At 43.2% G+C, this 65,832-nt stretch overlaps 1 protein-coding gene across 1 annotated transcript; it reads right to left on the bottom strand.

Annotated features, from left to right (window-relative positions):
• Nucleotides 1–20,134: 20,134 nt before the first annotated feature.
• On the bottom strand, nucleotides 20,135–60,579 carry LOC308286260 (scavenger receptor cysteine-rich domain-containing protein DMBT1-like). Its single transcript, XM_080727243.1, has 27 exons — nucleotides 60,440–60,579; nucleotides 59,050–59,355; nucleotides 58,245–58,559; nucleotides 56,659–56,961; nucleotides 55,888–56,196; nucleotides 54,949–55,254; nucleotides 54,449–54,769; nucleotides 49,985–50,290; nucleotides 49,180–49,467; nucleotides 48,614–48,919; nucleotides 47,660–47,965; nucleotides 47,133–47,438; nucleotides 46,848–47,043; nucleotides 44,428–44,558; nucleotides 40,697–41,002; nucleotides 40,298–40,603; nucleotides 38,784–39,089; nucleotides 30,687–30,926; nucleotides 29,557–29,862; nucleotides 29,175–29,480; nucleotides 28,269–28,574; nucleotides 27,843–28,148; nucleotides 27,270–27,578; nucleotides 23,734–24,036; nucleotides 22,079–22,390; nucleotides 20,827–21,161; nucleotides 20,135–20,268 (listed from the first exon to the last, which is right to left on the bottom strand). The coding sequence occupies exons 1-26, from the start codon at nucleotides 60,516–60,518 to the stop codon at nucleotides 21,103–21,105; spliced, it is 7,143 nt and encodes a 2,380-aa protein (XP_080583369.1). The 5' UTR covers nucleotides 60,519–60,579; the 3' UTR covers nucleotides 20,135–20,268; nucleotides 20,827–21,102.
• Nucleotides 60,580–65,832: the final 5,253 nt, after the last annotated feature.

A 65,832-nucleotide genomic window follows, 5' to 3' on the forward strand; every position in this document is an offset into this window, starting at 1 on the left:
ACCCGTATCGATACGTTTTACGTAACTGCCATAAAGTGTTATGTTGCATACTGTCCAGCTGGCGGCTGCTTCAAATAGAGAAATTGTGATTGCTTCGCAATTCGTATTAAAAACAACATTTGAATACTGTATAGCTCAAACTCTCTTAGGAAAAGGTTAGTACAGAAAGCTACAAAGGTCTACTAAAAGGATTTAAACACAAGAAAGCACAATGGCTTGTTTACATTGTCATTGAGGTCCTTTCGTACAGCATTCAAAAAAGTGTCAAGCAACTGAAGCAAGTGTGGCTGGCTTTGGGATTATTTTATTAACAAAGAAAGTCGTCGGATGATGATCGGGATTCGGGACGGGGACCCTACTATTGGACATAACTGCGTTGCTTCCAAGGAACTTTCACCGAGGATGGAGGCAGGAGGTCTACTTCAGAGATGTTTCCTGGGGGAAATGGATCCATTATTATTAATCGTGGAACTTTTAACTGCCTCCGTAGCGTGACTGTAAGTACATACATTCATGTGTCTTTCCTAATTTAGCCTGCCATGGCTGCTGCTTTAGCTGTATCTGTGAGTACCGGGTGATCATGATGCGCCATGTAACTTTTTTAGCTGGAGGCTAGATCATTATAAAAAATAATTAAAAAAGATATATATGTATATAAAGACTCGTAACTCGACTCGGACTCGCCACTTAAAGACTTGAGACTCGACTCGACTCGTCCCCCAAACTGCCCAAAGACTCGTAACTCGACTCGGACTCGCCACTTAAAGACTCTTGACTCGACTCGACTCGTGATCACGAGACTCGTGGGCATCTCTGACACACACACACACACACACACACACACACACACACACACACACACACACACACACACACACACACACACACACACACACACAGGTTTGCAATTGCTACTTTGTGGGGACATTACACATAGTCTACTATCTTTGTGGGGACATTCCATTCATTTTGAACCCTAACCCTAACCCTAACCCTAACCCTTAAACTAACCCCTAAACAGCTTGTGGGGACCTATTCATTTGTCCCCACATGGTTTTTTCCTCCGATTGTACTATCTTTGTGGGGACATGAGGTCCCCAAAAAGATAGTATTGCAAGCACACACACACACACACACACACACACACACACACACACACACACACGCACACACACACACACACACACACTACGCAGTCAGAAAATAGCCGACAGTGCTAGTGTCCATCGCTACGGTTCAACGGTTGTCCCTGCAGATAGAACATGCTTGGCGTGCGGTCCACAGAGCACGGAGCACGGCTGGAAGCAGCTCAGACAGCTTGTTTGTAAAATACTTGCACATTTTTACTGCTAAAACTAAGATGGATGAGATGGAAGATGGATCATTTTTACGAGTGCATCTCTCAACTCCGACATGTCTCCTTTCCGACATGTCTCCATTCCGACACTAACCCTATCTCTAACCCTAACCCTAAACCTTAAGCCCATGGGAGTGTCGCCACTCCGACAATAGAAAGTCAATTTCGGAGTGGCGACATGTCGGAATGGAGAGAGCCTCCCCATTTTTACACCTCCAATGGCTGGTTTTAAAATTTGTTTTCGAAATGCAAGGTTCCAGTGGTCATCGTCTGCTAGTCTACCCTCTCCTTGGTGTTTCATTTCCAGTTTACTAGTACAGGTGGGCACATTGATTGATTGATTGATTGAAGACTTTATTAGAAGTTTGCATAGGAAAAGGTACAGTTTCATGACGGTACAGTTCACTGGTACAAGGTCTACTAAAAGGAGATCCATGAAAAGACTACGCTTATTTCCACTGGAAACCATTAAAGTATCTCATATAACATTGGTAAGGCTTTCCACATAAAGGAGTGTGGATCACTAGCATCCTTTAAAATGCACATGGGCGCGTGCACATGGGTGTGTGCACATGACAGCAGAAGCTTTGGCATGAGATCAACTTTGACCAGAAAAATGCACAGAAAAAATGGGGACAGATTCTCCCAAATATGGAGACGACATCATAGATGTTTAACGTCATACACCACGTGACACTGACACAATATGTCCATATACTGAAACAGGTCCATGTATGGGAATTCCCAGATATGGGCTTAATAATGATGGGATCAGGGATCTCCATATGGACATAACAGGGATTGTATTAGTGTGCATGGTTGCCCTAACAGGGCATCAACTGGGAACTACCATGAATTTAATATTGACGTTTTCGGCCGGATAGGCAGGGCGTAAAATGTTTTCTAATTAGTAAGGTTAGACGGGGCTTCGGGCCGGCCCAGTTAGGGCCTGGTATATTTTTGGGCCACTTGAGAACGCTGAGCTGGTCGAGTCATTATTGTGATGTCAGACCAGGTCAGTGCAAATTAAATCTGTCTTGGCCATTCATTTTCATCATCATTGTTGATGTTAGAAGAGCAGGGGTTGTGACAGACAGACAGACAGACAGACAGACAGACAGACAGGCAGACAGGCAGACAGTCAGACATAGCCTGATCTCAGACTCAGCACACGCAGTAGTCTGAAAGCGACCAGAAACATGTAATCAACATTAACAGCTTGGTGAAATCAGCGCGCGCGTGCGTGTGTGTGTGTGCCTTCCTCAGCCTGCCTGTGTGTGTGAACTTTGTTTCAACTGCTGCGCAGATTGGATATTCGTTAGACCCACCCCCACCCCCCGCGCTCATTGGGCGGGCCGAAAATAAATCCCGATTCATGTACTCAGCTCCAGACCAGAGAAAGAGTCCACTCTGAGAGTGGGTGGGGTCTATGGTCTGGAAGCAGGCTAAATCAGACAGGCATACAGACAGGCAGGCATGAGCTGCAAGTTGGCAGCATTGTATTACCTGAACAGATCACTTCCAGTGCGCCCTCGGTATATGAATAAGGCCTATGTTTGACACACTCTCTCAGTGAAGACTCAGAGCCGTCACAGAAAGAGTCAATCCTCCATACTTCTCTTGTAGGAGTGGTCATCCTTACTGTTGAAACAACAGAGCCACAGTCTAACTGTCGACACACGACAGCTGACGATTCCAGGTTCCAGGAGTAGTAAACTTTCACAGGTAGCCACCGGCCATGCTTTGATCCAGGAGAACTAAAGTGTTTTATCTCAAGCATTCCAGCACAGTGATGGGTTCCTCCAACCAACCTGATATCTGTACAAATATGTTATAGTTATTAATATTATTTCCTTGTAGAATAATAATCCAAAACCCATTTATAGTTTGTCTTTTACCTAGGCAGGTGAGTTCAACAGCCTTCTCAGATGAGCAGGTGTTTCTAGTTGAGTCTGAGGTTCTACAGTCCAGGAGAACAGACTCATTGCCTTCGCACTGGAACTCTTTGGTCCACATTGGAGCCTTCACTCCTCCAAAGAGCGCCCCCTGGATGACTGAAGGAGGCCCACAGCCAAGCTCCCTACAGAACACCTCTGCATCCTGCCAGTCAAAGTCACCTTTGCACACTGAGACCCACGACTGATTAGACTTCACCTCCACTCTGCCTGAACACAGACTGGTCCCATTCACCAACCTTACTGACTCTGGGGGGAGAGAGAGAGAGAGAGAGAGAGAGAGAGAGAGAGAGAAAGAGAGAGAGAGAGAGAGAGAGAGAGAGAGAAGTCATCATTTTCCACTTTCATCCTTCTATTCTATTCTTTAAGACCAGACACCACCAGTCCAACACAAATTAGTTCCTTTAATTTAGTGTATGTTAAATATAATAGATATATATGCTATATAAAATAGAATACATAATCCATTCCATTAAAATTTCTATCTTCACTTATCTTCACTCTACTGTAGCTGTGGTTTATCTGTTGAAATACAGAAAAGATAATTATGTCTGTTTTCTTTAGCTATTCTAAATCTGGCATTCACAGGGTGGGAATGCCACTATAGATATTGGCTATAACACATGTACAAATAAAAGGTTTAACACAAAGAACAGATAGAGCAGCAAGTCATTATCGCCTCAGCCAGGCCTAAGGCCATAACCAGGGACGTGTAGAGAATTGAGAGGCAGGGGCTGAAATTTCTAAAGGGGCCTTTTGGTGAAAATATTAAGAATAGCAGACTTCCAAACTCAAAACGCGTCGCTATTAGGTCGACTATTTTCAGTGCTTGATACCACACCGAACAAAGCGTGAATACTGGAGATGTGGCGTAACGGCATGGATTTCTACGCAGAGACAGCAATTCTTTCACCATAAGATGCTGCAATCAAGTTGAGTTTGGACAAGGCAATTCTCATGAATGCTGCCATCAGGTATGGCATGGAAAGAGGGCATTTGCATTTCTTTTTACCACGGTAAAAACTGCATTCATGGTCTGGAGAGGGCACTTTTTACAGACAGATAAAAGGGCAGGGGCTCAAGTCGCCTTTGATGTCTATGTGTGCACGTGCCTGCCATATACTATGTTTTCGCCTGCCGCAATCAGGATGCATTTGACAAGTATTTCTGATTACAGTCCGATTGGCTACGATTGGCTTTCAAAGTTTTCGCGAGAGGCCCATTTTGCACAAAATGCCACAAATCAGACACATTTATCCCACAAAGCTAACATTGCAACCCACTTTGACTTATTCCCCACAATGGCATAGGAATATGCTTCACCAAGAATTTGTGTTGAAACTTTAAGCCATGATAGTAATGATAGAATGGTCTTACCATCGACGCTGACTGGGTTCAGAGTGTTCACCCATATGAAAAGACAGATGAGGAGACGGCTTAGCAAAATTTCATCCATTTTCTTCCTCTTTCAGCAGCACATTAGACAGAACTTCTAAACGCTTCAATGAACGACTCAGATATGCTCTTGTCCCTCCAGCACTGGAGAGGGAGGGAATGAGTGAGTGACCCCGTGGACGTTACGTTATTTGACATGAGGTTGTGACACAAGATGAAGTCAGACGTTTGGGCTGAGGGAGGGAAGAGGGGAATCCTTAACAAATATTTATCATTTGCCTGTTGCTACCCCTAGATGGTCCTCAGAATTACTACAGGGGTCCCTCCAAATCTTTGAGTGATAGAAACATTTGTTCTTCTTTTTTATATGAAACTCTTGAACGCTAGAGTCCTTATTCTGAGAACTTTAGCCAAATTTAGCCAATCTACAAGCTCACAACGCCTCACACTGCGAGGCATTGTGAGCTTGTAGATCGTCTATTTTTGGCAAAGAGGTTTGGTGTAGAGGGGGAAAAGAGTAGACCATGTACAGAGTTGAAAGGTCAAGTTGATTTGTATTGACAAGTGGTTAAATATCTGAAAACACAAATTGACATGAATCCAAAATACACCGATGCTTGTGCTGTCAAACAATGGAACTGTGGAATCTCTGAAAAGGTTTTGGGTGTCCCTGCTTCATCTCTCCAAAACACTACTTCTTGAACACTAATTTATGGGATTTCTTACATTTTTCTTTGATTTCTTCATGAAATTACTGAACAATAAATCATTGCATTTTGTTTTTAATTCATGGGGGAAAAACTGCTTTTTTGGGAATATTTTCAATAATATTAATTAAAAACAAAATGTAGGAAACAGTGGCATAATCCAGCTGGTACAGTAAACATGAGCTTCGACATAAAGTAGGTCAGTAGGTCAGTAGCAGCAGATATACTGTATGTACATGAGGTTAGACATTAAGTTGTGAAAGAGTGTCAGCACAACATAGTGTCGTCAGGTTCACCTGCATTAGAGTTGTCCAAAATGCGGCCCGGCGGCCATTTGTGGCCCGAGGACGGATTGTTTATTGTTGCTCTGATTGAAAATGTCCAAAAGCAGTTTTCCTATGTTTATGTCTGCCTTAATATGCATAACATACCTTCCTCTCTCTCTCTCTCTCTCTCTCTCTCTCTCTCTCTCTCTCTCTCTCTCTCTCTCTCTCTCTCTCTCTCTCTCTCACTCTCTCTCTCTCTCTCTCTCTCACCCTCACTCACACATGCACGCACACACACACGCGCACGCACACACACACACACACGCACGCACGCACGCACGCACGCACGCACGCACGCACGCACGCACGCACGCACGCACGCACGCACACACACACACACGCACACACACACACACACACACACACAGGTCTGTCTATGACTTTCGTCATTATCAGAATTCAATTGAATAAACGCAATGGTTTATTAGTTATAAAGCTTTATTACCCGGCTTGTTTGAATGCTTGATTCTGATTGGTCAACCGTTGAAATCAGAGGTCTGATGTCTCTGGATAACAGACCGCTCCGCTCTATAACAGACCGCTGCTAATCAAAGACTCAGAGCACCTGCTGCAGTCAAGCTGCACTGCATTAATCTTGTGCTGTATCTAACATGTCAGCCATGTAAACAAAGTAAACACATAGCGACATTTAGAACTAAATGTTGTTCTCAAGAATGTTTTTAAAAATATTTTAGGCGAGAAATAGTATCAGAAAATGGATTCTATCTAATCAGCACTTCCTTGTTTTCCAAGGCGACCGTGTCGCGCTGGGGGACGGACGCCCAGCGCAACACTTGTGGAACACTTCTAGCCGTCTGTAAACAAGGAAATACTTTGTTTTGTTTTTAGTTTTGAGTGCTAAATGACAGCTGCCGGCCTGAGACAAATCCTGTTTGGTCCTGAGAAATTACACTGAGAAGGCATGGGTCAAGTCGGCTGGCCAAAACCGGAGCTGCCAAAACCTTTGCCAGTATAGCTTCACATCATTATTCAACAGACTGATAGGTCTGTAGCTACTACAGAGTTGTGGGTCCTTATCTTTCTTCAAGAATACAGAGATCAAAGCCTGGTTTAAAGTATGTGGTAATGTACCCAGTTATAATGCATGGTTAACAGTTTTACTGCCAGATGTTATTATTTATTTATTGGGTCTGGTGCCAGCAAAAAGCAGTTACCTTTGCGACGTTAGAGACAAAGATCTATTCATTTTTTTTTCTTTTTTTTTTCCATTACATAGATGTACTTTGGCCATACTCGCAGTAGAGGGCAGCCTCATGCAAGAATGAATGTGAAATGGCCGCGCTCGTCTGCCATCTGTTCAGACCACTGAATCGCTACAGAGCAATAGATCCAGAGAAAATAACAAGGAAGTGATTTATTACTCCATTGATGCTAACGTGCGGTGGATTTTTGAGAGCAGCGGTACCGGAGATGTATTTACAGTACACGGCGGCGCGACCCCTCATCAGCTTACGGACATCAATTTGGTAAAAGAACGAGCGCCGTATTGGTGCGGCGCCGCCGTGAAAAATGGGGCGAACGGGACTTTTTGTAAAAAGCAATGGGGAAGCCATCAGGGCCAGGGGCTTTGTTACTCTGCATCTGTAAAATGCAGGAAGTGATTTCAGACAAGGACAGAGGCATATCTAGCTGCTGGGATGTAGCCGGGGTTATAGTTGGTAGGTTCAAATTGTTGAGAAAAGAGTCCATAGCCTCAGAATCGGGAGGGGGTTGTGACTTATAAAGATCTGAGTAATAAGAAGAAAATTCGGAATTTATTTTAACAGGGTCAGTGGTTAAATTGTGGGATGAATAATAGATTTGTGAAATTAAGTGTGAGGCTTGTTGGTGTTTCAGTTGGGAAGATAGCAGACGGCTCGACCTGTCCCCATGCTCATAATAGGTAGCTCTGGACTGTTGTAACTGATATTCTGCTTTGCCTGTAGTTATAAGATCAAATTCAGTTTGTAACTGTAAACGTTTAGCTGTAAAGTCTGGGCTTGTGAAACAGCCTGCCTTCTGTCCACCTACAAATTCACACCCACACTTGGAACAGCAGCCCGCTAAGGGAAAGTCATTGCAATTCAACTGTGGTTAGCCTAATATTTAAATTGTCCTACACAAACTGAAGACTGTGATTTAAATACAAATATGTTTTCAAATGTATGGCCTGACCCTGACAACATTATCTTCTTGTTTGCTAAATACATGATGTGTGTCACATTTAATTTGCCACTTGAATGGGTTATCCATAATGTTAACAGAGAAGAGGGGAAACGGCAGACACAGAACCTGTCGCTTTTCAGTGACATCACTGTCTTTACTGCTGTGCTTTTATGAGCGCCCACTTTGAAGATCCCGACTTTTTCAACTACAGAGTGGATTCTCCAGGTTAGTATTAATCCAAAAATAACCTGCAAGACTACATTTGGAAGAAGCGAGATGCGATTATTTTCCAAAAATAAACAGCCTAATTATACATGAGAGACAAGCGTATCTGGGTATTGAAAACCTCAAGGGATGCGTCCATGACGCATGTACCATGCAACCACCTAAACTTAAGATTTCCATTGCTAGCACTTTTGACTCAGAGATGAAGTATAAAGTATAAATAAAGTATATTGTAGGTAGTGTATCAAGATGACAGATATGTCACTTTAAAAAGGCTAAATTAAAGTTGTACTATGTAACTTTTTTTATAAAACAAATCTTAAAATTGTCCTAACTGTTAAATCGCTAAAGTTTTAGAACCCCCAGTCCGTTATTTTCAGCTTCTAAAGCCTTCTCTTTATATGTTTTCTATGAGCCGTGAGGGGGGACGAATTTCGCGCCCAAATTGCGTCATTTGCATCATCTGTAGACGTTGGCCAATCACATCGCAGATCATACACACATGATACACTACCGGCCAATCACATACACTGCCGGGCTCTCTGGTGGGTTTAGGAAACATGCCTTCAGGAAGTACACTGCAGTGTTTACACTGGAGGAGTCTAGCATGCAGCAACTCCCCAACCGCTGCTCCTAGAGGGACACGGGAGACCTCATTGAAATCGTCTCGGCGAGGCTGACGCGGTGGTCTGACGGCCCGGTCCGCGGCGAAAAACCTGCGAAAAACGGCCGAAAAAAGCAGACGCGACCGCGGTTTGCTATACTGCTACAGACCACTAGTTGGGCAACTTACACAGTATAGCTTTAAACTCATGGGACACTTTATTAGAACACAAAAAAAATGTTTTGGCCTCAGTAGTCAACCACTGAAATTATGTTATTTCACGATGCCTCTCTTGGGATTGCATTGGCAGCTGCAGTGCACCATTCTTCCTTACCCAAAGTGGGGCCGCTGTCACAATAGGGGGCGTGAATTTGTAGGTGCCCGTGTGTCTCTATAGGGTGTGCCAAATGTAGTTCTAAGAGTGGCCATTTCTTGGGTCAACACAGCCTTACACAGGTGTTCTGATTGGAGTAGAGCATTAGTTCTATGCAATCAAACAACTGTACAACTGGTACAGCCTTGCTGGGGCACATTGGATATTGTAGCCACATTTTCATTCCGTGGTGCGGTAGATGGGGAACTTTTAAATCAGAAGGCCTAAATGGAAAATACATTTTCGTGTTTCCCAAGTGTGGCCAATGGCATTTCTGACAAAGATATCCAAACTCTAGTACAGTGTTTCTGAACCTTTTCAGCCGGTCCCACAAAATAATATTTTTTGAACTGGGGACCCCCCCAACCAGACAAGCAGTTGGAATGTAGGAGTTGAGACATTACATTTAGTAGTTGGACAAATTGCAGATACAGTACAAGGCTCACAACACCTGCAAGCTCATTGATTGCCAGTTTTGCCAATATCGTTGGACAATTTTGTCCAGTTTTCAAAGTACAGTTTGTTGAATACGTTTGTTGTTGTAATGGTAATTTTTTTTCTGAGACATTAAAAAGATCTTAAAAGTCCTTAAATCAAATCAAACCTTTATTTATATAGCACATTTATTACACATAAGCATTGCTCAAAGTGCTGTACAGGTAGCCTCGCAACAGCCAGACTCTAGCACATTGGTGATGACGTAGCTCGGGATGGCTTGCGAGGCTACTGTACAGGGTGCGCATCAATGAAAAATCAGGCATGTAAAACAATCACCATTAAAGCAAAAATAAAAACATTGTAAAATAGAGCATAAGATATGAGGAGAACATTAAAAGCCAGCGAAAATAAGTGTGTTTTAAGAAGAGATTTAAAAACACCACTGGACTGAGCGCTTCGAATTGCCAGAGGAAGGGCGTTCCAGAGAGCGGGGGCAGCAGCAGAGAACGCACAGTTAAACCTGTAGTCAGGGAAAATAGTAACTAATTACCGTTACTAGTTACTTCATTTCAAAAGTAACTCAGCAGAACAAAAACAGCAGATGTACAAGCTCACAACGCATCGCTTTGTTCTGCCTTGTGAGCTGGTAGATCAGCTATTTTCACTATTTCTTAAATATTTGTGTTCTAATTTATGGAATTTCTTCGATTTTATTGATAATCTATTCATCGATTTTATTTTTAATGTGCAAGTAATGTAGGCTACAAAAAAAAAACAATAACAATTTTCCATTTATGAAATAATGTGCAATGCCTTACAAGCAAAAAACTTGAGGGAAAATGAATTACCTTATGACCACAGGAAGTTTAAGCTTTCTTTCTCTAACAACAATATCATGGTTTGATGAGCCTTAACGAAATAGACCCGACAACAGATTTTCCCGCGAGTTGGGAACATGGAGTTATACAGTATATAGCCTAATAGTTCGACGGGACACATGCATGGATTTACAATACGTTGTCAATCATCTCATCAATAACGCACAGCTGTCCAACACTCGCAGCGGAAACGGGAGAAGTCAGCTACTGTAAGTGATCGCATTCTATCATATTGTACCTAGTGCGGGCAATCTGTAGTCATGTTTGCAGTCTGTATGTCTGCACTAGTTTGTTGGTAAAGCACAAACATGCCCAGTGCACCACAGCGCGTCTCAGCGCGGCTCTGTCTGGCATTCGTGTCATTGTCTCCCCTCCCCTCTGCCTGCTTGTGAGTGACAGAGGAAGATTCAGCTCAGCTTTATGTGCATCAAATAACGCAAAAGAACGGAGGAACGCACCGTGTAGTAACGGTAACTGAGTTACTGAATGTAAAATAGAACGCGTTAGAGTACTTGTTACTGAAAAAAAAGAATGGTGTTACAGTAATGGATTACTTTGTAACGCGTTAGTCCTAACACTGTTGAAATTCAGCATCCCTAGGAAAATCTTTGTCAGCTAGGGTAATTCTGGGTCTCATTCACTTACTATACACTATACTATAAGGGGAAAAAATTACTCCCAAAAAAATATGCTTTAAGTGGGATGTGAGGGATCTAACTAGGTGTTTAACCCTTAAGTTCTGTTCAGATTCACTACACCTTCGTTCTGTTCGGGTCATTTTGACCCGGTGGATATTTGGTTTAAAAAAAACAACACTAATATAAATTTTAACTTAACAAATCATCATGATACATTGACTTTGACTCAATACCAAACAATTCATTTCATATATTTGGTAAATGTTTGCATTTCTGCTTTGCTATATCACATTAAACACTGAAAGAGCTAGGCGTTTTTACTGATTTAGCTGAAATCCATGTAAAAAAAACGACTTCATTTAATACTAGGCAATATTGCTCATGCTTATAGGAAGGGGGGGAGGGTTCGGAATGGGGCTTCGGAAGGGGGGTGTTAGAAGTGGGGGTGACTGTGTGTCTGTGTTTTGACATAATACTGTGTATTTCTGTGCTTCCGGGTCAAAATGACCCGAACAGCACTTAAGGTTCAAAAAATATGAGGGGGGTGTAGCATGGGTGTAGTGCAAAAATATTTTTTTTCCATGTTCATCTCAGAAGAATCTTTAAGGCCAGTGAGTTTCAGGTGGAAACATTTTTAACTTCTACCTTTTTTTTCCAAATGAAAATGTAAAACGGGTCAAAATGACCCGAACAGCACTTAAGGGTTAATTATTCTGAATCCATTGCAAGCATTTGTTTTGCACGAAAAATATTCCTTGGGCTAAAAATGGACCCCCATACCACTGTGAAAAGTAATGACTCATCACTAAACCATAATTTTTAGGGGCTATTTTTAGCCCAATGAATGTTTTTTGTGCAAAACAAATGCTTGCAATGGATTCAGAATAATTAAAAACAGACAACTTAAAGCATATTTTTTGGGAGTAGAGACCCAGAATTACCCTAGCTGTCAAAGATTTTCCTAGGGATGTTGAATTTCAATCTTTGTTACTGTAGATATGTTCTAGTAACATATATCCACCTTTACGAACACATTGGTGAAGAAATTGTTTGGTAAGGAATTTATTCCCAGGTTTCTATTAATATTCCCTGACTACTGGACCTAAGGTTCGTTGTGAGAGCGACCGGGAGCAGGCATGTGCACACATAGACATCAAGGGGGGCTTGAGCCCCTGCCCTTTTATCCACCTGTAAAAAGTGCCCTCTCCAGACCATGAATGCAGTTTTCACTATGGTGAAAGAAATGCAAATCCATGCCATACCTGAAGGCAGCATAGAAGAGAACTGCCTTGTCCAAACTCTCCTGAACTTGAACGCAGCATCTTATGTTGAAATAATTGCCCTCTCTGTGTAGAAATCCATGCAGTTACAACACATTTCCAGTATTCGCTTGATTATGCTTAGTTCAGTGTGGTATCACACACCGAAAATAGCAGCGCGACGCGTTGTGAGCTTGGAGGTCTGCTATTTTCAATATTTCCACCAAAAGGCCCTTTTACAAAGTTCAGCCCCTGCCTCTCTAACATTCTCTGCACGTCCCTGACCGGGAGTGACTGGTCAGCGGACCTCAGAGCCCTGCTTGGGCAATAGGGTTTAACGAGCTCTGTGATATAGGGCGGGGCCAGCCCATGTAAGGATTTAAAAGCAAATAAAATAACTTTTAAATTAATTCTAAAATAGACTGGAAGCCCCCCTTTTATTTTATTTTTTTATTTTTATGAAATTAGCTTTTATTCACAAAATGTGATTCAATTCACAAAACCATTCAAATAACATTTGGAAACCCCCAAGCTCGATTCCCCCCAAAACTCTCGGGGCAACCTGATCAGGAGTTCATCTGGGACAAAGCTCCAGAGACCACCAAAGACCCAGCAGAGGAAGAGAAAAAGGTCCAGACCAGGTATTGCCAACAGTAGGCCAACAAGACATAGTTCCACATGTGCTCTTCAACACCGTAGTATAGGAACCGGTTTTATGCCCAAGATGAGTAGACCCGAAAGAAACGGGCCCACCACCCTTCATCTGGTGGGTACGTTTCCCCCTTGGTACGGCATTCTCAATGGCTGCATCATGTGGCGATATCTTTCCAACGCGCTGAAGAGTTCTCGGAATGTTGGGAAGAAGACAAAGTCACATTTCGCTCCAGGACTTGACAAGCGGATCAGCCCATCTGCCTCGGCTGCTGTGCTGTGACCTTTTCTCCACTGCTTTTTGGAGGAGCTGTGAGGATTCCCAAGTTGCTTTGGCCACCACTTTCATTGTTTGGATGACTTGGAGTCTGGAACGCTTGTCCGGTTTTATAACCAGGATCGGCAATTCCAGTGATTGTGGTCCATGTGGGGACCCCCTGGGTGTCCTGACCCTCAGGTTGGGAACCACTGCTCTACTGCTGTGATTGACAGCATAGGTTTGCCCACCACGATGCTATCAGTGTGATTGACAAGCCTCTTTATAATAAAGTCAACTTTCCACTCGTTGGATGAGAAGATGATGAGAAGTCTTTACTGAGCCCCAATATTATATGTTTACTTTCCCATGTTGGATTCATGATTCATCCACAAATGTTAACATCGGAACGAGGAGGAAAGCCCTTTATTCTGCATTTAAACTCCAGGTAAGCTTGAAAATTTCCAGAAAGACTGATGACTGTTTAACACAGTGGTTCTCAACCTGTGGGTTGGGACCCCCAGAGGGGTCCCCAAATTATTTTGACGGGTCCCCAGATGATTAACTTTGTGGTCAAAGATTTTTTTCCTTCACTCAACATTAAACAAACCAATATAAAGTTTAAGTGTATAGAGGATATTTTCACATTTCTAAAGTTAAAGGACTTTTAAGACCCTTTTAATACCTGTAAAATAAAGAATTCAACATTGGCCAAATTGTCAAATATTAGAGGCAGAAATTGTGAAAATAGCCGATCTACATGCCCACAACGGGCATCACAACGGGTGTCACACTAGAACTGTGTTAAACTAAATGTAATTCCTCAACTCTGAGTGCTTGTAGGGGGGGGGGGGGGTCCCCAGTTCAAATATGATTATTTTGGGGGTTGCGGCCTGAAAAGGTTGAGAACCACTGGTTTAACACTGCTCAGGAGCAAAAGTGTTTTATAAAAAAAGGTGTTAAAAAAAAGGTGCAGGCAGAAGGGGAACAAAAGGCAAGCTCAAGATCAAAGATCTTCTCAAATGACTTGTGCAGATCAGTGAGCTTATGATGAGCAGGGATGTTTTAGGAGAACAGGTGAGGAGTCTGCTCACTGGCGACACCTGGTGGCAGAAAAGAGAAAACAGGTCAACCCAACACACAAGCAGACTTTGCGAAGGTGTATGCTGAAACCTTTTGCGTGTTGTTTGGTATGGTCATCCGAAAACAGTTGGTTTCACCAGAACACTGTCTTTACGTCATCAACCAGCCTAGTTCAGAACATTTTAACACTTACACTAGAAAATAATAATCCAAACAAAACTATAGTTTGTCTATAACCTGAGCAGGTGAGTCCAACAGCCTTGTCAGGAGAGCAGGTGTTTCTAGTTGAGCCTGAGGTTCTACAGTCCAGGAGAACAGACTCACTGCCTTCACACTGAAACTCTTTGGTCCACATTGGAACCTTCACTCGTCCATAGAGCGCCCCCTGGAGGACAGAAGGAGGCCCACAGCCAAGCTCCCTACAAACCACCTCTGCATCCTGCTGGTCAAAGTCACCTTCACACACTGAGACCCACGACTGATCAGACTTCACCTCCACTCTGCCTGAACACAAACTCGTCCCATTCACCAACCTCACAGACTCTGGAGAGAGAGAGAGAGAGAGAGAGAGAGAGAGAGAGAGAGAGAGAGAGAGAGAGAGAGAGAGAGAGAGAGAGAGAGAGCGCATACAGAATACAAGTTAAAACATCTTCAATTTGTAAAGATAAATCCTGTTTACAGAACAGAAACACAGATAGAATCATACAGACAACAGTGCAGAAAGACAGACAGACAGACAGACAGACAGACAGACAGACAGACAGACAGACAGACAGACTTGAAAGGTAAAACGATAATTAGATGAAATAAGATACTCAGTATGGCTGTCATTGTTGAAGTCACTGTGTGTGTTACCTGAACAGGTCACCTCCAGTCTCTTAGGGGAACTATCCGAAAGTGCTGTTCCACACTCCATCACTGAAGACTCAGACCCACCACAATGAGAACTAATGCTCCACACAGGTACTTGTTTAGAGCCAGAATGCCTTTCTATTGAAACAGCAGAGCCACAGTCCAGCTGTCTACACACTACAGCTGCAGTTACGGCTGCTGAGTTGTGGGTTGAGTAATACATGGGTCTCCACTCTCCCTGGTGTTTCATCTCCAATCTACCAGTACAGTTGTTGATTCCTCCCACTAACCTGACATGATCAGAGTCTGTACAAACAGAGAGTAAGTGGTAAAAGTAGTATTAAAAAATCATTAATAAATAATATTCACATTCACAATTGCAGTTTGTCTTTTACCAGAACAGGTGAGTCCAACAGCCTTGTCAGGTGAGCAGGTGTTTCTAGTTGAGTCTGAGGTTTGACAGTCCATGAGAACAGACTCACTGCCTTCACACTGGAACTCTTTGGTCCACATCTGAGCCTTAACTCCTCCATAGAGCGCCCCCTGGAGCACCAAAGGAGCTCCACAGTCAAGCTCCCTACAGACCACCTCTGCATCCTGCTGGTCAAAGTCACCTTCACACACTGAGACCCACGACTGATTAGACTTCACCTCCACTCTGCCTGAACACAAACCGGTCCCATTCACCAACCTCACTGACTCTAAAGAAAGAGAGAAAGAGAGAGAGAGAGAGAGAGAGAGAGAGAGAGAGAGAGAGAGAGAGAGAGAGAGAGAGAGAGGGGGGGGGGGGGGGGGGTAGAGGGTCATAGAAAAGGTTCCTTTAACAACAGACAGACAGACCGATCTAGATAGATAGATAGATAGATAGATAGATAGATAGATAGATAGATAGATAGATAGATAGATAGATAGATAGATAGATAGATAGATAGATAGATAGATAGATAGATAGATAGATAGATAGATAGATAGATAGATAGATGATTACTATCATTGATGAAGTCAATAGTTTATTACCTGAACAGATCACCTCCAGTCTTTCATTGACATAATAATAGTCGTCGTCCTTCTCTGATACACACTCCCTCAGTGAATAATCAGACCCCTCACAGGGAACTGTAATCTGCCATCCATCTTTGTTCGAGGCATCAATTCGTCCTGTTGAAACAACGGAGCCACAGTCCAGCTGTCTACACACTGCAGCAGATGTCTTCAGGTTCCACTCAGAACTGACCTGCGCTAGTCTCCACTCTCGCCGTTGTTTTATCTCCAGTGTACCTCTACAGTGACTGGTTCCTCCCACTAACCTGACAGTTTCAGGCTCTGTGCAGAGACAATAGTGTAAGCATTAGGGATGCGAAGATATACCGGTACGGATCGTAATCGCGATACAAACGTCCGTGATACGAGTGAATCGGTTCATTCAGTGTGTACCGGTACAATAGACGGCTGAAATCGTGATGGATCGTAACGTGAGTGACTGGATCGGTAAATTCCGCGATTGTATCGGTTCTTCCATATAGTATTTCATTCTATCCTGTGTTTCCGAGGCGCCTTGAATGCACCATCATCAGCCCAGCGTTCAGCCCCCTCCCCAAGCCAGTCTTTAACGCGAGCTGCGACTCGGACAACATCTGCGCTCTGCATGCAGGCAACCAGGGAGACAGACAGTGCAGCGAAATGAGAGTGAATCAACACAGACGAACTAGCAGCCCCACGGGTTAAAAAGACGCAAGATTAGTAGTACAGTAGCCTACTTAGCTTTATAACATCCAAGTCCGCTGCGCTGATTGTTGTCACAGAGTGGCACAGGCTGAGTGATATGTAATCAACAGCCGTTTCTTAGCGAATCTCCGACGGACAATTGATTGATATTAACTGCACGCACACACACAACAACAATGTTGCTGGGTGTTGTAGGACTACTGCTTGCGTTTAACAAAGTATTTGTCACTGTTCTGCAACTTTCCTGTTTGATGCAAGCAACTCTCACTTTCTCTGCTGCTAGTTCTGCTCTGGGAAAGAAGCCTAATTTATACATCGCAGTACAAGGGTGTCGCACCTAAAATAGCAGACCCTCAAGCTCACAATGCGTTGTGGATGCGACACGCAGTGAGCTTTTAAAACATTTTGGCTATAAAAAAATGCATAATCCTGGATAAAATATAATATAATATATATATATTATATTATATATATTATTATATTTTTCAGGTCAAGGACCCCTTAGCTCAGACAGAGATCAAGCAGGGACCCTCGCTGTAGGCTAGGCATTATAGCCTACTGTATCACACAAATATTTGGCAGGCCCCCTGTAATAACCCTGGATTGGGGTCCCTGACCCCCAGTTGAAGACATATACTAATAATGACATAGGCCTTCTATATGATTAGTTATCAAACAATTCTACAATAGCCAGCAGCTTTGTGTTCTCCCAGAATACTATATGTTTGGTTGTTAGACAGAGCCTAGTACTACAGTGAAACAATAAATTGCCTTGAATTTAAATTTCATACATTTTTAGTCGCTATGTTTTGTAAATTTTGGGATTTGGTCTTGAATCGTGGTGAATCGTGAATCGTATCGCATCGTGTCGGGAACAGGGGTAAATCGTGATGTATCGTATCGGCAGGATTTTAATGTATCGCAATTATATCGTATCGCTGGCAGTGTATCGAGGTGCGTATCGTATCGCGTCAGTGGTCGAGATTCACATCCCTAGTAAGCATACATAGAGGACTTGAGGCAAAAGCGGTGCTAGCAGCATCTACAAGTGACTTCTTATTTAAACACACACACACACACACACACACACACACACACACACACACACACACACACACACACACACACACACACACACACACACACACACACACACACACACACACACACACACACACACACACACACACACACACACACACACACACACACACACACACACACACACACACACACACACACACACACACACCCCACTGTATAAACAGGATCACACAATGATCACACACTCAATAGAGTATACTGTACGGTACCAGCACTGGCGCCTGATTAATAGAGCAAAGGGGAGACATCTGCCGGTCGGGGGAGCCCCCCACCCCCTTTTTTTTTGCTTTACCGTTCGGGTAAGAACACACTCGCTCCAATGGTTCCCGCCTTCCCCCCCCCCATGGCCTGGGCTTGAGGTAAGCCAGGAACCCACTGCAGCGTGTGTGTGTTCTAGCCCCGGACGTTGGAAGAAGACGGAACACTGCTGTGTGATATCTGCTAGTGGTGTGTGGTTACTGGAGTAAAACTCGGAAGAAGTTTTGCAGCGAATATGGTTAACAGAGCGGCAACTTTTGGAATTTGGATGGCTGAGATGGAGGAGGAATTGAGAAGCAGGAATGGAGAAATGGGTGAGTTAATATGAACAGAACTGACTGCCTGGAGTTAGCATAACATAGCCAATGTGAAGCCCCAAAGACACCTGAAAATGACTTAAAGTGATATTTCACTTTCAAAAAAACTTTGGTAAATTTTATCATCTAATCAGGCTTTTATGAATACCCTGAACAGTTTTTAATTTGCTTGATTGAATATTTAGATATTTGATGAAAATGTTACCAGGCCCTCCAGGCCCAGGGCCTCTCCCCACACACACACCCATTGTAACTTCAAACTTCATTTTAACCATGACATATTCATTAAAAACCCTCCTAATACGTGAGCAGGCCGTGTTTTTTCGATAACTTTTTTTCATTATTCTTTTTCCATTTTCCCAAATAATTATTAAAAAATAAATAAAAAAAAGTTATCGAAAACTATGAAAGCAAAGCAAAATAAAGTTTATCTAGGAAAATGGATGAATGAAGATAAAGTCGGACCTGTACTGTAGTCTAGGGGATAATTAGTCTAGGGGATAATTAGTGTGGTTGCCCTCCAGCCCATAGACCCGCCCACTCTCTGAGCGGACTGGTTCTCTTGGTCTGGTGTTGTCATATGACGCTGAAGTTTCTTTGGTTTATTCAGAACCAAACCAATGAAATCAATGCAATTCGGAGGAGAGGGTGGGTCTAACGAGAGAGCAAATCAGCAGAAACAGAAAATCAACAGAAACAGTGGAGTTCTTAATTGTTGCTCCTGGTCTCTCTCTCGTCTCTCCAAGCAGCATTCCTCCCTCCCTGCATCCCACCCCCCATCTCAAGACAAGTTAGTAGGAAGGAATAGCCTACCTGTAACCTCCACTGCGGTAATTGATTGAGTCATACAAGTGTCAATAGCTCGTTAGTGATCTCTCTAATCAATGAAACATCAAAGACAACGACCTGTTTGATGCCTGTCATAGAGGGGAGAGGGGAATGTTTTTGTGTACACACAAGTCAAACACAACCCCTCCCACCAGATCTCTTGTGATTAGGAATTACAAATGCCCTCCCCTTTGAAATCTCTTACAATGGGGACAATGTCAGAGTCAAGCTTTAGCTCTGCGTCTGAAATCAGGCTAGGGGTAACCACACTAATGTCCCCTGTTGTGGCGGATATGCATGGTGATGTCTGTTGTTTTACTTGAAATTACATGATCCATTATCCTCAAAAGAGAAACCGTGGCTGGTGAGCATAGGGATTCAGGGAAGGTCCTCCCTCGCTGCACATTATACATTATTGGAAGCGCCCCAAACCACCCGCCAATAAAGTGCTGGCAGCCTGGCATTATTTATTTGTTTACTCTGGCAAAGATTGAGTTAATCATGGAAAATAAAACATATTAACACAACCATCATCCGTTCATAATAAAATAATGAAATCATATTTACCTGAGCAGGTGAGTCCGACAGCCTTGTCAGGTGAGCAGGTGTTTCTAGTTGAGTCTGAGGTTCTACAGTCCATGAGAACAGACTCATTGCCTTCACACTGGAACTCTTTGGTAAACATTGGAAACTTCCCTTCTCCATAGAGCGCCCCCTGGAGGACTGAAGGAGGCCCACAGCCAAGCTCCCTACAGACCACCTCTGCATCCTGCTGGTCAACATCACCTTCACACACTGAGACCCACGACTGATCAGCCTTCACCTCCACTCTGCCTGAACACAAACTAGCCCCATTCACCAACCTCACTGACTCTGGAGAGAGAGAGAGAGAGAGAGAGAGAGAGAGAGAGAGAGAGAGAGAGAGAGAGAGAGAGAGAGAGAGAGAGAGAGATCAATAACAAACACAACAATTCACATTGCTTCCTTTTACTTCCTTTTTAAGTGTAGGCCTACATCTTTTGTTTCAGTTCTGAGAGCATCCTGTTTCCAGCATTAAAGGAGGTGTTAAGCCCAAAACATTTTGGGAGATGACAAAGAGACCGTTTTTGCTGCAGGGAGGGTCAGATCTCAGAACAGGGGCAGCAATGAGTGAAATCCACCAAAACAGATAGGGGGGTGTATGAGAAAATACACATGGGGGGGGGGGGGGGGGGGGGGGGGTTGTCATGTTTTGGTCTGAACGCCTCCTTTAAGTCAGAGAGTGAGAAAAGCACAAATCAGAAATGATTGATAGACAGACAGACAGAGACAGACAGACAGACAGACAGACAGACAGACAGACAGACAGACAGACAGACAGACAGAGACAGACAGACAGACAGACAGACAGACAGACAGACAGACAGACAGACAGCATTTGTGTTACAGTACCTGAGCAGATCACTTCCTGTCTAATAGGGGTAGAGCCGTAAGCGGAGACAGACGCCACTTTTGCACACTCCATCAGTGAAGACTCAGATCCAACACAGGAAAGTGCCAGACTAAGAGTCAATTCAGACGGAGTATAGTTTAGGTCTGCGTATGGATGAATTCTCTCTCTTGAAACAACGGAGCCACAGTCCAGCTGTCTACACACTACAGCTGACGCCGCCAGGGTCCATTCAGCCTCACCGTTCAGTGCTCCGTAATCTCCTTCGTGATTTATCATTAGCCTACAACACCATTACAGAGACTGGTTCCTCCCACCAACATGATATCACGAGGATCTGTACAGAGACAAAAAATAAACAGCAAAAGGTTTAAGGGGTTAAAGTGCAAAGTTATAAAGACTATAATGTCTCTCTCACTGCTGTTTACAATATAGTGCTAGAGTTACAGGCTGAGACCTGGAGTGTTAGTGTTAGTTCAGATGCCCACGCCAACACCCAGGACTCGTGCATGTGAGCGTACACACCAAAACATGCACAAGCACTTAAGCCTACTATTACTATGCATTTGATGTATTACTATTGATGTATGATGTATGTATTACAGTCAGTTAGGGTAACTCAGTTAGATCGTGGTAAGATCACTCGTTTTGTCGTTCACCACACACCCCTACCCTACCACCACCTGGATCAATTCACTTTACTCTTATCAGCGCACCTGTGTAATTCTGCGTAATCACCATGAGAGGGCGACAACAGCCATTCACTTGTGTAGTCGCTGACGTCACTCGTTTGCGACCCCTCTTTATTTGTTTATTTACTAGCCTAGCTCAGCTGTGTTTAGCCATTAGCTTACTATGCCTAACTCTAACCCTAACCCTAACCCTAACCTTAACCTCAGTAAAACTATGCCTAACCCTAACCTCCATGGGGTGAGGCGCTATCATACCTGCCGACGCTACATTGTCGTTTGTTGTGGATCAAAGCGACCGCTTGTTCCGTCCCGCACCGCACGACGAGCGCTCCAGTTCTCGATCTAACTGTTTCTCGATCTAGCGGTGACATATGCATTAGATGTATTGATATTACCTTGCTTATTGTAAATCCCTCTGGATTAAGAGCAGCTGCTAAATGCCTAAATTGCAAATTGCAAACTGTGATATCTAAACCAGTTTGTATGCATTGTCTCTCCCCAGAGGGAGAAGGTCCCAACACGGTAATATTAGTTTGTTTAAAAAAAGACAAGTGTATTTTACCTAAGCAGATGATTCCAACGCTATTGTCAGGTGAGCAGGTGGACATAGTTGAATCTGTGGTTTCACAGTCCATGAGAACAGATTCATTGCCTTTACACCGGAACTCTTTGGTCCACATTGAAACTTTTGCCTCGCCATAGAGCACCCCCTGGAGGACTAATGGAGGCCCACAGCCAAGCTCCCTACAGACCACCTCTGCATCCTGCTGGTCAAAGTCACCTTCACACACTGAGACCCACGACTGATTAGACTTCACCTCCACTCTGCCAGAGCATGAGTGGAGACTAGTCCCGTTGATTAACCTCACAGACTCTGGAGAGAGAGAGAGAGAGAGAGAGAGAGAGAGAGAGAGAGAGAGAATATATGAGCACTACCGTTGGTGCCTATTGAGATCAGCAGATTTCACCCAGGTTTGTTCATCTCACTCACTTCACACAGTCTACTGTCTTCACATATTTAGGAAAACATAGGCATACATCAGTACACAGAGCATAAACATTAACTGAAATTATGTAGGCTACTTACCTTGACCATTTAGAATACAAGGCAGCAAATCGCAACTGCCCCTTAGTAGCGGACAGTGGAAAATCAAAGTAGTATGAGTGACATGAGTGATCTGGGCAGCTTACCCCAGGAAATGTGCCAAGCTCAATAGGCAACAAGAGTGAATAAATAAATGACATAAAAACATTGCTTCATTTTCAATATTCAAGTCATCTGACAACACTGGAAAGATCCAGAATTGGGGAGAAGTTGCTATGGGCCAGCAGCATTGTTTGTAGGCAATTTATTTTCAGTGTTGCAGTCATGTGCATGCATTTATTTGGGAGGAAATATAGTAGCCTGGCGGTGCCAGCCTCTATCACACACTTCGTTTTGGGAAGAGAGTCTGGGGTTGCAGGGAGAGATTCCATTTCTGGGGGGTGGGCTAAAGCCTGGTGAGCTCAATTGGTCCCTTTGAACTTCAAAGGGGTTGTGCAATAAGGAAATTGATTGGGCCATACAAGTGTCAAGACCTCGTTAGTGTTCTCTCTAATCAATGAAAGCATCAAAGACAACTACCTGTTTGATGCATGTCATAGAGGGGAGGGGGGGGGGGGGGGGAATCTTTGTGTCCACACAGCCTACAGCCCTGATTGGCTAACCCTTTCTGGTGGCTGGAGGAAATGGATTCTCAATTGTGAGGCACCAGACCACACTACACCACAGGGTGGTGTTGTGCGGTCTGGTTTATTAACCAGGCTAGACATATAGATTGTAATTACAGAATCCCTGCATGAATATAAAGGTAGATTATAAAGGCAGATATTTCACTGTACATACAGTATAAGACACGAAAAGCTGCCATGCCTTGTATCATATTAGACAGAATTGGACTTTATCAATCTGACATAAACATAAACCATCGCATCACACACACACACACACACACACACACACACACACACACACACACACACACACACACACACACACACACACACACACACACACACACACACACACACACACACACACACACACACACACACACACACACACACACACACACACACAGCAGGTCAGAGAGACAGAAGTGATTGGAAGATGTATACAGGTATATACGTAGATAAAAGAAATTAAGACTGTAAAGATAAGTAATTTATAAGTGTTACCTGAGCAGACCAACTCCAGTCTGTCAGTGGACGTATCACCAGAGTACTTAATGGTCACAAACTCCCTCAGTGAGGAGGACTCAGTATCAACACGGGAACGCGTAATGCGCCATACAGGTTCATATGTGGAATCAAATCTCTTTTCTGAGACCACATATCCACAGTTCAGCTGTCTACACGATACAGCTGATGTCTTCTGGAACCAGTCCGAACCATCCACTGGTCTCCACTCCCCCTGGTGTTTCATCTCCACTGTGCCATTACAGTGACTGGTTCCTCCTACCAACCTGACATCATGAGCCTCTGTACAGATATGAGAGAGTAACAGTATAAAATAATCACTTCATATAATAATAATAATCCAAATGTGATGCTCCTCATACACTGAGTTGGCAGTAGTGTCTGATATCAAATCCAAAACCTTGTGAATCAAAGAGGATAGCTCTTCCAACGGAGCTACCAAGGTGCACAGCATGTTAGTTACTCTTCACTACATGGATTTAGTTTGAAAACATGCCAAATGACAGCCCGTGTCAAATTACAAGGTTGTGGCCGTTTGACTGTTATGTGAAATCTATTCACAGTTATCAACACCACATTTACAGTACACATGTCTACAGTACTTCATCTACACTAGAGGTTCTCAATATGGGGCCTGGCTTCCCAGGGGTCCTTGAGGAATTGGTCCCGGACTAGGGCTGGGACTTTAACTGATTTATTGCGATTAATTAATTACAGGAAATTAACGTGATAAAGAAAATAACACATTTTAATCGCACTTAGTTTTTGCGCCACAGAACCTTCAGTTTCAGGCATACCGATCATAGCGATGCACCAACCAAGAAGAGACAACAAACGCAAAGGGAGAAGGAGCCGATCAGATCGCTTTGCTTGGCCCAGTGGATGCAGATTTAAAAAAACTCACTCGTTGATTCACTCGTACAACAAAATTAGTTTTACTTGAAAAATAAAATGCTTCTCGGGTCACATATTAATTTAATATACATTTGAAATGTGATTAATTGCGATTAATTAATTACAAAGCATATTAGATTGTTTTTTTAATCGCATCCCAGCCCTATCTCGGACTCGATTCTGGTCTCGAGTCTGCATTGGTCTGGCCCATAATACTAGTCGGTCTTGACCAAAGTTATAATAGTTTTGGATTTTTTCATTAGTTTTAATGTTTTTATTAGTTTTGAGGTTTTGTTTTTAATTACAGTTTAGTTTTAATTCGTTTTTAAAGTAGTTTCGTTTTGTTTCTTTTCTTAAGTGCTTAGTTTTAGCTTAGTTTTGATTTGTTTTAGTGTTAGTTTTAGTCTTTTACGTAATATGGGGTATTTGTCAGGGGTGGGATCAAAAAAAGCTCCGGAAAAAAGTATTGTCTATTAAAAAATCTATAAAACAGCATATTGTGGAGAGTGGCAGAAATGTTGAGACATACAACTTCTCTCTTTGACCTCACCAACTGGTGGTTTTTATATACCGGTACTCTAATAACCAAGCCAGTGGCTCTCAAAGTGCAGGGCTCCGAGGACCCCCAGGGGCCCTTGAGGGAGTTGCAGGGGGTCCCCAGCTGGGTCCCCAGTAAAACGTGTCTGAGGGGCGTGGTAAACTGGCACAGAGGGAGATGGGGAGAAGAGCCTGGTGATGCGAGGTTAGAGCATAGGATTACAGGGAGATAATGAAAATAGATTGGTCATCCATCCAAAATAAATTGACAAAGACAAAAACTAAGGAGGTTTTCGCTGCCATTTTATTTTATTTTAGTGAGTTTTGTAAACACAAATAACGTTTCAGTTATTATTATTTTTTAAAGCTTAGTTTTTATTTTTATTTCAGTTAACATTTTTTTTCCATTCTAGTTTTCGTCGTTTTTTAGTTAGTTTTAGTTTACTATAATAACATTGGTCTTGACTTGGTCTCAGACCAAGGGACTCAGGACTCTTCCTCACAGAGACCACTCGAGTCCAAGTGTAAATGCAATGCAATAATTTGATTGTGTCCCTCCTATTACAAGGAACCCATTCATATTTGCATGTACTCACACAATGCCAATTTTCAATGGTCCCAGAGTGCCAATGACGTCCTTGATGTATTTAGAAAATCAGATATCAAATGACCCGAGTTCAGAGAGATGCTTATCTCTGTTTGTGGGTTGGCTCCCTCGTGTGGCTGTTGGAGAAATTGCGTGTTCATTCTAATGGATGAGGATCTCTGGAACCATTTGTCCGATTGACAAAATCGGTCAGTGGGCCCCGCAAAAAAAAAATCGCCCGTGGCATCCTTTAACACATGGGCGGCCAAGGTTTATAACATTTATAGCTGTTGCTGGTGCCACCATTGACTTACGTTATGTTTTGACGAGCCCCGCAAGCTTCGTGCGTGTGCACGTGCGTGTCCAGAGAAGATTGAGGAGGATAATCCATTTGTTTACAAACGCTCGCGAAACTCGCGGTAAAAAATCGCGGTAAAATCGCGGTAAAGTGTCGCCGTGAAAACAATCAGCTCTCTGCTTCCATGGGGCTGTTTTTATCTCATTCTCAGATAAAGCCGTTCTTATGTTTCAAAGTAGAATCTAAAGCCATGTAAAGTCCTTCCGTGAGGGGAGAGACAGAGGGGCTTCCTGCACTGGCTGGGTGACGTAATGGATTCAGGTCATGCAAAGGGAAGCTGCAGTCTCAAAAAGTTAACTGTTTGTTGCCTCGTCCCTGAACGATATAACTTCCTGTGGCAGGGGGACATCTAGTGGCCATAACTCGTCCCTGAACGAGTTTGGCGACATGAGTGTTAAGAGAGTCTGTGGCTGTGCGGTGATTGTAGACCACTGCCTTGTTAAGTACAGGAGGGCATCTGACACATGTGAATGCACATTACCTACATGCTAATACTTTAGTTCCGACACATTTGAGGTACAGAGGCTTTCCAGGTAGAACAATAGAACATTTTGATGCCAAGTTGTTTGCTATTTCAAAAATATGGCTGTCACTTTTGTGAAGGACAGTCTGGAAATAGTGTTTAGTGTAGAGGAGACAGGTTTCATTAGTTTTAAGTTTAAGAGGAACAATGCACATAATAATTTCTACCAAGTGAAAGCATTTGGACATTTCTGCTCACATGGGCTCACATTTCAGTGAAAGGTGCAAAGTGATAGACAGCACATAAGAAGGATTGACAGTTGCTGTAGCGCCACCATTAGGACTATCGGCACACATTAGAACAATGAAGTCATGACTTGACTCGTTCATCCCCCGGTTCCACAGAAGTAATTCTCTATGGAGAATAACATTGGGCCATCTTAAATTGTCTCATATAAGCAATGAGGTCCAAAAATAAACAAATGATCTTTGCGATATTGTCGGCGAGGTGGCTCTGTATGGTGACTGACTATCATAAAGATAGTCAGTCACTCATAAGTGATAAAGCCTGTTTATAGCGAAAATGTAACTAATTCGGCGACAGTAACATTAGAGTTTTTTAACCATCAGTTGATTCTTCATATCCATGATCTGCATGGTCTCTGGTTTGTCTTTTACCTAGGCAGGTGAGTCCAACAGCCTTGTCAGGTGAGCAGGTGTTTCTAGTTGAGTCTGAGGTTCTACAGTCCTGGAGAACAGACTCACTGCCTTCACACTGGAACTCTTTGGTCCACATTGGAGCCTTCACTTTTCCTCCATAGAGCGCCCCCTGGAGGAGTGAAGGATCCCCACAGCCAAGCTCCCAACAGACTACCTCTGCATCCTGCTGGTCAAAGTCACCTTCACACACTGAGACCCACGACTGATCAGACTTCACCTCCACTCTGCCTGAACACAAACTGGTCCCATTCACCAACCTCACTGACTCTGGAGAGAGAGCGAGAGAGAAAGAGAGAGAGAGAGAGAGAGAGAGAGAGAGAGAGAGAGACGAGAGAGAGAGAGAGAGATAGAGAGAGAGAGAGAGGGAGAGAGAGAGAGATTCACTCAGTAGCAGTACAGTACACAAATCAGGCGATTAATCACAATTTGAAATTGTAATCTTTCGACAGCACTAATACATACAGTATGTACAGTACATACATATAGCATTTTAATAAGTGGCTGTGAAGGTTACCGTAATTTTTGTTTTACCTGAACAGATGACCTCCAGTGCATAGTAAGTATGGGACATATGCTTCTCAAAAGACTGCTTTTTTATACAATCCCTCAGTGAAGACTCTGTCCCATTACACAAAGACGTAATTTCCCATACAGGATATTGTGAACCAGATTTCCATTTTAATGAAACAGCAGAGCCACAGTCAAGCTGTCTACACAATACAGCTGATGACTTAAGGTTCCAGCGGTAATCATCTGCTAGTCTCCACTCTCCCTGGTGTTTTATTTCTAGTCTACCAGAACAGTGACTGGTTCCTCCCACCAACCTGACTTCATTCTCTGTACAGAGAGAAGAAGGTAAACGGTTAAAACAGTAATTAATCAAGCAATTCAATTCAATTCAATTCAATTAATTAATCATGAAATGAGAACCCACAACAAAGCTATAGTTTATTCTACCTGAGCAAGTGAGTCCAACAGCCTTGTCAGGTGAACAGGTGTTTCTAGTTGAGTCTGAGGTTCTACAGTCCAGGAGAACAGACTCACTGCCTTCACACTGGAACTCTTTGGTCCACATTGGAGCCTTCCATTCTCCATAGAGCGCCCCCTGGAGGACTGAAGGAGCCCCACATCCAAGCTCCCTACAGACCACCTCTGCATCCCCTTGGTCAAAGTCACCTTCACACACTGAGACCCACGACTGATCAGACTTCACCTCCACTCTTCCTGAACACAAACTGGTCCCATTCACCAACCTCACTGACTCTGGGGGGGGGGGGGGTACATAAGAGAGAGAGTTTAAAAGTACATAAGAAAAGTACATCATATGATCATCATCATTGACATATAAAGGTATAGACGCTCTGGGGCGTCTGTAAAAAAGTCCAAGCGTTTTTTTAAGGCAAGCTTCTAAAGTTCAGAAGCACACTTCTGTGTGTGTCACAGAAACCGAAGTTCGGTAAGCCAATCAGAGGCAGGTGGGGGCCGGGCTGTGATTGGCCAGTAGTCACTTTGAGTGGACACTTCCACCTTGCCTTTTTTACAGGTTGCGCCAATGAACTGCAGCAGCGAATGAGGTGTCCATAGCTTTTTTCATATGTGGTCATTATCAGTCAACAACCCTAACAGCCTCCGGTAGTTCCAACAGACGTAAGACCAGATACCATCATCTCTGTCATCACACAGAGACATAAGCACAGAGTATACATATATACACTGATATACTAAATACCGTGATTAATCCCGTAACAGTACTTCATTTGCAGACAGACAGACAGACAGACAGACAGACAGACAGACAGACAGACAGACAGACAGACAGACACTGTAAAGTGTAATGGCATTGCCAGATGTCAGATGTGTTACCTGAACAGATCACGTCCAGTCTATCATTACTGTCACGGTAACTAGAGTCCATTGTGCCACACTCTGTCAGCAAAGACTCAGTCCCATCACAAGGAGATTTATCCATGCGCCATACTGGTTGTTTTTTCCCAGCAGTATGTGTTTGTGTTGAAACAGCAGAGCCACAGTCCAGCTGTCTACACACTATGTTCGATGCCTCCATGTTCCAATAGTAACTAACTACTCGCCTCCACTCTCGTTGCTTTTTCATCTGCAGTGTTCCAGAACAGTGACTGCTTCCACCCACCAACCTGACATCATCAGACTCTGTACAGAGACAGTATAGTAAAAAAGAAGAAGAACAATACATTAAGAAATAAATGCCTATAGTTTGGTCTTTTACCTGAGCAGGTGAGTCCAATTGCCTTGTCAGATGAGCAGGTGTTTCTAGTTGAGTCTGAGGTTCCACAGTCCATGAGAACAGACTCACTGCCTCCACACTGGAACTCTTTGGTCCACATTGGAGCCTTCGCTTCTCCATACAGCGACCCCTGGAGGACTGAAGGAGGCCCACAGCCAAGCTCCCTACAGACCACCTCTGCATCCTGCTGGTCAAAGTCACCTTCACACACTGAGAGCCACGACTGATCAGACTTCACCTCCACTCTGCCTGAACAAAAACTGGTCCCATTCACCAACCTCACTGACTCTGGAGAGAGAGAGAGAGAGAGAGACGTTGTGTGCTTGTAGATCTGCTGTTATCACTACTTTTGTGCGATGGCCTTGTATGATGAAGCAGGGCTTTGCTTTGCGAAAAAATGTATACATTTGAAACTTGGAGATACAAGGTTTCTGCCCGACAGTGACAATTTACTTTGTTGGCCACCCAGACCCCAAAATGGAACGAAGGCCGTCATTTTATTATTTTTTTTTCCCAATGGCCAGCCTGGACCGGCCGGGAATGGACCGCCATTCGGGAGTTGTCCCGCTTTTCCCAATGGCCAGCACATCCCTGTCTGGGTGGTTTAAAAGGCTATCTAAAATAATTAAGAGTGGCAGCCGACCTGGCATTTTGTAAATACTGTATATTGCATCGGGGACAATCGAGTGCAATGTCATTTGGAAGCACGCACGACTGTAGGCAACTTACTTTACTGCATGTAATTGCGGGTATAGACGAGCGGGCGACAGGTACATTTTTTTAGACGGGCGGGAGGATCTGGTTTTGATTTTTACATAATTACGGGTAACAGGTCGTTTCGCGGATCTGATTAATGACGGCCGGGGCGGACGCGGGTTGTCAAAATCGGACGTGTGCAGGACTCTGATCCCAAGTATCCTACTTCATGCTATACATGCTATCTCAGGGTGTCATAATTTAAATTAGATAGTTCCCTTCTCTGCCATCAGGTGTCTTGGGTTTACAGTCACATTTACAGTCAAATCATTGGTAAACCCTGTTATAGATACAAAGAGATGATAGATGAAACAAGAGTGTAATGATTACTGTCATTGTTGAAGTAATTGTGTTACCTGAACAGATCACGCTCACTGTGTCAATATCACTCCATACATCACTCCACACATCTTGTTTTTTGGAACCATAAATCCTTTCCATTGAAACAGCAGAGCCACAGTCCAGCTGTCTACAAACTGCAGTTGTATTTTCAGATACATCACCAGGTACTGCAGGTCTCCACTTTCCCTGCTGTTTCATCTCCAGTCTACCCATACAGTGACTGTTTCCTCCCACCAACCTAACATCACCAGACTCTGTAATGAATTAAGAGATTAAGCACAAAAAAAGGGAGAGATTAAAAAAAGAAAATAGATAGATTTGATCGATCCTATACTGTATATTATAGATCTCAGCATCAGGATCCATATACAGTAGGATTCACCGGACTACTCTGTGATATCAGTCATGTTTGACATGTGATGTATTCCATATTTGGTCAAAATCCAAGCCACTGACTTTCATTATAAAATAAATGTATTTTAATTATGTAAATCAAAGTACAAAACATCTTGTAGAGAGGCAGATATACAGAGACACTAAATTAGCCTGCAGCCAGTGTTCACAACAAATTTAGTGCTGCAGGTGTTTGAGATTATCTCCAGACAAACACAGGAACAAAGAGACCCCATTTTACACAACTAGTCTCCGACAAAATAATAAACCAAGTGTAAGTGTAATTTGTTTTTAACCTGAGCAGGTGAGTCCAACAGCATTGTCAGGTGAGCAGGTGTTTCTAGTTGAGTCTGAGGTTCCACAGTCCATGAGAACAGACTCACTGCCTTCACACTTAAACTCTTTGTTCCACATTGGAGCCTTCCCTTTTCCATAGAGCGCCCCCTGGAGGACTGAAGGAGGCCCACAGCCAAGCTCCCTACAGACCACCTCTGCATCCTGCTGGTCAAAGTCACCTTCACACACTGAGAGCCACGACTGATCAGACTTCACCTCCACTCTGCCTGAACACAAACTGACAGAAAAGAAAAGGTGTTCAAGAAAGCACAACAACTTCTCTACTTTCTCATAAAACTGAAGAAGTCCTAAGAGCTTTCTACAGAGGCACCACAGAGAGCATTCTGACTGGATGCTTCAATGCCTGGTACGGCAGCTGCACCGACCTCAAGTACAGTACTACTGGAACTACTGGAAAAAATGCTGTTGGCGTATACAATATGCCAAACTTTATGCACCTGTACATTTGAGGATGCTCTTTTATTTTTCTCTTTGCTCTTTTGCCTTTGCGCTCTTTCTTTTCTAAAATCTTTTCTCTTTATTATTATTATTATCCTTTTAGATTTTTCTTCCTGTTATATTGTTTGCTGTTATTATATATACCACTGCATTGTCTGAAGGATGCCAAACAAAAACATGTTTTACTCTCATGTTCAGAAGACATAACAATAAAATACAACCTTGGAACTTGAACCTGGAACCTTGAACTGGTCCATTCCACCAACCTCACAGACTCTGGAGAGGAAGAGAGATCAAGTTATTCCCAGTGTTATGGTGATGACAACTTGTCACGAAGCAACACCTCGCAAATCAGTTCATCACAAAGCAATGTGTCGACCAGGGTGTTAACATTTTGGTACAGTACATAGCATTAGCCAGGGTATGGTTGCATGACTCTCTCTCACTATCCTTCCCTCTTCCTCCCCTCCCCCTTCCTCCCCTCCCCGCTCCTCCCCTCTCCTCTCCTCTCCTCTCCTCTCCTCTCCTCTCCCTCCCTCCCTCCCGCAGGTTGACCAATGATTCGTGGGTCGGCATCAAAGTGTCCTTGGGCAAGACACTGAACCCCACGTTGCCTCCAATGAGTCGGTCAATGTTAGCTTGCCACCATTGGTGTGAAAATGTTTGAAGTGAGGACGCTGGCGTTGAACGTTCGCCGCTTCATTTCTCAATGTATGAATGAATGAACCATTGTAAAGCGCTTTGAGCAATTAAAAAAAAAGCGCTATAAAAATGTAATTCATTAAGACATCACGGATCTCCATACATGGGCACGAAGGGACACAGACAGGAACACAGATACCGAGATTTGTGAATGTATAGATATTTCTGGACAACCGCTCTCACTTGGCACATGATTCCCTCGCGTCCTAGGTGATATGCATAGCAAGTTTGAAGTCGATCGGTCAATCTTTTCACAAGATACCCAGGGGGCAAAGGAAGGTGTGCTGCATTTGCCCAGACATAAAAGGTTGTCCACCAGAAATATTATCTATGACCCAGTAGGATCACAACCTATATGGACAACCCGGTCAATTTGTACGGAAAAGTTCCAATATGGCCGCCTCAATATTAGCCCCTATTAGTTTTAATGGGGAGTGAATAGGGAACATTTTTAAACTGAGGGATATTTCCACGAAACTTCACAGGTTGATCAATGGTATACATATGAAAATTTTTTGTATTGCAAGTTTCCATGAAATCCAATATGGCCGCCACAATATGGCCGCCATAATGTAAGGACCCAGAAAATAGGTTTTGCCTCTAACTTCTGAACCAGATGCGCTAGAAACGCAAACTTGGTGTCTATTTCATGGTGTCTGACCATGGGAGACTCAATGGAATAGCTAATTTTATTATTGGGTGTGTCTGGACCTTTATTGTGCATATTTGCAAGATGGTGGACTCCCAAAATAGAGCTTTAACATAATTTCTACCATGATTGTTGACTGCTTTTGCAAATACAAGCAATATGAATCCATTTGCTAAGATTTATGGCACAGAAGGGACTTATACCTGTATTATTCTTGAGTTTGCATGTTGTCAAAATGGCTGTAAACGAGATATTATATTTCCTGTCCGATTCTACTGTATGTAGTTGTAGCAATGACTTCAGATAAAATCAGAGACCAAAACAATGTATCTTAGAAATTATTTAAAACATTAATAAAAAAGAGAGAGATTATCTCAATGAAATGAATGCAACTGCCTTTTTGGGTCTTTCACACATAGACATGCACATGCTTTCCAACAACTTCAGCTTCAGGGAAATTATAATGAACACATGATTAAAACAGGCTGCATTATAATGCAAATAATTGCTAGTCACTATCACTGTCATGTGTACCTATCCTGCTGCATCTTGTCTCCAGTCCTTGGCAACGACACCCGAAGTAGCATGCAATTCCCTTCTTCGCACATGAACAGTTTTTCTGGCAGCCTTTGATACAGCTACATGATATTGCCTTGTCCATTGATATAGGCCAGGCTGACTCTGTAGATGGACAGGGGACTGCCTTCCCATGGCGGCAGCATGATATAGGCATCTATATCATGCTGCCACCCACCTCCTAGACCTTCCAGAGCTGTGGGTGAGAACAGAGCAGGATGCATATCTTCCTATCCATCACATGGTCTCAGCCCTTGGACTCGCACAGTGTCGTGCCCTGCCCTTTATTCACAGCCTGAGTGGCAGAGATACCACCAGCTATCCCTTTTTCACTGGAAAGAAGGCATGGTTCAAGACCAGCATGGGTCTAGATCTCCCTGCACTTCAGGAGTTTGGTGAAAATTCCTCTTATTCCCTCTCAGAGGATGTCAAGAATCAGGCTAGAGACCTCACGATAGCTGTATATGCATCAAAAGCTGACCATTCGGAGGACTTTGACCTGGCAAAGCTGAGAGTGTACAAGTTCCTAAATAACCGATCAACCCTGTTGAAGCTGCTGCCACCTACAGAAAATGCCTTTGGCCTGCACCTGAAAAGAGCTGCTCTTGCAGCCATAATAGATAAAACTGCACACATCGCGAAGCCAGACATCCCTTGCTTCACTGAATATGGATGGTCTCTCAGTGATGGGAAGGCAGTCCCCTGTCCATCTACAGAGCCAGCCTGGCCTATATCAATGGACAAGGCAATATCATGTAGCTGTATCAAAGACTGCCAGAAAAACTGTTCATGTGCCATCCATCCATCCATCCATCTTCAACCGCTTATCCGGAATCGGGTCGCGGGGGTAACGGTTCCAACTGAGACTTCCAGATTTCCTTATCCTGCGTAACTTCCTCCACTCCCTCTGGGAGTATACCGAGGCGTTCCCAGGCCAGTCTGGAGATATAATCCTTCCATCTGGTCTTAGGTCTGCCACGGGGTCTCCTCCCAGTGGGACGTGCATCGAGGACCTTCCTAGGAAGGCGCTCGGGGGGCATCCGTACTAGATGCCCGAACCACCTAAGCTGACTCCTTTCCAAGTGAAGGAGCAGCGGTTCTACTCCAAGTCTCTCTCGGGTGATTGAACTTCATGTGCGAAGAAGGGAATTGCATGCTACTTGGGGTGTCGTTGCCAAGGACTGGAGACGATGCAGCAGGATAGGTACACGACAGTGATAGTGACTATTATAATGCAGCCTGTTTTAATCATGTGTTCATTATAATTTCCCTGAAGCTGAAGTTGTTGGAAAGCATGTGCATGTCTGTGTGAAAGACCCAAAAAGGCAGTTGCATTCATTTCATTGAGATAATCTCTCTCTTTTTTTATTAATTTTTTAAATAAAAAAATAATTTCTAAGATACATTGTTTTGGTCTCTGATTTTATCTGAAGTCATTGCTACAACTACATACAGTAGAATCGGACAGGAAATATAATATCTCGTTTACAGCCATTTTGACAACATGCAAACTCAAGAATAATACAGGTATAAGTCCCTTCTGTGCCATAAATCTTAGCAAATGGATTCATATTGCTTGTATTTGCAAAAGCAGTCAACAATCATGGTAGAAATTATGTTAAAGCTCTATTTTGGGAATCCACCATCTTGCAAATATGCACAATAAAGGTCCAGACACACCCAATAATAAAATTAGCTGTTCCATTGAGTCTCCCATGGTCAGACACCATGAAATAGACACCAAGTTTGCGTTTCTAGCGCATCTGGTTCAGAAGTTAGAGGCAAAACCTATTTTCTGGGTCCTTACATTATGGCGGCCATATTGTGGCGGCCATATTGGATTTCATGGAAACTTGCAATACAAAAAATGTTCATATGTATACCATTGATCAACCTGTGAAGTTTCGTGGAAATATCCCTCAGTTTAAAAAATTTCCCTATTCACCTCCCATTAAAACTAATAGGGGCTAATATTGAGGCGGCCATATTGGAACTTTTCCGTACAAATTGACCGGGTTGTCCATATAGGTTGTGATCCTACTGGGTCATAGATAATATTTCTGGTGGACAACCTTTTATGTCGGGGCAAATGCAGGTTTCCTAAAAAAAAGCTGGTTTGCCCCCTGGGTAAGATGTCCCACGCAAATCAACAGGGTTTTCGCCCGCAATATTCTCCAGAGGTATGTCCACGGTATAGGCTATTCCTTCCCGGTAAATTAGGTTAGGGTTAGGTTTTAGGGTTAGGTTTAGGCATAGTTTTACTGAGGTTAGGGTTAGGTTTAGGCATAGTGGTTAACATTCACCAGCAACGGCAGGTTGGCATTTCATCAGGTTAACATTCACCCGTGTCGAAAAGATGGGACATCGAACAGAACCATCTTTCCCACCTTCAACAGACTTACATGATGTTTAATTTGACCTGATGATCACATCAGAATATGTATGTCACTGATTGATTAGTGATTGTATATTTCTGCTGTTTATAGCGGAGGCTCAAGTCAGAGATCTGTTGTCTCATTCATTTGGTGGTGATGACGGTGGTCTGCACTTTTTATTTGTTAATATAGTCACAGGACTGTTGTTGATTTTACTGTATTAAAAGTACATTAACTGCACCCTGGGCAAGATATGACTTCCGCTTGGTTCCAAGATTTCTAACGGAAGTGGCGGAAGTGCTGCGTTTAACGGAAGTTACGTCATGCTGTTTATATTCCCCAGCGAAACAAAGAAAAATAGATTGTAGCTCTTAACTCGTTCTTAATAGGTGTAACCCCACCTCCTAGCTCTGCCTCATATCTTGACCAGGCGTTTTTCTTTACAGATGAGGCTGCAGTAACTGTATCTGAGTGTGCATGTATGTGATTATGTGGTGATCTTGGTTAGATCAAGTTAGAATTCCTGGACTTTGTTTCCTGAACTATTAACATGTTTTTGCGTTGTTGTAAAACTATGCAGCACGGTCTTCTTTTTTTGTGTGTGAAAAGTAGTTCATATTGTGATACAGAAGTTATCAGTAGTTGACAATTACAGTGTGAATGTCACCTAAGCCAGGTCGTGTTTTGATTCAGTGCAATGGTAAAGGTTACAGAAATAGTGCATTGAATTAACTGCTAAAATGAGCTGGTTAAGCTTGACCATTTAACATGTAGCAAAGCTAAGCTCCCAGTTTCCTGACAGCTTAGCTTTCTCAGTCACCGTCAATAAAAGTGAATGCCCAGAGAATGACAGCATTTGCATCTACTTATAATAAACTTTATTTTCATAGATATAGACTGACAATAGACTGTCAGAAAGGTGAAATATATGGAGAGATAGATAGATGAAACAAGAGATTGACATTGTTTAAGTCGTTGTTAGTTTTACCTGAACAGATCATCTCCAGTCTTAGGCTAGAGGTTTTATGTTGTGAGGATGTACAACTCCCAAAACAGGAAGGTTTATATTCCCAAAGAGGTTGAGATCCGGACACAGAACTCATTTCTGATGAAACGGCAGAGCCACAGTCCAGCTGTCTACACAGTGCTGATGGATTAAACCAACGATCCAACCAAGACTGACCATCTGCTGGTCTCCACTCTCGTTTGTGTTTTATCTGCAGTGTACCAGAACAGTGACTGGTCCCTCCCACCAACCTGACATCATCAGATTCTGTACAGAGATAAGACAGTAAGTCATACGAAAATGCAAACTATAAAACAATCCAAACCAAAAGTATAGTTTGTCATTTACCTGAGCATTCGAGTCCAACAGCCTTGTCAGGTGAGCAGGTGTTTCTGGCTGAGTCTGAGGTTTTACAATCCAGGAGAACAGACTCGTTGCCTTCACACTGGAACTCTTTGGTCCACACTGGAGCCAATTCCCTTCTCCATAGAATCCCTCTTGGAGTATTGAAGGAGCACCACATCCAAGCTCCCTACAGACCACCTTTGCATCCTGCTGGTCAAAGTCACCTTTGCACACTGAGACCCACGACTGATCAGACTTCACCTCCACTCTGCCTGAACACAAACTACGCCCATTCACTAACCTCACAGATTCTGGAGAGAGAGAGAGAGAGAGAGAGAGAGAGAGAGAGAGAGAGAGAGAGAGAGAGAGAGAGAGAGAAGAGTATGAAGAAGAAGAAGAAGAAGAAGAAGAAGAAGAAGACGAAGACGAAGAAGAAGAAGAAGAAGAAGAAAAGGAATCTGAGGATGTGCCTTGAAGGAAAGCCAACTGTCCGGGACCTCACACTGGTCCCATCATCATTGTCATTATCCTCACCATCACGGCAGGCAGACAGACAAGACAGACAGACAGACAGACAGACAGACAGACAGACAGACAGACAGACAGACAGACAGACAGACAGACAGACAGACAGACATGACATGACATGACATATAGAATAAGAAGCATTATTACTGTCATTGTTGAACAATTTTTCTTTCTTTTTTCTTTTTTACCTAAACAGACCACACCCACTGTTACATTGGAAGTTGAAGATGGGATCTTTCCACACTGAGTCAGTGAAAAGTCAGTCCCAACACAGGAGGGTCTAAAGCTCCACACAGGTTGAGATGTGGAGCCATAATGCCTTTCTGATGAAAAAGCAGAGCCACAGTCCAGCTGTCTGCACACTACTGATGATGAATCCTTGTTCCAATTACTGTCATCTGCTGGTCTCCACTCTCTTTGGTGTTTAATCTCCAGTGTGCCAGTACAGTGACTGGTTCCTCCCACCAACCTGACATAATCAGACTCTGTACAGAGACAACAGGTAACAGACAGTAAACACATATTAATTTGTAAACATAACACAATAATAATCAAAACCTCTCTCTCTCTCTCTCTCTCTCTCTCTCTCTCTCTCTCTCTCTCTCTCTCTCTCTCTCTCTCTCTCTCTCTCTCTCTCTCTCTCTCACACACACACACACACACACACACACACAAACACAAACACACACACACACACACACACACACACACACATATTGATATTGGCCTATAAATTGTTAACCTGAGCAGGTGAGTCCAACAGCCTTGTCAGGTGAGCAGGTGTTTCTAGTTGAGTCTGAGGTTCTACAGTCCAGGAGAACATTCTCACTGCCTTCACACAGGAACTCTCTGGTCCACATTGGAGCCTTCGCTTCCCCATAGAGTGCCCCCTGGAGGACTGTAGGATCTGCACAGTCAAGCTCCCTACAGACCACCTCTGCATCCCGTTGGTCAAAGTCACCTTCACACACTGAGACCCACGACTGATCAGACTTCACCTCCACTCTGCCTGAACACCAACTGGTCCCATTCACCAGCCTCACTGACTCTGGAGAGAGAGAGAGAGAGAGAGAGAGAGAGAGAGAGAGAGAGAGAGAGAGAGAGAGAGAGAGAGATGCCTTTTTACACCTTTTTTATAGAACACACATGCAGAGCACACTCCATCTCGTTGGGATACATTTCGACAAAATGTGTCCCTATTTTCGGGGGATGAGGAGTCACGCGTTGTAATGCACATGGGCTTAAAGGGATATTTCACCCAAAAAAAAGTCATTTTATCGTCTAATCAGGCTTTTGGGAACACCTTGAACAGTTTTTCTTTTTTTTTAAATTGGCTTCATTCAGTATTTCGATATTTTATGTAAATGTTGTCAGGCCCTCCCCATCCAGGGCCCCTCCATATACACACCCATTGTAACTTCAAACTCCATTTTAACCATGATAGATTCATTAACACATTGGGAACCCTGGATTATTCAAGATTTATTTGGCTGTCGCCATGGAAAGAGAAAATGTAATCCGAGTATGTCCTGTTTATTTTCACTCAGAACAGATAAATAACAATTACGGGCATCAATGCTTTTGTAACAGCCAGTAGAGAAGGCTGCGTTTTAAACATGTGTGCGTGATTTACGAGATTGGCGCGTTGGCACGTCGTTTACCTCCTAGTTAAAAACACCCGTTATTTTTTGTGGTGACACAAAATACCCTCCTAAAACGTGAGCTGGCCGTGTTTTTTTTTCGATTACATTGTTCTGTTATTTTTAATAAATCTTCATAGTATTTTTTTTTCCTCCATTTTCCCAAATAATTATGAATGCAAGCGAACAGGCTCCGGAAGTCTTGCGAAACGAGATTTCAATTCATGGCAGTTTTTACAGCAATAATGGTTGACCTGGATATAAACAGACAATTATACAGACTCTAGGCATTACATGCTACTGGCACGTAGTGAACATTTTTGTTTCTAGTGAGATAAAACATCTTGATTAACGCGGGCCTGTATGGAGCGGAGCCATGGTCGGGTCGGACATGCGATCAAAAATGGAATAAATTGCTGCTTTGGACCAAACAACTGCTGGATCGCCCTGGAACCTTCCAAAAACATAATTTTTAATTATTTTTCTTTTTTTTAAGAGCTTTAACAGCACATGCACACTTTGAACCTGTTTCTCATTATCATATCATCATAGACAGACAGACAGACAGACAGACAGACAGACAGACAGACTCAGAGACATACAGTAGTTGTGTTACCCGCACAGATCAATTTCCATCTAGGCATGGAATGTTCAGATTGCATTGTTCCACACTCTATCAGTGAAGACTCTGAACCAACACAGGAAGATAGAATCCTCCATACAGGAGTACTATAGTCTACTCTCCCGTAAGTCGTTTCTGCTGAAACAGCATTTCCACAATCCAGTTGTCTACAGACTACAGCTGATAACTGCCGGTTCCATTTAGACATGCCATTCACTGGTCTCCACTCTCCCTGGTGTTTCATCTCCAGTATACCATTACAGTGACTGGTTCCTCCCACCAACCTGACACCATCAGACTCTGTAAGAGACAAAAGAGTAAGAAGGAAAAAAAAATGTAAAGGTAATATTACTTCAATATGTATGCAAACAAAACCTAGTGTTTGTGTTTTACCTGAGCAGGTGAGTCCAACAGCCTTGTCAGGTGAGCAGGTGTTTCTAGTTGAGTCTGAGGATCGACAGTCCAGGATAACGGACTCACTGCCTTCACACTGGAGCTCTTTGGTCCACAATGGAGCCTGCCCTTCTCCATAGAGCGCCCCCTGGAGGAGTGAAGGGGCCCCACAGCCAAGCTCCCTACAGACCACCTCTGCATCCTGCTGGTCAAAGTCACCTTCACACACTGAGACCCACGACTGATCAGACTTCACCTCCACTCTGCCTGAACATGAACTAGACCCATTCACCAACCTCACAGACTCTGAGAGAGAGAGAGAGAGAGAGAGAGAGAGAGAGAGAGAGAGAGAGAGAGAGAGACAGACAGACAGACAGACAGACAGACAGACAGACAGACATATAGACAGAGTCAGAGAGAGACAGCTGGGCCGAAGGACACCCTTGTTTAACCAGCTTATACCGACAATAAACCTCTCTGACAGGGAAGAGATGGACCTTCCGAGACCGAGCCTCAAGGCCTGGGGAGCTACCTAGGCTATATCAGTTGGACTATATCCTAGTGAGGCAAAAGTGGAGGAATTCCATCCTGAACGCTGAGCCATACAGCACGTTCAGCTCTGTAGGCTCTGATCACCGTGTGGTCTCCATGAGGGTGCGACTGAGCCTCAGGGTCCCCAAGCCAAGCCCCAAGATTCGGCATGACTGGAAGGCACTCACGACCAATCCGGGCCTCCAAACCAGGTACACGGAGGAAGTCAGGAAGCGCTTTCGGCAGCTGGATAGGGGAGAAGAGCCCAGCCGTGAATATGGGAGATTCATCACAGCGAATGAGGAGGCGACCAGACTGTGCGTGTCAGTGCTGAACAGAGTAAGAGCACCACCACGGTCCAGACACCCGAAGGTTGTAGCAGCACGAGGCAGGATGGAGGAAGCACGACTCAACTTTGAGCGTGAACCAACAGAGGAGGGTCGCGAGACACTGAACGAAGCCAAACAGTCTCTCTTCAGCACCTACGACACCATCAAAGGGGAGGAAGTGATGGAAAGTGTGCGAAGAGTGCAGGCAGCGCAAGGTGAAAGGCAATACGGGGAGGCCTGGAAGGTAATAAATGAGATGACAGGGCGGAAGAGGGCCAAGGAGGGCCAGGTGGAGGGACACAGCCCAGAGGAGAGGGTGGCAACATGGTTCGACCACTTCCAGAGGCTCCTGGGAACATCAGTGGAAGAGGGAGAGGAGGAAAATATACCGACAGTCCTCCAGGGCCTGAACATCGACGATGGACCCTTCACAACCAGCGAGCTCGCCAGGGCAAAATCCACCCTGAGAGAGGGAAAAAGTGCTGGGCCTGATGGCATACCCCCAGAGGTCTTGAAGAACTGCGACCTAGACAACCTCATCCTAGACTTTTGCAACAATGCTCTACAGCACAACAAGCAACCTGAAATATGGTCTCTGTCTAACATCATCCCGGTGCCTAAAGCTGGAGACCTCTCAAAGCCAGACAACTACAGAGGCATCAGCCTGACATGTATCACTGCTAAGGTCTTCAACCGAATGATACTGAACAGGATACGGCATGCCATCGACCCTCACCTGAGAGAGAACCAAAATGGTTTTCGAGAGGAGAGAACAACCGTAGCACAGATCCTGGCATTAAGGAGATTAATAGAGGAGGTGAAAAAGGACAACCTAGCAGCTGTACTGTGCTTCATTGACTTCAAAAAAGCTTTTGATTCTATCCACAGAAGCAAGATGGTGAAGATCCTTGAGGCCTACAATGTCCCTCCCAACATTCTCCGGGCTATCGAGACCATGTACGCAAAAACAAGGGCCAAAGTGGTGACCCCGGATGGCAGCAGTGAGGTGTTTGACATCCGAGCTGGTGTAATGCAAGGAGACACCCTAGCCCCCTACCTCTTCATCATAGTTCTAGATTATGCGCTCAGGAAAGCCATAGGGGGACGAGAACAAGAGCTTGGCTTCACGCTAACACCAAGGAGGTCAAGGCGGCATCCCGCAGTAGTTCTGACAGACCTGGACTATGCGGACGACATCAGCCTGCTCTCCGACAGCATGGAACAAGCACAAGAACTCCTGAACAGGGTGGAGATAGAGTGTGCCAAAGTTGGTCTCAGGCTAAATGCTAAGAAAACTGAGGTTATCACCTATAACCTACCTGATCACTCACCTCTGACAACAACAGAAGGAGCTGTGTTGAAGGAAGTCAAGGACTTCAAGTACCTGGGCGCATGGGTCGACTCAACTGAGAAAGACCTTAAAGTAAGGAAGGCACTCGCGTGGAGGGCCCTGAACGGCATGAACAGTGTATGGAACTCTAACCTCCCCCGCCAAATCAAACTTAGCTTCTTCTTTGCAACGGTGGAGTCTGTTCTCCTCTATGGCAGTGAATGCTGGACCCTGAAGCCAACCCTGCAGAAGTCTCTAGACGGGTGCTACACTAGAATGTTGCGTGCAGTACTCAACATCAACAGGAGTGCACATGTTACCAACAGGAGCCTGTATGAGGGAATACCAAAGGTAAGCGAGAAAATTGCCACCAGAAGAATGAGACTAGCAGGACACTGCCAAAGACACCAGGAGCTTCCAGCCAGCAAATTGGTACTGTGGGAGCCAACACATGGGCACCGGTCGCGAGGACGTCCCACAAAAACATACGTGGACGTACTCAAGGAAGACGTAGGGACACAGAACACCAATGAGCTGGCCAGATGTATGGAGAACCGAGATGACTGGAAACAACGATGGAGGGCTCGTCTGAGGACGACCTAGATAGACCATTGTACTAGGTTTTCAAATCTTTGTGAACATTGCATTACTTTGACTATATGTTTTAAACCTGAGTTTTTCCCGATGTCTCTGAGTGTCACGCCTGACTTTCCGAGTTATTAATTAAATATCATATTTATAAAATGTATATATCTAGAAATAAATTAAAGTATGTCCGGTCTGGGCCAGATCTGCATTGGCAAATTATCTGTGTGCAGATCCTGTAGTGTAGTAGATCCTTGCAGCATTTCATTGTTGCTTGATGAAGGCTATACAAGCAGAGTTGAGTTGAAAAGCCAACATTGGCACTGAGGAGGGTGCACACTGGCACACTGGCAGAAGTGTGGGAGAGAATATTTGTATTTTCAAATCAAATATTGTTTTTAACGTTTTCAATTAAGTCAACTAATTTGCAGCAAATTACATCCTGCACATAATTCTACATTCATTACAATTCTGAACTTTGACTGGGGAGGGTGTCAGGGAGATATGTGGGTCTAATGATCGTTATAACAATGCCTTGTCAATCAAAGTCATTTCATGTCGGAATTGTTGATGGGGTGGGGGCGGGTTTCAATCCCGAAACATCCCCATTCCGAAACAAGGTTAGCATTCACCAGTGCCGGCAGGTTAGTATTTCACCAGGTTAGCATTCACCAGCGTTATGAGTTTAGGGTTAAGGTTAGGTTTAGGTGGTCGGAATAGCAATGTTTCGGAGTGCCGATGTGTAACCGATGGGGTGTCATTAAAATGTATGTTGACATGGCACACTGACTATCTAGAAAATAAAAACATGGCACTTCATTTCAAAAGGGTTGCTGACCTGCTCTACATAAACCACTGTTGAGACCAGATTACAGACAGACAGACGTGTTGGGACGGGACGGGACAGGACAAATGGACCGATATAAAAAGATAGTTGAAGTCGTTGTTTTTGTTACCTGAACAGATCACCTCCAGAATGTCCCATACATATTTCTCAGACTCCATTATTCCACATTCCCTCAGTGAAGCCTCAGACCCATCACAGGAAGATGTAATCTTCCATACCGTTTTTACCGGTCCGTAGCGGCTAGGAAGAAAGATGAGGAGGCATTATTCAGTTTGCTTTCAAATGAGCCCAGGTATGTTCCTTTGCTGCAGCTAAGGAGGTTGAAGATGCCAGAAAAAACAAAAACAAAAACGTAACAGATAACTCACAAGCTAATAAGATCTTAACTTTTAAATTTTTATTTTTTTAAACAGGGTTCATATTTTAGATTGTAATTAGAGAAAAGAAAAGATAAATGTTGGAATATTTTCATTTACTGCTTTCTATCGTTTTAGCGATTTTGATTTCAGTAGGTGGTGGCTATGCGCGTGCTAAATTTGTCTTAGAAACAATAAGCTGGCAATTTCTTTATTACTATTTACAGTAACATTACTAGCCCCCATGAGTCACATCTGCTCATGAGAGATTGTGGTGCGTCTTGGGAATATGCTGATTGTGTCTAAAAATACATATTTAGCCAGACATCCCAAGTATCCCGGAAGTTGCAGGAGTCTCGCGTAAATAAGTGTCGCTCCCGGACGTTTGCGAAATGCACTAAAACTCCCGGAAATCCCGGCTGCTCCCGTAAATGCCTGCCATATCCGGTTGGATCCGGTGATCCGGTCTAGAAATCGGATCTGCAACCCGTGATGCGTTCTCATTTGTCGGCAAACTGTCAATCTGGCAAATGAATGACTGTCATTCGCTGTGGCAGATGTGGGCGTCTAAAAGTGACCAACCACTGGTCTCAGAAGCAGAGGGTTCTCAAGCATGAAGGATATAATCAGCTCGTAAAAGTAAACAGACTGGTTTTGACAAGTCCTGCTTAATATGAATGAAATAAAAGTACTTTACAACTGTCGGTTCTTTTTTGCTGGACATATTCTACAACTGGACATACAGTATAGCTGCGTCAGCCTGTGCGACGCGCGGCAGCCTGCCGTGTGTCTCGCGGTGAGAGTGACAGAACTTTCTCCCAAATAGGTAAGAAAGACATCATGCTATAAATTAACCCGATTATATTAGGCCTAAAATGGTTCCGCCACCGTGCAGAACCATTTTTAACTAAAAAAATGCATTTTTTCGTGCACGTGCACATGGGACCTCCCGGAAATGCTGATCTCCAAGTTGAGATGTCTGTATTTAGCACTGGTCTGCATGCCCCCACCCACTGAAATCAAAATTGTTAAAATCGCTAAAACAATAGAAAGCAGTCAATGAAAACATTTTTAACACATCTTTTCTTTTCTCCAATTACAATCTTAATTTTATGAAAACTTTGTTAAAAAAAGTCGTTAAACATAATGCTGTCTCTCTATTTCAGACACAGATGTAATCCTGCTTATTGCATAATGTAATGACCTACACTCCATAACCTTATTTCCCCTTCCCCAGAACAACTTCTTAGTGAATTACCCCCTACGGCTACGATGGACACCTCCGTCAATAAAGGCAACAAGCCAACAACACATAGCGTGAACACATAACCAGCACTACAACAAGTATAGAGAGTATTGCTGCATGTCTGGCTGACATCTCACGGTGGATCACCTCAAGCTGAGCCCAGACAACACAGAGCTTCTCTTCTTCCCAGCTAAGTCCTGCCCTATGCCATATATCCATAGACAATGCCTTGGTGACTTTGTTTCCAACTGCTGAGAACCTTGGTGTGGTCAGCTCTTATTCAAGGCACACAGTGCATCAGTCACCCGATCCTGTAGGTTCACACTATATAACATTCGTAGGATCAGACCCTTCCTCACCCAGGTGTCAGCCCAGCTCCTCACCCAGACATCAGTCATATCAAAACTCGACTCTCCTGGCCTCCCAGCCTCTCCAATTGATCCAAAATTCAGCAGCACGATTGGTCTTCAACCAGCCCAAATTCTCACATGTCTCCCCCATTCTCCGCTCCCTCCACTGGGTCCCAGTTGCAGCCCGCATGGAATACAACACAATGATGCTGGCCTGCAAAGCAGCCGAAGGTATGGCACCTCCATACCTTCAAAGCTTGATAACCCTACAACCCCACCCGACCCGTTCACTCAGATCTGCTGACACGGGGAGGCTGACGGAACCCTCGCTAAAAAAGCAAAAGCAAAAAGAAAACAGGACAGCGATCCACTCTTCCTAGACTCTTTGCCCTCATGGCCCCCTAAGTGTGGAATAAACTCCCTGTGGCACTTAGAAAAGCAGACTCACTCCTTAGCTTCCGCGGTGGTCTAAAGACACACCTCTTCAGACTCCACCTTAGCCCATAGCACTTGCCTACCCTCAATGACCATACATGCTTTTAGTGTCTGCTAAATGCCTAAATTGTAAATACTGTACCTGCGATCGCTGCGACCATGCATCCTTTTTGTTGAAACAGCAGAGCCACAGTTCAGCTGTCTGCACACTACAGCTGATGTCTTCAGGTCCCATTCAGACGCACCACCATACATTCTTATCCACTCTACCTGGTGTTTCATCTCCAGGCTACCAGTACAGTGACTGGTTCCTCCCACCAACCTGATATCATTAGGCTCTGTACAGAGACAAGAGATTAAGCTGTAAAAGCAACATAAACTATTGATGAAATAATAACCAAAGCAAAAAGTGTAGTTTATCTTTTACCTGAACAGATGAGTCCAACAGTCTTGCCAAGCGAGCAGGTGTCTCTAGCTGAGCTCGAGGTTCTACAGTCAAACAGAAGAGACTCATTGCCTTCACACTGGAACTCTTTGGTCCACATTGGAACCTTCACTCCCCCATAGAGCGCCCCCTGGAGGACTGAAGGAGACCCACAGCCAAGCTCCCTACAGACCACCTCTGCATCCTGCTGGTCAAAGTCACCTTCACACACTGAGACCCACGACTGATCAGACTTCACCTCCACTCTGCCTGAACACAAACTGCTCCCATTCACCAACCTCACTGACTCTGGAGGGAGAGAGAGAGAGAGAGAGAGAGAGAGAGAGAGAGAGAGAGAGAGAGAGAGAGAGAGAGAGAGAACTCATTTTACATTTATTTTGTTTGTTTGTTTTATTTTCTTTCAAGCACCTACATTATGTAGCAGTTACATTTATATCATGGGAACGAGGAATGTAACAGAACAGCAGTACCAAATATACATGAGGCCTGTAAGTCATTGTTTATGTTACCTGAACAGATCAACTCCAGTCTGATAGTGGATGTGCTCATTGACTCCATTGTTCTACACTCCCTCAGTGAAGACTCAGACCCATCACAGGAAGATTTAAAACTCCATACGGGTAGATATTGAGATGAATAATGACGACTTAACATTGAAACAGCAGAGCCACAGTCCAGCTGTCTACACACTACAGCTGATGTCCTCAGGTTCCAGTCAGACTGGGGAACCACAGGTCTCCACTCTCCCTGGTGTTTCATCTCCAGTGTGCCAGTACAGTGGCTGGTTCCTCCCACCAACCTGATAGCATCAGACTCTATACAGAGATAAGAGAATAAGTCACGTTATTAGCTATAGGCAACCATACTTTTGTTCTAGGACCACGAATCTTTATGTCACGCAAAGTTTTCTGTTAACCTTTTTGTCAACTAATGCAAACCTGTTTTCATATACGTTTTGTGTGATCCAAACGTCCAATGACTTCAATGGATGTTTTCTATAACCTTTTCTCAAAACCACAAACGTCGATTGAGTAGAATGGACCTTGTCTGTCCCTTTTCTGATTGGACTATTGTGTCCAATCAGACAGGATTGGCCATGCTTCACTTGACACAATATCTAATATAAATGGTGAGACTAAATTCATTTCCCAGTGGTTTCCTGGCGACTCACGTCAGTGCAACCACCTTTCTAGTTTTTCATATCATATAATAGCCCAGGATATTTGTGTGTGTGTGTGTGTGTGCGTGCGTGCGTGCGTGCGTGCGTGCGTGCGTGCGTGCGTGCGTGCGTGCGTGCGCTCCAAATGTTTGAAAGAACTTTGAGATCATAAACTCAAAGCTGATGGGAACAGTTGGGAGGAACTCCAACTGTGTCGAGGGGTACGGAGGGCTTTCATGTATGAAGAGCACAACAACCTGAAGGGTCATAATTATACATATCAAATGTATAATTTGTCTTTAACCTGAGCAGGTGAGTCCAACAGCCCTGTCAGGTGAGCAGGTGTTTCTAGTTGAACTTGATGTTTTGCAATCCAGGAGAACAGACTCATTGCCTTCACACTGGAACTCATTGTTCCACATCTGAGCCTTCACTTCTCCATAGAGCACCCCCTGGAGGTCGGAAGGAGGCCCACAGCCAAGCTCCCTACAGACCACCTCTGCATCCTGCTGGTCAAAGTCACCTTCACACACTGAGAGCCACGACTGATCAGACTTCACCTCCACTCTGCCTGAACAAAAACTGGTCCCATTCACCAACCTCACAGACTCTGGAGAGAGAGAGTGAGAGTGAGAGTGAGAGAGTGAGAGTGAGAGAGTGAGAGAGAGAGAGAGAGAGAGAGAGAGAGAGAGAGAGAGAGAGAGAGTTTCAATTAACTGACATTAAATCAAAACTTCAAAATAAATATCGTTTTTTAGGGAGGTCTAAGGAGTTAACTAAGGAATTAAGTTAGCATGTATTCCAACGGCAAGAAAAATGTTGGAATTAAACAGAGACTACTGTTATTGTGGAATTCATTGTTTGTGTTACCTGAACAGATCAGCTCCAGCCTGATCGTGGAAGTATAATCGCTTCCACGAATTTGTCCACACTCCCTCAACGAAGGCTCAGAACCATCACAGGAAGATGTTATCTGCCATACATGAGATTCAGAACCAAAACTTCTTTCTGTTGAAGCAGCAGAGCCACATCCCAGCTGTCTACACATTACAGCTGATGTATTCTGGTTCCAGCCAGTGGTCAGTGGTCTCAACCTTCCCTCGTGTTTCATCTCCACTGTACCAGCACAGTGACTGGCTCCTCCCACCAACCTGACATCTATATACAGAGACAAGGGTGTGAGGAATAACGAGATGAAACAAAAATCCCAGCGTGCCCAAAATTCATTTGATTTTACCAATTTACGGAGGCTCAGAGTAAAAGTAATCTGAGTAGATGTAATCCGAGTATGTCCTGTTTATGTTTGCGTTAGTATTTTCTTTCACTCATTTGTATACGGCCGGTAGAGAAGGCTGCGTTTTAAACATGAACGTGATTTAAAAGTTAGATTAGGAGCTAAATGCACTTTTGTGAATCTCATAACACTGCTGTCTACGAGGGAACTGGATTTCCCGGTCACGCGATACCCCGTTGGGAATTGGAGTGTTTCTCTTCAGCCGCGGGTGCCTCGTACAGTAAGCTACAGCTTACTGTAGCTTAATGTACAACACGTCAACCGTCTCGTGGGCACCGGGAGACATCAGAGCGATTGATGTGTTGGCGCGCTGTGGGATCCAAATGAGTTGATATTATCATTATAAATCATTAATACAACAACACTATGTTTGTATTTTACCTGAGCAGGTGAGTCCAACAGCCATGTCAGGTAAGCAGGTGTTTTTAGTTGGGCCTGCTCTCCGACAGTCCATGAGAACAGACTCATTGCCTTCACACTGGAACTCTTTCTCCCACATTAGAGCCTTGGCCCCACCATAGAGTGCCCCCTGGAGGACTGAAGGAGCCCCACAGCCAAGCTCCCTACAGACCACCTCTGCTTCCTGCTGGTCAAAGTCACCTTCACACACTGAGACCCACGACTGATCAGACTTCACCTCCACTCTGCCTGAACATGAATTATTACCATTCACCAACCTCACTGACTCTAGAAAGAAAAAGACATACACAAGCAAATATATCATCATCATCGTCGTCATCATCATCATAGACGTCAGACTAATGGCTGTGATTACAAAAGGGCCCCCCCCCCCCCCACATACTGTAGACAGGCATAACATATCAACACATTTTGGCCTAAGTCGGATTTGAAAAAAAGCCTTAAGGGCTATTCCCACTGGGCCAGATAAACAGATACAAAAATAATATCTTTCTCCATTCAAGTGGATGGTAAGATACAGATAAAAAATATTGTTGACAGAATATAGGCTATATATATATATATATATATATATATATATATATATATATATATATATATATATATATATATATATATATATATTCATTCTGTCACCGATATTTTGTATCTGTATCTTACCATCCACTTGAATGGAGAAAGATATTTTTTGTATCTGTTTCTGGCCCAGTGGGAATGGGCCTTTAAAGACCTATGTCCAATTTGAAAATTAGCTTTTCTTTTTTTTTATGTATTACTCAGCCACTGTAGCAGCTAGAAACAAAGTTCCCAAACTATTTGATAGCTTACACCTTTGGTTTTCATAGAAAATGTTCAGAAACACCCCTGCCCCCCTTTTTAAAATTACTGTACTACTGTACATGTACTGTAATACACAACAATGTGTTCCCGGCCTGAGGAGTAAATACACATTAATGTGAAACTGTCCATAATGGGTAAAGAAATATTAATGTTGTACGTAAGTAACACATTTTTGACACGTTAACGCATGACCAAATTAACACTGTTAATATTTGTATCGCATTAGTCGACTGCACTTCTTTGACCCTTTAAGGTATCCACAGGTCTAAAGCCTCTATCAGAGTCCAGGGTGAAGAGCTATTCACTTCACCTCATTGTAGTTTCCTAGCTATCACCTAGGCTTATTATGTATTTTTGGGTTATAGCTAGAAAACTACACCGTGGTGAAGTGAATAGCTCTTCACCCTGGACTCTGATAGAGGCTTAAAACTCTGCCTGATTTCCTGCTCTGAACACTCCCTCTGTGCATCTAAACCAATGACAGCAATTGGGGGGCAGGATTTGCTTAAATAAGACCATCTCAACCGATCATAGCGACATAAAAGGTGCAAACACTCCATTTTCAGGGGTGAAAGTGGGCCAGAACTGTGCTCCGTTAATAGATTCTGCTGTGGTACGCCGTTCCGGTAAGAAGAGGTGGGAGAGAGGATGTCCAAAGCCCATATTTCATCAGCACTGTACAGCCAACTTTAGCACGGTATCCGTTATTGGATACAAAATAAAAGTATTGTATAATAATTCATTGGTATGCATCCTGCTCCGTACACAATGCATTGCTTTTCAGCAGTTTGACTATGAACCATGAACCATGTTTGTGTGCGTATATGGGTGGGTGACGTGACATAGCGTTTTCGCTGTCCTCAGTGTCAAACATGTATAAATAAAAAATATATTTGTCAAAAACCTTCTGAATATTGTGCAGGACATTAAGCTTTATGTGAACTTACTAAAGATTAAAACATTTCATTCCTCATTTCTTCAGAATTTTCAACCAAACATGGCAAAACTCATATGGTGTGACTGTCCCGACCTTATTTCTCAAAGTGGGAACTTGAATAAAACTAAGAAAAAGAATTGCTAAAATTAATTTGAAAATTCCATAACTATAACATAGATGTCTATTTGTGAGACTATATCTTTTCAAAGTCCAAGCATAATGTTTTCAGTCATTTCTGATCAAAAAGATTTTGTCCCCCAAACCAAAATCATTTGGTGTGACACTAGTTTGGAAAAATTAAACAGGCAATTATTTGGACACCTATTGGGCTAGAGAGGTCCTTCTTCTGTAAGGCTGTTCAGCACTCCCAGCACAACTGCAAGACAGGTGTCTGAGGTGAGTTATGATTTTAACATTTTCATGAAATGCCATCTTGTTGAAACTTTGACAAGTGTGGCACTTCTGGATGTCTGTTGGTGTGACACCTTTTCATTAAAAAAAGCTAAAGTTATTTGAAGTTTTGGTCATAATTACATATAAATCTAGGTTGCTTTTCAATCATTGTTGATTGAAAAGGCCTTGGGGCAGATTTACTGAAACATGGCAATACATTAAAAATGTTATTGGACAAGAACTCTGTAAGCAGTGCTACTAAGAGGAACATGGTTATGAAATGAAGAGATTAGACTATGGGTGGGGAATAATGATACTTTATAATAAATAAACATGAATTTAAATTAAATGTATTTTCATATTCAGGCCAGCAATGACCACTTGCTGGCATGATTGGCTCAACACTGTTAAAGTATTCACATTATTCTCTTTGTCTTTGAACAGATATCAAGTTCAGGAGACTTCGGAAAAAAGCAATTCACCTGAATGCTGAGTTCTGTTTCCACTAATTGGTGTTAATAAAATGTTGCCTTGGCTCCCAGTGTGGCTATGCACCTTATTGTCTCTTTAAGATCCTTCTGCCGTGGGCCGGCAGAAGACTTAGGTGTGCGTAGCATTCCTGTGCACATCCTCATCATCCATCTACTACAATTCTTTGTTATCCCATGTTAAAGCCCTACAATAATATCCTGTTCAGAAATATTAAGGCCATGTTATTTAATGTTAAAGCAATTTTACTGTTGCTGTTTTTCCTGGGTAATTGTTTAATCAATCAGTAAAGTTCAGTACTCACTAATAGGTAGGTTAAAACACAGTTTGTTTTGACACATGAAGATATGATCATACGATGTGACACTAAATCATTTGGTGTGACATTCTAAATAGTGAAAAATCATACATTTATTAATGATGAAACCAAAAAAATGTTTATAGATTACATAGAACATTGTATCAGGAAGAGTCACAAATATTTGTGTAATTTTAGAGAAAGTTTTGTCAGAATAAATTTAAAATATGTTGAAAGATTGACAACATGGGCCTCACACAGAGTGTTGATTATGAAAAGAATATACAGATTTAATTAATTTTCACAAAACTATAGTGGATCACAGGTTGGTTATGGTAAAGGACTTTGATGAAGTGAGTAACTTAACTCATTTGGTGCCAGCGCCCTCTAGGGGCCAAAGAATGCCAGGGTATCTCTCATAGGCGAGCGCTTTAGCTTCCAGGACCTAACCTTCCAGGACCTCACGTGCTCACGTTCATGCACGTCATGGAAATGTCCCGGATGATAATGCTAACAGAATGGCTATTCCCATTTTGTCATCTAAAAGATCATTTTTGGGCGATTTCGCCGTAAATAAACCTCGCGCCGCTTCCCTAAAGACACAATCCAGAGATATAAGCCTTCAAAGATGTGGTCTTTCATTGGATTAGGCGGCGATTGGCGATTTCGTTCGCAAATAACGTCCGGCCGGGACGTTGCTAGCTTTCGGCTAGTAGCTAGAAAAATCAGGCCAGGCTTCAGAAGGCCTCTTATCATTTTCATTCATTTCATTATATATCCCGGACTAGTTCGGGATAGGCACCCTGGAATACGTCGCACCGCCTACAATGAACATTGGGTGAACATTGGGGGGGTCTAAACTTTATTTTAAACCATTTTCAATGGAATATATCGTCGGACAGAGTAGAATGGCTAGCTGGCTAGCGGCTAGCGAGCCGGGACCACCCACGTTGCTCCAAGCAGCTCGGGGTAAGTAAAATAGCAAATAAAAAAATGTTTTTGATCCCGAATATCCCGAACTAGTTCGGGATAGGCACTCAAAGAGTTAAGAAAGGTGTACTCCATTTTCATTTTATGAATAATTATTGTCATGTCACACCATATGACGATTTTAGGCACAAGTACAACAAACTGATGAATAAAGTCTGATTCCAATAAAATATCTAAAAACAAAATGTGTTTCCATAAAGTTGAGAGTGAGTAGAACAAAAGTAAATCCTTTTTATGCCTGCTATTTAAAGTTTTTTTAAAAACACATTTTTTGGGGCGTCACGTCACTGACCCACAAATTTATATATATATATATATATATATATATATTATATATATATATATATATCGAGATAGATAGATAGATAGATAGATAGATAGATAGATAGATAGATAGATAGATAGAGCGAGAGACAGAAAGACAGAAAGACAGCTCGATAGGTGAAATAAGAAACTGTAAATATTGTCATTCTATTACCTGAACAGTTTACTTCCACTCTCTTGTAGGCATTATTAGACTTCCTTGTTCCACACTCCCTCAGTGAAGACTCAGACCCATCACATGAAGATGTAATAAACCACGCAAGTTTTGGTTTTTGAAACCCACCATATTTATATTTAGGAAAATCATTCCTTTCCGTTGTAATAACAGAGCCACAGTCCAGCTGTCTACACACAACAGTTGATGCTTCCAGGTTCCATTTATAATCATCTGCATGTCTCCACTCTCCCTGGTGTTTCACCTCTAGTGTGCCAGAACAATGACTGGTTCCTCCCACCAGCTTGGCATCATCAAACTCTGTAAAATGACAATAGAGTAGGCAGTTAGTGTTAGTGTTCTTGCTCAAGGACACCTTGACACCAGTCTAGGGGGAGCTGGTGACTGAGCAGCCACTCTAACTCTAGAATCACTGCCTACACTAAAGCAACTTCCCATTGTGAAATAAATCCAAATCAAAATTGTCATTTCCCCTTTACCTGAGCAAGTGAGTCCAATAGTCTTGTCAGGTGAACAGGAGCCTCTAGTTGGGTCTGAGGTTCTACAGTCTGTGAGAGCAGACTCACTGCCTTCACACTGGAACTCTTTGGTCCACAATGGAGTGCTCGCTTGTCCATAGAGCGCCCCCTGGAGGACTGAAGGAGCCCCACAGCCAAGCTCCCTACAGACCACCTCTGCATCCTGCTGGTTAAAGTCACCTTCACACACTGAGAGCCACGACTGATCAGACTTCACCTCCACTCTGCCTGAACACACACTGGTCCCATTCACCAACCTCACTGACTCTGGAGAGAGAGAGAGAGAGAGAGAGAGAGAGAGAGAGAGAGAGAGAGAGAGAGATAATGTGACATCTGCAGGGGCGGAGGAGCCAGAAGTGCTGCTCTATTCAAGCTCTCTCAGTGCTTCCGATGTGCAGACATGTGTAAGCATTTGAATATTGTGTTATCAACAAGTCTGTTTGGACTTTGGAGAAAAGATTGATGGAGCAATGAAAGGAACAACTTTAGGGTTGACAAAATATAAGTGAAGTAGAACTACAGTCTGAATACTGCTAATACTATGTATTCAAAAGTACAAATTACAAAGTAAATTATAATAATGATGGTGAAAATAGATCTAAAAGCTCTCAACTCATCAATGCAACACACTGTGAAATATTGTGCTATTTTCACAATATTCAAAATAGGGCTTAAGTGGTCAACTCGTCATCACTTCCTAGTCAAAAGTACAACATTTGTCTTTGAAATGTAGTGGAGTAAATGTATCCAAAAATACAAATAATCAAGTACAGTAATTCACGCAGACATACAGGCAGCGAGGCAGACAGATCAATTGAAAAAAAAAGAAAAGACTATTAATATTGTTGTTGTTGTTGTTGTTGATGATTACGTTGCTGAATAAGTAATTGTTTGTGTTACCTGAACAGGTTACCTCCAGCCTGTCAGAGGACATTTTATTCCAGTCATACGCCGTTGTTCTAAACTCCCTCAGTAAAGACTCCTCAGAACCAAAACACGAAGCATTGAAAATCCACACCCCAACCCTGGAACCAGAAGACCTTTCTGTTGAAACAGCAGAGCCACAGTCCAGATGTCCACACACTGCAGCTGCTGTCTTCAGGTTCCAGCTAGACTTGACGTTCGCTGGTCTCCACAGTCTCTGGTGTTTTATCTCCAGAGTGCCATTACAGTGACTGGTTCCTCCCACCAATCTGACATCGTTAGAATCTGTACAGAGACAAGGGAGAACGTTGTAGAACACAATAAATAAATGGATAATAGCTGCAAGAGAGCACTGCGGGGTGATCAGGGAGTTCAACATGCCATAGCAACAGTCTGTGGTCAGTCTCTTCATATTTGTACAGTACAGAGATGTGTGTGTGTGTGTGTGTGTGTGTGTGTGTGTGTGTGTGTGTGTGTGTGTGTGTGTGTGTGTGTGTGTGTGTGTGTGTGTGTGTGTGCGTGCATGCGTTGCGTGTGCACGTTTGCAATATACCACCAATTACTCAGCTAATTCTTGCTATAAAGTTCCAAAGTCACAAGCTCATGGCTAGTAGGTCTACATCTAATTTTTTATACACTTTCTACATTTTAAACATAAAAACTAGATGTAGCCTACATACATATAGTTCTACTGTTAGGACTAATTGGAAAACACTAATCCAAACCAGAAGCGAAGTTTGTCTTTACCTGAGCAAGTGAGTCCAACAGCCTTGTCAGGTGCTGTGTTTCTAGTTGAGTCTGAGGTTCTACAGTCCATGAGAACAGACTCACTGCCTTCACACTGGAACTCTTTGTTCCACATTGGAGCCTTCCCTTCTCCATAGAGCGCCCCCTGGAGGATTGAAGGAGGCCCACAGCCAAGCTCCCTACAGACCACCTCTGCATCCTGCTGGTCAAAGTCACCTTCAGACACTGAGACCCACGACTGATCAGACTTCACCTCCACTCTGCCTGAACACAAACCGGTCCCATTCACCAACCTCACAGACTCTGGAGAGAGAGAGAGAGAGAGAGAGAGAGAGAGAGAGAGAGAGAGAGAGAGAGAGAGAGAGAGAGAGAGAGAGAGAGAGAGCACTAATACATAGCCTACAGTATGTACAGTCCATAAACAGCATTTTAAAAAGAGGCTGTGAAGGTTTCCGTCATTTTTGTTTTACCTGAACAGATGACCTCCAGTGCAAAAGGAGTATACTATACTATTCAGAAGTATACGTCTGTTTTTTATACAATCCCTCAGTGAAGACTCTGACCCATTACAGAAATATGTAATTTCCCATACAGAACATTTTGTACCATGATTCCATTTTAATGAAACAGCAGAGCCACAGTCAAGCTGTCTAAACAATACAGCTGATGACTTCAGGTTCCAGTGGTCATCGTCTGCTAGTCTCCACTCTCCTTGGTGTTTCATTTCCGGTCTACCAGTACAGTGACTGAGACTCAAATCATGAATGCATGCATATTCAGATGTGCACGCACATCTGCTATATATCGCACACGTGTGAGTCGACAAATTCATGCAAACAAGATCAGTAATAGCGTCAGCCGGCCCGCATGTCACACCACAAGTGGTGACCCGTTGTTGAATAGAAGGATTATGTATAAATCACAGACTGCTGGCCCGGTCACTAATGGGCACATGCACATGGGCACATGCACATGGGTGTGTGCACACGGGCACATGCACATGGGCGCGTGCACACATCCGCCTGGGTGACAGCAGACACTTTGGCATGGGATCAACTTTGACCAGAAAAATGCACAGAAAACATTGGGCCAGATTTTCCCAAATATGGAGATGACAACATAGATGTTTAATGTCATACACCACATGAGACTGACACAATATGTCCCTATACTGTATGGGAATTCCCAGATATGGGCTTAATAATGATGGGATATGGGAACTCCACATGGACATAACAGGGACTGTATTAGTGTGGTTGCCCTAACAGGGCATCATCTTGGAATGACCATATATGGACTTAATATTGGCGTTTTTGGCCGGGTAGGTCGTAAAATGTATATGCTAATTAGTAAGGTCAGACGGGGCCTCGGGCTGGCCCAGTTAGGGCCCAGTTAGGGCCAGGCCTTAATGTTCGGGTCAGTTGAGAACACTGAGCTGGTCGAGTCATCATTGTGATATCAGAACGGGTCATGACCGTGCAAATTAATTCTGTCTTGGCCATTCATTTGCATCATTGTGATGTCAGAAGAGCAGGAGGTGAGACAGACAGACAGACATGAGCTGCAAGTTGTCAGCATTGTATTACCTGAACAGATCACTTCCAGTGTGCCCTCGGTATATGATTGAAGCCTATGTTTGCCACACTCCCTCAGGGAAGACTCAGAGCCGTCACAGAAAGAGTCAATCTCCCATATTTCTCTTGCCCGAGTGGTCATCCTTACTGTTGAAACAGCAGAGCCACAGTCCAACTGTCGGCACACGACAGCTGACGATTCCAGGTTCCAGTAGTAACCATGCACAGGTAGCCACCGGCCATGGCTTGAACGAAATGCATGAGAACCAAAGTGTTTTATCTCCAGCATTCCAGCACAGTGATGGGTTCCTCCAACCAACCTGATATCTGTACAAATACGTTATAGTTAGTAATATTACTTCCTTATAGCAGTGGTTCTCAACCTTTTCAGGCCGCGGACCCCAAAATAATCATATTTTAACTGGGGACCTCCCACCCTACGAGCACTAAGAGTTGAGGCATTACATTTTGTACAGTATAACACATGGTTCAATGGTGAAAATAGCCGATCTACATGCTCATAACTCCTTGCAACATGAGGTGTTGTGAGCATGTAGCATGGCCAATGTTTAATTTGTTATTTTAGAGGTATTAAAAGTCATTAAATTGTCACTTTAGAAATGTGCAGATACCCTCTATACACATAAAATGTATGTTGGTTTGTTTGCTGTTGAGTGAGAAAACAATGTTGCACATTAAGTTAATAATCTGGGGACCCCCCCAAATTATTTTGGGACCCCCCTCTGGGTCCCGACCCACAGGTTGAGAACGCCTAATAGAATAATAATCCAAAACCCATTTATAGTTTGTCTTTTACCTGGGCAGGTAAGTTCAACAGCAGTGTCAGGTGAGAAGGTGTTTCTAGTTGAGTCTGAGGTTCTACAGTCCAGGAGAGCAGACTCACTGCCTTCACACTGGAACTCTTTGGTCCACATTGAAGCCTTCACTCCTCCATAGAGCGCCCCCTGGAGGACCGAAGGAGCCCCACAGCCAAGCTCCCTACAGACCACCTCTGCATCCTGCTTGTCAAAGTCACCTTCACGCACTGAGAGCCACGACTGATTAGACTTCACCTCCACTCTGCCTGAACACAAACTGGTCCCATTCACCAACCTTACTGACTCTGGGGGGAGAGAGAGAGAGAGAGAGAGAGAGAGAGGGGGGGGGGGGGGGGGGGGGGAGTGTCATCATTTTCCACTTTCATCCTTCTATTCTATTCTTTAAGACCAGACACCACCAGTCCAACACAAATTAGTTCCTTTAATTTAGTGTATGTTAAATATGATAGATATATATGCTATATAAAATAGAATACATTATCCATTCCATATACATTTTCTATCTTCACTTATCTTCACTTTACTGTAGCTGTGGTTTATCTGTTGAAATACAGAAAAGATAATTATGTCTGTTTCTCCTGTTTGCTATTCTAAATCTGGAGTTCACAGGGTGGGAATGCCACTAGATATTGGCTATGACAAATGTACAAATAAAAGGTTTAACACAGAGAACAGATCACTATCGCCTCAGGGACGCGTAGAGAATGTTAGAGAGGCATGGGCTGAAATGTCTAAAAGGGCCTTTTGGTGAAAATATTAAGAATAGCAGACCTCCAAGCTCACAACGCGTCGCTATTAGGTCGGCTATTTTCGGTGCTTGATACCACACCGAACGAAGCATAATCAAGTGAATACTGGAGATGTGGCGTAACGGCATGGATTTCTACACAGAGACAGCAATTCTTTCAACATAAGATGCTGCAATCAAGTTCAGGAGAGTTTGGACAAGGCAATTATCTTGAATGCTGCCGTCAGCTATGGCATGGAAAAGGGGCATTTGCATTTCTTTTTAACACAGTAAAAACTGCATTCATGGTCTGGAGAGGGCACTTTTTACAGACAGATAAAAGGGCAGGGGCTCAAGCTGCCTTTGATGTCTATGTGTGCACGTGCCTGCCATATACTATGTTTCCGCCTGCCGCGATCAGGATGCATTTGACATGTATTTCTGATTCCAGTCCGTTTGACTTTCAAAGTTTTCGGGAGAGGCCCGTTTTGCACAAAATGCCACACATCAGACACATTTATCCCACAAAGCCAACATTGCAATCCACTCTGACTTATTCACCCCAATGGCATAGGAATATGCTTCACCAAGCATTTGTGTTGAAACTTTAAGCCATGATAGTAATGATAGAATGGTCTTACCATCGACGCTGACTACGTTCAGAGTGTTCACCCATATGAAAAGACAGATGAGGAGACGGCTTAGCAATATTTCATCCATTTTCTTCCTCTTTCAGCAGCACATTAGACGGAACTGTGAAATGTGAATGACACAGATCTGCTGTTGTCCCTCCAGCACTGGAGAGGGAGGGAATGACCCTGTGGACGTTACGTTATTTGACATGAGGTTGTGACACATGATGAAGGGAGGGAAGAGGGGGGGAATCCTTAACAAATATATATCATTTTCCTGTTGCTACCCCTAGAGGGTCCTCATAATTACTACAGGGTGCCCTCCAAATCTTTGAGTGATAGAAACATTTGTTCTTCTTTTTTATATGAACCTCTTGAACGCTAGTGTCCTTATTCTGAGAACATTAGCCAAAAATAGCCGATCTACAAGCTCACAACACCTCACACTGCGAGGCATTGTGAGCTTGTAGATCGGCTATTTTTGGCAAAAGCTATTTTGTATAGAGGGGAAAAAAGAACAGATCATGTACAGAGTGAAAGGTCAAGTTGATTTGTATTGACGATTCAAGTGGTTAAATATCTGAAAACACAAATTGACATGAATCCAAAATACACTGATGATTGTGCTGTCAAACAATGGAACTATGGTTTTGGGCGTCCCTGCTTCATCTCTCCCAAACTAGTGAAAACAGCCGATCTGCTAGCTTGTAGATCGGTAGTTGTCACTACTTCTTGAACATTTGTGTTCTAATTTATGGGATTTCTTAGATTTTTCTTTGATTTCTTCATGAAAAAAAAAATGTTTTTAATTCATGGGAAAAAATAGCTTTTTGGGGAATATTTTCATAATAATAATTAAAAACAAAACTTAGGAAACAAAAAAATAAGGGACCCATGAAAATGTGTCCGTGACCCACAAATGTGTCCTGACCCACTGCTTGGGAAACAGTGGCATAACCCATCTGGTACAGTAAACATGAGCTTAGACATAAAGTAGGTCAGTAGCAGCAGATATACTGTATGTACATGAGGTTAGACATTAAGTTGTGAAAGAGAGTCAGCACAACATAGTGTCGTCAGGTTCACCTGCATTAGAGGTGTCCAAAATGCGTGATTCCTAAACCCACCAGGCTTGAGTTAAGACCCGCCTCGCGGAAACGCGAGGACTTCCAGGAGTGGCTGAAATCCCTGCCTGACACATGGAGGGTGGATAAAGTCAGAGGCATGAAGACTTGTACTTGAGAAACGCCTGCATTTACACAATGCACAACTATTAATTTCTCACTACAGTGCTCAAAATAAACTGTGCTAAAAAAAACTTGAAACTGACTTAATTGTACTGTGCTTAATAAAGGGAAAACGTTGTAACTTTGCTAAAGAGAAAAACGTACTGAGAAAGCTATTCATTTGTCACTACTGTGCTCAAAATAAAAACTCTTACTGCTTATCAGTTAAATTGTTATGGTTTGGATAGGCTATGGCTTTGGGCCTATTATGCTGCATGTATTATTGTAATGGATCAGTAGGTAGTAGGTACTTGGCACTTGAGCGAGCAGCACTAACGTTCATGGGCACTTTCATACTTAAGATTATCGAGAGGAGGCGGGTCTTAACTCAATCCTGGTGGGTTTAGGAATCACGCGTCCAAAATGCGGCCCGGCGGCCATTTGCGGCCCGAGGACGGATTGTTTATTGTTGCTCTGTCCAAAAGCAGGTTTCCTATGTTTGGCTTATAATGCATAACATACCCCCCCCCCTCTCTCTCTCACTCACACTCACACTCACACACACACACACACACACACACACACACACACACACACACACACACACAAATGTCACCGTAATTTGCAACTCGCTGTGATATCTGCTGTTTTCACCACTTTGGTGTGACACGCTTGAAGTAGGGAATTCATTTACAAAAAAAAAATAAGAAGTAAACATTAAAAAACATAGAAAGTTTAAATATGAAGAATTTGGATATGGAAGGTGGAATGTGTTCATGTTATAACGTTTCACACTGCTGAAGGAAAGTGATAGAATTGTTGTGGACAGAGGTCTCAGTCTAGTGACAGCGAAAGGGTTAATGAACGTTGCAAACAGACAAAGCTGGCCATAGTGTCGTGAGCTTGTTGATCAGGGGTTTTTCAAACTTTTAAGACTCAGGACACCCCTGTAAATAACTTTCATCCACAGCACCCCTGAATTACACTGTCCATTTTCCCCCCATCTTATCTTACATCATATTACGCAACATATTATGCACATCTTTCCACCTGGGATACAGCAGGCTATGTCACAGAGAAATATCTGTTTCCATCAGAACTGACTGGAAATAACTTTATACTTGACGTTTAACCACTTGAACCCAGAATCCCTATTCTAGGGGGAAGGTAAAAAATCAAACCTCGGTTCGAAGTGAAGCGGTGCATTTCTATTCTATGTGTTCTAGAGCTATGAAATCTGTGTTCTAGATCTATACATTCTGTGTTCTAGATCTATACTTTCTATGTATAGATAGACAGACAGATAAAACCTCTATTCTGAATTGTTATTTGAATAAGGTTTTCATAGTAGCATTATTTGTGGATGCAGTAGGTGAGAACTATTGCATGTACAAGACAGATACAACCTGAGGGCCGAATTATCATGTGAAGCTTGACCAATCCTCAGTATCCAATCATCAGACCGAGAGGGACACTACACGCATATTCTGGACGTACAGGACAGATAAAACCTGTTCATTCTGAACTGAAATGGCCATATACTGTATGGACATGGGACACACATTTTGCTTTTTGAAAAAGCCTATTCATTCTGGACTGATATTCTGGACGTACGGGACAGATAAAACCTGTTCATTCTGGACTGAAATGACCATATATGGACATGAGGTGACAGACATTTTGTTTTTGAGAATGCCTGTTCATTCTGGACTGAAATGACCATATATGGACATGAAACACACATTTTGTTTTTGAAAAAACCTGTTCATTCTGGACTGAAATGACCATATATGGGCGTGGGACACACAAAGCCACTCATTGGAAGCGGTTTTCACCGCTTCAAAAATAAAAAATAAAATAGCCAATCTACAAGCTTGTAGAGTGTGTAGACCTGCTATTTGTGGTGAAGAGAGTTGGCCTTAGATGGAAAGAGAACTGTTTACTAAGTGATATTGATGAATTCCAAATATTATCAAATGATTCTGCGGCACCCCTGGACTGGCAAAACGGCACCCTAGGGTGCCATGGCACCCAGTGCCCTGTTGTAAATCGCCCTGTTGTAAAAAGTGCCCTGTTGTAAATCGCCTTTTTTTTATAGATTTGATGTCACAAAAAGTTAAACTAATGAAAACGAGCAAAACTAAGTGAATTAGTTGAATTAGAAGGGGGAGAAAAACAAGTTTAAACAAAACTAAAACTAAACCATAATGAAAAATAATACATGTTTGTCATCCAACACGACACATTGCATATCTCCTTATATGGGCCGTTCTGTCCGTGACCTCAGTCATGGAGATCCGTGCTCAGACACACAAAGCCAGACGTACGCAGCGCTTAGCACCGCAAAGAATCCAAAACTATGAGGACAAATAGGCTGATCTGTCAGGAATTCAAAAGGTGGTGCCATAGGTTTGTACTCTTTCTTTTATGTGTGTGTCTATGGAGTTAACATTACTCTAATAGACCCCCATGTGGTTATGATATATTTTGTATGTGTCTATGGAGATAACATTACTCTAACAGACCCCCAGCTGTAGTTATACTATGCTAATATGTCGAGAAACAGCCGTGGACAGCTGCGTCCGAGTCATGTGACGCGACCTCAGACCCGTCTGTACTGTATACGCGTCAGTGCATAAATAGCGGTCAGGACGCAGCTTTGTGTCTCTGGACGCAGTTTTGCGTCTTCTAGACACGAAACCGCGGCCCTGGTAGACTTACCGCGTTTACAGACGCGATCATCACGGCACTGTGAGACACACCGCGGCTCCAGACGCAATTTTCGGGTCCAATCGCGGCTCTGAATTCCGAGACGCGACTCAAAGACGTGTCAATGGAACATGCAATATTCTACCATATTGTCGGCATTATAGTGTGTCATGATAACGTTTTTAAGTCGTATATATCCTCTTTTCTTTCTTTTTTTTTGTTCGCTTTTTTCACTTAAATAAGCTATAAGTGCGTGGATTCAAAGCACGTGCCAGGCCGTTTAGCTCAGTCGGTAGAGCTCTCGCCTCGTCCACCATGGGTCACCGGTTCGACTCCCACTTAAGTCAGTCTTTTCACCACCTTCCACGGCTAAACTAGACCGTTATCACACTGTAAAGCACTATTAAACCACTTCTTCAACGTTTTCAAGCCAAGGACCCCTTAGTTGAGAGAGAGATGAAGCAGGGACCCCCAAGACATTTTCATAGATTCCAGATATTTAACCATGTGAACCGTCAATACCTAATGAACTTGGCCTCTCTCTCTCTGTACCTCCGTAGCCTCCAGACGCAGCGGCTCACAGACGGCTCGAGACGCGGGCGGCTGTAACTCCTAAGACGGAGCTTTGTGAGACTACATCGCGTCTGTAACTCAGAGAGACGCGGCTCGGAGTTATAGACGCATCTCTCTGAGGCTACAACTCGTCTGTAATTCCAAGACGCGACTCAGAGACGCAGCTCGGAGTTACCCAGAGACGCGTGGACGCAAACGGCCGGCCGTGGACGCAAACGGACGAGGCCTTAAAAAAAAAAAAAAAAAAGGGTGTCTATTGTATGTATTTTTTGATGGAGAATTCAAATATGACCTTCTTTTTTGCATAGGACAACTCTAAGCTGCATCAATTGGTATTTTATAATTGCCAATTGTACCCTATCCATCTAAAAAACAAATTGGATGTCTATTGTATGTATTTTTTGATGGAGAATTCAAATATGACCTTCTTTTTTGCATAGGACAACTCTAACCTGCATCAATCGGTATTTTATAATTGCCAATTGTACCCTATCCATCTAAAAAAACAAATTGGATCTCTATTGTATGTCTTTTTTGATGGAAAATTCAAATATTACCTTATTTTGTAGATAGGACAACTCTAACCTGCATCAATTGGTGCATCAACCTGCTAGCTATCTATCTATCTATCTATCTATCTATCTATCTATCTATCTATCTATCTATCTATAATTCACCTTTACATGCTCTATAAATATGTATTTCTATATAAAACTCAGTTGTGTGGAGTTATTGTGTGCCTTTTCTTGTAGCTAAAGAGTCCATTTGTTCACTAGACATTAAGTCAAGGTTACTATTTTGAGTTGAAGCCAAGTGTTTTATTACTTTGTGGTTTAACATTATTTAAAAGGCAAATTCATTGTTATGGTTACTTTAGAAGACTGCTTTTGCATT

The sequence above is a fragment of the Nannobrachium achirus genome (genome assembly GCF_963921795.1).
Source record: "Nannobrachium achirus genome assembly, chromosome: 5".
Lineage (NCBI taxonomy): Eukaryota > Metazoa > Chordata > Actinopteri > Myctophiformes > Myctophidae > Nannobrachium > Nannobrachium achirus.

Coding starts and splice junctions, on each gene's coding strand:
- LOC308286260 (XM_080727243.1), bottom strand. CDS start 60,518: ATGGATGAAATATTGCTAAGCCGTCTCCTCATCTGTCTTTTCATATGG. Junction 47,439..47,659: donor ACTGGAGTTGATCTGTTCAG/GTAACATAAACA, acceptor CTCTCCCTCCAG/AGTCAGTGAGGTTGGTGAAT. Junction 30,927..38,783: donor TGTTGGACTCACCTGCTCAG/GTTAACAATTTA, acceptor AATTCATTACAG/AGTCTGGTGATGTTAGGTTG.